The sequence below is a fragment of the Camelina sativa genome, chromosome 17 (genome assembly GCF_000633955.1).
Source record: "Camelina sativa cultivar DH55 chromosome 17, Cs, whole genome shotgun sequence".
Classification (NCBI taxonomy): Eukaryota; Viridiplantae; Streptophyta; class Magnoliopsida; order Brassicales; family Brassicaceae; genus Camelina; species Camelina sativa.
Window position 1 is genome coordinate 28,945,668 of NC_025701.1, and position 63,799 is coordinate 29,009,466.

Sequence of the window (63,799 nt, forward strand, 5' to 3'; positions counted from 1 at the left end):
AGGCAAATTCCTGAGGGTTGTTGGACGAGTTGGAGGAGTTGATATTCAGATCGCAGGAGAGTCATGGCCAGCGGATTTGCTTATCAGTCTAGTGGAGTTGTATGATGTTATTCTCGGGATGGATTGGTTGCATCGGCATATGGTGCATTTGGATTGCCATCGGGGTAGAGTGGAGTTTGAGCGTCCAGGAGGGAAGTTGGTGTTTCAGGGCATTAGACCAACTTCGGGGAGTCTCGTGATCTCGGCCATCTAGGCTGGGAAGATGATCGAGAAGGGCCATGATGCTTATTTGGTTACTATATCTATGCCAGAGTCAGTGGGGAAGTCTACGGTTAGCGGTATTCCGGTAGTGGAGGAGTTTGAGGATGTGTTTCATATTGACAAGTGATCATGCTAGTCTGAACAAGTATTGGTCGTCCGTACAGTTATGCTATAAGGCCGAGTCACCTACGAATATATGGAGTAGTGAGGAGGCCTGGTTGCATTAAAGCCCATAAGAAGGCTCGAGATCCTCCTTGTAGCCGTTAGAGTAGAAGAGAGAGAGGAGTCACGGGTTGTGCTTTGTTTAAGGAAACAAGGAGGGGTCGCTTTCACTCTTGGGAAGAACCAATTCTCTTTCCTTATCTCTTATCTCTTATGCGATTTGTAATAAAGGGTGTAGCCCTAGTTTCCCTTAGTATAAATAGTCTTATGTAAACCTTTGTAATACTCGCTTACGGAATACAACATTTTATCTCATTCTCCTTGCCGACAATTCTCTCCTTCTCAACTTCTTCCGCTTAAATCCCAACATGGTATCAGAGCAGTTTTTCGATCTTTGATTCTATAAACCTACTCTTACTCTCTCTTATACTCTATCTTCTTCAATCTTTCTCTCTCTATTCTTGGTTTACTCGTATTCTATACTCGCTACTCTTATTTCTCTCTCTCTATCTCTCGCAAATCTTGTTCATGGACACTATGATGTTCATATATTTTACCTTGTTTTCCCTTAGTTTATTCACATCTTTTGCATCTTTTGCTATCCATTTTAACCATTATTGCATAGCTTTAGGACCAATCATGCATTAGAGTTTAGTTGCATTGCATTTGCATCTTTTCATGCATAAACAGGTGATTTTGGAGCTTAAGGAGCATGGAAGCAATGGTGAGGAGAAGTGAGCCAATCATGAAGGGAAAGCAAGAGAGTTAAGGCTGAAGAACCAAGGTCCAGAGTCCAATGTGTTTGGTTTTGAGGTTGGGAGCAATAGGAGTTTGATGGTTCCAAGAGAAGAGTTGTATGCTGTGTGGGAAACCATTGGAGACAACAAGCTCTACTCATCCTCCAACTCCAAGAGCTCAAGGATAAGGAGCCCAGTCCTAAGGTACTTCCACAAAGCTCTTGCCAACACCTTCTTTGCAAGGAAGGAAACTGGGAACATCAATGAGGGAGAGCTAAAGATGATTGACTTGGCTCTTAATGGAGTGATCTTTCAAGCAAGGAATGGTACCATCATTGTTAGGAGCACAGTGGAGACTGATCTAGGAATGGTGCTCATTGACCACATGATTCAATTGAGAAGTTGGGTAGGAAAGTTGGAGAACAAAGGGTCAAGAGGAGCACTTACCATTGGAGGCATCATCACTCCAATCCTTCATGCTGCTAAAGTTCCACTTAGAGGAGAAAGGGTCTCACCAAGATGGATTGACTCAAGCTACCTCACTTCTACTCTCATCCTAGCCAAGGAGATGCATCAAGGGAACCACATATTCAACTTTGAGCTTCCAACACTTGGAAAAAGCAATTCATATTGCCTAACCAAGAGCTCACCACCATTCAAGAAGGAGCCAACATTGACTTTTGGCCAGCTGAGGAGCATTGGTTTGATGGAGTGGTTCAACCTAGAGTTGAGGAAGCTGGGAATGCAAAAGTAGCTGATGGAGAGGAGCAGTTCTATTTTGAAGACTATGAGCCCTCATCAAGGGATAGTAGAGGAGTGAGGGAGAATGCCAAAAGGTTGACTCTTTTGCAAAAATGGGGCAAGTGGCATGGAAAGAGGTTTGATAAGCTGAAGAAGAAGGTGACCAACATGTCTAATTCTATCAAAGGCTTAAAGAAGGAGATTGCTGAGCTGAAGAGTGGAAACTCATCTCCTAGCCATTCAAGCCCTTTGAGGAGAAGTAGCTCAACTAGAGCACTTTCAAGGGTTGCTATTCCTGTGGAACCAGCTAGAGTTTCAATGTATGAGCCAAATCAGAGGAAGAGGAGCTCAAGTACCCGAGAACATCAATTTTCGAGGCACTCGACCGGGTCACTCGAGCACCCACTCGACCAAGCACCTCCAATGCACTCGGCCGAGTACCAGCCCAGATCACCCTATGGCTTCCCACCTCCAGCTGCTTATCCAGGTTATCCATTTTACCCTCCCATCCCACCTCAATACTACATGGTTCCAGCTCTCTACCAGCAGTTTTGCCAGCCGCAAGGTCAACATTTTGACACTCGCGGTCCAGCTCGACCCCCCCACTCGGACACGCACTCGACCGAGTCGCGGTCGATCGCCGTCATCGAGCTGCCCCAAAGTCCATCTCCAAGTGACCAACAAGACCCCAACTACTCCTATGACAGCATGCAGATGGATGTGGACAACTTTTTCCACAACCCCTAAGGTACCACTATCACCTTCACTTGTAAATATCATTGCATTTCATATTGTGTTTTGTTGTTTTTGATCTTGAATCCTCAATCCAATCTCTTTCACACAGAGGACTGTGTGATTTCAGTTTGGGGGAGGGTTTGAGATAGCATTTGACATTTTGTTTTGTGTTCTTATTTCAAATTTTTATCATCATCATGTTAGCACTTGCATAAGCATCTAAGGCATAGAAAAACCATAAAAATTTGAAAAATTTTGAAAAAATCTTTATAAAAAAAGAGTGTTCATGTAGTTTGCATTGCATATTAGGATCTTGTTTAGCATGTTTCATGTAGGATTGTATAATATTTGCATTAGGGATCTATGATGAGTTTGCCTTGTTAGCTAGCTTATTCACTAGACTAGGATCAATGCCCAAGTTAATAGTACTTTGATGCTAGTTGAGTAGTTAGAAGCATAAGATTGAACCAAGCCTTGAATTCTTGCATTGCATTTGGTCTAAATTGAAGCATGTTGAGATTTGAAACCATTTCCTATTTATAAGAACCTAATATTGACTTATAATTATCAATGTGTGCATTGCTTTAAACTCATGGATACCATATACATACTTGGATCATCTTTCTCCTTTTTACCACTCTTGTTGATCCAAGTAGCTGATTAAATCATTAAGATCAGTTCCCCTACCCCTAAACCAAACCTTCTTTCAAGCCTTGTTTATTCTTGAGTGTGTGAGGCCTAGTTTTGGGATTGAGCTTGGTAGAAAGTGTTAAGTTTGAACTGACAATAGTAAGACCTTGTGTAGTTCTAGTTTGCATTTTTCAAACTAGATAGGACTAGGTGGTTCACTTGTTGGGTTTGGGACTTGGCTGTTATAAAAAGAAAAGAAAGAAAAGAGAAAGAAAAAGGGTAGAGTCTTTAAGAGGAGATGTGTTTAAGTAAAAGTCTAGTGAAAGGATGGGAAGTATGAGATTGTTGAAATTGGTTCTAGTTAAAGAAAATAAAGAAAGAAAAAAAGAAAAGTCTAGCAAAAAGCTTGTATGTCTTAAGAATAAGAAGAAAAGAGAACCATAGCAAATAAGTAAGAATCCCCCATCCCACTAGAAAGATCAAATAAGAAAACATCTCCTAAGACTTGGAAACCAAAAGAGAAAGGGGTTAAAGAGAAAAGAAGAAGTAAAGGGTAGCACTAGGATCATTTGGGTTTAGATTGCTAGGATAAACACTTTGGGTGCCTTTGGGTAGACAAGGTTTTTTTCTTGTATGTGTCTAGGTGTTCTTACCTTTAGCATTCTTCTAAACCTCAATCCATTTTCATGAGAGAACCTTGATATTGATAAGGCCTACTCTAAAGAGAGACCATCATTGTCTCAAAGCCTTTATTTCCAAGCCAAATGAGTTTAAGCATTGCATAGAATTGATTCATGTTCTTGTTTAATGAATGTTAAAGGAAATGGTTGATTTGAATGCTTGTGGATGTCTAAGGCTCAAATCAATAAAGGTTGTGATATACTTGTCTAAAATCTTTAATTCCAGCTCATTCAACTTGCATCATAGTATTAGTAACTTGGACATTGATTCTAGATGGTCTATTTGCAAGCTTTAGGAGCTGAGATCCCACTTACCAAAATATTAAACAGTTTTTTAAAAAAACTCGAAAGCTGAAAACTTTGCTTTTGTCATGTTGTTTCATATGTCGTGCTCACATAAGTTACTAACTTTTAAAACTAAGATTTATAGAATCTTTTCTTTTTCATGTCTTTTTCATGACGACAGTTTAATCAACTTCTTATTAAATCAATTTACATTAGGTCGGATCCACTAGTAGAAGTGAGTTATCTCTGTAGTATCCTTGTTCGACATTCTTTGCAAATGCTGAGGGAAAAAAACTCATATTGAAAATATAGTAAGCATATATACATCTAGGTTCACCAACAAACAAGAGATAATATACGAGAATTTTATTTAATTATTGGCTATATTTATAAATTTTAAAAATACTATTCAATTTTTTTACAAACATTAGTTTGAGTGTTTACAATAGAATTTGAGATGAGCCATTATTGTTAATATCGGTGTAGTAATTATCACCCTCTCCCTTTTATAAAGAATGCTCTTTCGGTCCCATTTTATAAAAGTTTTTTTGGCTATAATAAAAATAATAATAATAATAATAATAATAATAATAATAATAATATTAGTAATAATAATAGTAATAATAATAAGAATAATAATAATAATAATAATAATAATAATAACAATAATAATAATAATAATAATAAATACTTTATCATTTTTTAAAGTTCAACCAATAGAAAAAAAATCATAAGCTATTACATTAAAAAAAACTAGACATAAAGTTTGGGGCATAGGGAGTATCATTTTACCATTTTCAAACAATAAAAAAATCTATAAATTTTTATAATACTCTATATCAATACACCAAATAATTAAGTTTTTCTATAATTTATACACTTAAATGATTGGGATTAAAACAAGATTTAGTTTAATTATTTCTATTGATAGGACACTTTTGTGAAACATATGTACAATATTAAAACAACACGAAACATGATTTATTATGATTTATGAAAGAGATTCTTTGACTTAAAAATAATGGAAGCTTACCTGAAAATTTTGTGAACCTCAAGTTGGTAGGTTCATGTACAAATCTCATGTAAAGCTATTTGACTGTTGACTGTTTAAAGTCAAGAAACGATTCATATAATTCCATTTGTTAGAAAAACTTCCAAAAAATTACATACAAAACTTTAGTTAAAGTAGTTTACAAGTGTGAGGTTCCGAACGCAAAGTCTCAAATTCCCAATGCTCCCAAGTCACGCGACAATGATACAATGAATGTGATATCATAATGACCAGTATAAACTATTCGATAGCTACAACAATAGTCAAAGCCTTTGATCCCGAAATTGCATTATGGCGAAACAATTATGTGAATTTGCAGATTATTGCTAATCACATTTTTTTAGAGTGCACTTGTAAATTTAGTGCCATCAACAAACAAATTTTATGTTTTCTGTACGAATTTTTGGTTGAATCTTAATGGCTGGGTGACGTCAGTCCACCTTTTCCACAAATTCGTTAAAAATCGATATATACTTTAGATTATGTAACGATTAATGTAAATGTATAACGTCAATTTTTTAATTCTCTCTTGGAGCCGAACTCAATACTTTTAGTTTACGTGAGCCAAACTCTATACTTTAGTTTACGTGAATATGATATCTCACTGTTGAAACTTGAAATCTAAAGGAGGTGGCGGCATATCAACAGTTCCAAAAAATAAAGAAAAAACAAAATAGTATACATCTACAATTGTTTTCCACGTATACTCATCTTACTTATACACTATAAATACTCTTAAACCCTATACCAGACTTTATCATGATCATCACCATACCAACATTAGTTTATAAATACATACCAACATTAGTTAATAAATTCGTTTTACGTAATATATACAAATCATTTCATCATGGTGATGGCTAAGAACCGCACCATAGCGTTTCTTGTTGTTTTGATAGTGGTGGGATCTGTGTTGCTAACCATTGAAGGACGACCGGTCAAGGATAGTTCGAGATCCTCGACCCAGTTAACAGATTCATCTGTGTTCAATGGAAGCGTGATGTCCTCGTTTAAACCAGTCGAGTCTTCGGTGCAAGATTTTTCATGGTTAGCCACAGTGAAACAGTCCGGGCCAAGCCCAGGGGTTGGGCATCATCGAGCTAAGGGCTACAAAATGTTTGGACGAGCCGAAGATTCTGGTCCTAGTCCTGGTGTTGGACACTAGAAATAACAAACCTCATGAATTGAAATTATATAGTAACACCTTTACGTACCATGTTTGATAGCCTCTAAGATGTAATATTCTCTTTTTTTTTTTACTTCACTATCACATGTCTCTGCATAATAATCATTCAATCAAAGTCTTACTTTGAGTTTAAAAAAAAAGGAGACTGGATATGTAATATGTTATAAGCCTCGTTTTTTTCTCAATTTTGAGCATTGCCTTTAAATAGATCTTCACAACTTTAATTCCCAAAAGACATGGAAAGTAAGGAGGTGAATTCTAAGTTCCATGGAGCACCCAATATCAAAGATTGTGGTGAATTCCTACTATAACACAATATAGCAAGGTGATTTCTAAGATATTGGTTTCTAGATTTAATTAATTGTGAACATGACGTTTTTGTTTACTAAAAGACTAGTCTTTTATTATAGTAAACAAACATATATATAAAAGAGAAGAAAAATGAAACAGAATGTTAAAAATATAAACGAAAAAAGGAATTGATGGTTAATCACAAATTCATCCACCCGACCCGAGGCAAATGACTTATTATAGATGTAACATTTTGTAATCGAAATTATGTTAGCATCGTTTTCAGTTTATTTGAAATTTGTATGTTTTTATATGTAACATTTTGTAACATTTTGTAACATTTTGTAACATTTTGTGATGTAGTTACGGATGTTACAATTATATCAGTAACTACATCACATCAGTTTTAAAAATGATGAACTCGTAGATTTTTTTTTCTTCTGGGTCAAAGATGAACTCGTAAATATGTGTTGATCTTTATTAAGTAATGTAAGTTAATATCAATTTTAAGTACATGAATTATGTTAACACCGTTATAGTATGGATTAGCAAATTTTAGTGTTGTTCGATCATTCATACTACCAAACCGATGCGTAAATAGGATAACTCTATACATTGTGCGCATCTATGAAAATGATCACTATTAAAGGAAACCATATTACTATACAGTAGGAATGCAGTCATTACTCATAACTCATAAGTAAGATGGTGTACTAATTAAGCTATAGGAACATGTGTGAAATCATACATGTTCTTTGAAGCTTCCTTGGATGTTATTTTTCAAATTTTGGATTGTGTGGGTAGTCTAGATTAATCATAATGTCATTAAAAGATAACAACTTTTCAGAGAACTAAATATAAATCATACTCCAACTTAGATCATTAATCATATGTACAATCACAACACCTAAACGTGGCCAATGATTTCCTACATCTTTGGTTTTACTTCAATTAGAATCCATCGGTGATCGATGGTGAAGAAGATTCTCTTTTCATCTTCAATGGGCTAATTGAGTTATTATCTTTTTCTTTTTCCAATATTTTGATGATTCAATTCAAGTTAGTCGTCCAGTGGATTGTGAATTTGTAATAGTTTCTTACTTATTGTGGGCCGTCTAAAACTTAATTAGTAGAAGATTCCTCATATTCACTGTTAGTTTGATTATCCTTTCTCGACGTATTAAAGTTTACGATATCAAATTATCAATATTAACATATGATCTTTGTATACTTGTATCCAATTATATGCTCTCTATTATATGTGGTTACTTAGCTGGCAGTGTAAGTAGATCTTGACCATTTTCGCAATTGGCTCTAACCTTTTTAAAATAGGGTTCTAGACTTTTAGGTTAAATCAAATTAGTCTCTCACATAACATAGTACGCCAAAAAGCTTTCTCATGTGTGTTTTAAATATAATATCAAAAGCTTTTGACTCATATTTCTTTTCGTAGAAAAAACGACAACTAACCTTTTCTCGTGATGCATGAATTAACTAATATCTTAGCCTTTGTTCGAACCATTTAGAAAAAAAATTTGAGTTACTACATTACAAGAACAAGATAAACATGCATGCACAAACGTCGTCTTGTTTCCATCTTATCAGATTAAAACTCACACACACACACAACAAAAAAAAAACCCAAATACTATTAGAAAACAAAAGAGACCCTGGAACTCATCCGACAGTGGCAGTAATTGTTAAGGATTTTGGGAATAATTCATATTTTATTTGAGAATATTTATTTTTATATATTGTTAGAAGATTTTGACCAAAAAAAATATATATTGTTAGAAGATAACAAATACTGTAAGACGCACAACAACGAAAACAAAAGAAGGATGAGCTGGGAAGCACGTGTGAGGGAGAGAGAAGCACGTGCAACAAAGACAGTGCAGGGTTGACCGGAGACCGTAGGGTCGCGAGAAGTGGGAAACGCACTGTCCCCTACACAGGTCTTTTACGACATCGTTTTTTGCCTTTATGAACAAAACCAACAAATATTTCTTTGAATTTTAGAATTATTATTTCTTTTTTTGGGGGATTAATTATTATTTGAAAATTAGTGAATAACTCCATCCAACTGCTAGAGTCAAGCTAAATAATAATATTTTAATTTAATTGATTACAGTAAATTCCAAAACAATTTAGCATCGTATATGTGATTTAGAGTTGATGAAAAAGATATATATATATAACAAAAAGAAGATACATATATATATATATATATATATTAATGATTAATGATGGACCAACCTCTTTTGTAATTGTTTTAAGCACTTGGACCAAGCTGGACCCAATTTTTAAACATTCATGTCCTCACTGTTTATTAAGATTCTTTGACCTTTTGACTCATCCAATTTTTTTGGCTGCAAGTCTTCATACTTTATATCGGCCAAGTCCGGCATTTAAAAACATAGCTTGTGGTGGTTGGATTTTTATAATTATGTAATACTGCGTCAGCGTGGCATACATTTGTAAATCAAATAAATAAATTACTTATATCCACTAAAATGATTTGGTTATTTGGTAGAGACATACGGTCGTGGGAGCTCTACTAATTTTAGTGCCTCTCCTCCCTAAGACCCCAATTATTCGGTTGGTATGTAATGTGTAACTGTAGGAATAACCAATTTTGTGTGTGTTTGTGTGCAAAATTTTGACATGATCACCAGTTAATTATAACCCTAAGTCTTGCAACATCATGCTACGTAAAATAGTCAGAATCCATACCTAATTGGTCTAATATATCATATCAAAGAAAAAATATTGATAAATACATGCGTATACTAATAACAAATCTCATGAATAAAGAACTTCTTTACATTTCATCATACTCATCTGTATGTTTTCGATATCTGGGATATGTTTCAATAACATAACATATTTCATGAATAAAAAAACTTAATAAAATTTCATACAAAAAAAAAAAACTTAATAAAATTTCAAATACTCATCTGTAAATTTAGAATAGCCCACAATCTGAAAAATCATGTCCGCATTTAGAATAGTCCTATAAAAATGCTGTAAAAATAGAGATTCATTTTTTCCATCAAATTAAATATATCGATATAAAAAAGTGATTATAACATACATAAACACTCCAATACAACCTTTACATGAAAAATTATGAGCACCATAACCTTATATAATGCACCATTATTACAAAAAAAAAAAATGATTCTGCTAGATTTATCCTTACGGAAAAAGAGATGGACAAAGGCAAGAGACAATATATAAATCACAAACTTTTTTAGTTGTCCTTGTTCCCATGAGGTCAAGCCAATGACAGCCTGATTCTGTTCTTCTCTTCTTCACTCAATTTTTTTTAAAGAAAATAAAAATTGAAAATAGAAAGAAAACAGACAATAATACGGTCCAAGTCCATGGATCTTATCACTGCTCCCGAATTTATATGATTTCGATATAATTGTCTTAGAATATTTGTCTTCATCTATCCGATATTGATTTATTTATCTCGAATAGTTATTCTGTAAATTCTCGTACTTTCCCGACATTACATTTGTGCCGAAGCAAACTAAAACTCCAACAAAAACAAGTTACAGTCTGGATATAACTTTTAAACTATATATTTTTTTTTTTTATCAAACTAACTTTTAAACTATTTATCACGCATATTAATTATATATGTACGAAGTACGAACCAGTCACAAACGTTCACGAGAATATATATTAATCCATGCACGTCTTGTTTAGCTTCTAATTAGTTTAGAATGTTGTTATAATGTCATTGATGCTATATATTTTTACCAATGAATTGAAGGAGTGGCTAGTTTTATTTTTAATTGAGAAATATATTATAAGATTGACAAAATTGTCAAGGTCTATAGACAAAAGCAACTTTGAAGTTCTAAATCCTAATTTGAAACTAAACAATAAACATTGACCTATTTCGATGATTTGACCGTTAAATAAAGAAATGAAACTTGTAAAAAGTGAAAAAGGTAGGTGTAAATTTCCCATCAGCGACGTAAATTTGAAACCAGTAAAGAAAAAAAGTTATTCTATAAAAGACAAAACAGTCAAACTATTTATATGGTCTTGTTATGATCTATTTTGGTTAGAGAGATTAGATAGGCTTTGATGTAACACAAGTAAGTGGGAGCTGTCTCGTGTGGGTCCTGATTTCGTTCCCAGTCTTTCGCACTTTGGCTTGACCAAAATTTTTTAATTATAAATTATAGTATACAACACACGATCCAGTATTTTATTTAACTTTCGTCGTATAAATATGGTAGATAATAATAAATTTGTGGTTGTGGTGACTGTATACAACTGGTGGTATGATTGTCGATTATATTAGTCTAATTTTGTTAACGAATAATTAAGATACTAAAACATAGTAATAGTATATACTAGTCTAATTGATTTCATTTTTTTTTGTAATATACACTTGTAAGATATTTTATTCCAACAGAAAAAAGTCATCCCCATTTTGTATATCCAAAAAAAAAAAACTTGCGACTTTTAAAACCAAGCTTAGGAAAGAAAATATTAAAACTTGGGACCTTTAGGGGCTATAAAAACGGAATAAGTGCCATTAGTGTTAATGACGAACGAATCGAACAAAATAGTACAAGTGATTACAGGTGACCTAAAACCTCAACCAAATGCAAACACTATATCTAACATCTCTACTAGGCCTAAAATAATAATGAAACCTAGCAAAACTTAGTCTTAGACTATATTTCATATACACCCTCTTCTTAATACTATTTGAATACTTTTTTTTTTTAATGAAACACACATTACAAATATTTTTTTTTTTAAAATAACAAATATGCTTGATTTAACACAATTTGATTATTTTATTTATATATTAGTAATAAACTTCTCATAACGAATGGAAAATTTTTACATTAATTGTCTCTTTTTTAAAACCAACTAATTTAATGAAACCAAACAAAAATACTCCTATTGAGGTTAATTCAAAAATTTAGCCAAAAGAACTAATAACGAACAAACAAAGAGTTATAAAAGCCACACGTGTGGCGCATAGCCTGCGCAGATAAGGTCCTTCTCCTTCGTCTTCCTTATTTCTTCTCTCTCAGTTCCAAAATTCCTCAAAGCTCAGAACCAAAAAAAAAACTAATATGCCAGGGAATTTAGAGCCGTTGGATCTCGGAATCCAAATACCATACCATTTCAGATGCCCAATCTCACTCGACCTAATGTCCGATCCCGTTACCATCTCCACAGGTCAAACCTACGACCGCACCAGCATCGACTCATGGATCGCTATGGGCAACACCACTTGCCCCGTCACACGCGTCTCTCTCTCCGACTTCACTCTCATCCCTAACCACACTCTCCGCCGTCTCATCCAAGAATGGTGCGTCGCTAACCGCTCCAACGGCGTTGAACGGATCCCTACTCCTAAACAACCTGCGGATCCTATCTCCGTTAGGTCTCTACTCAGCCAAGCTTCCGCAATTACCGGAACTCACGTCTCTGTTCGCTCCCGCGCCGCCGCGATTCGTCGTTTGAGAGGATTGGCTAGAGATAGCGAGAAGAATCGCGTTTTGATCGCTGCTCATAACGCCAGGGAGGTTTTGGTCAGGATTCTGTTCGCCGATGTCGAAACGACGTCGTCTTCGTCGGAGCTTGTTTCTGAGTCGCTCGCTCTCTTGGTTGTATTGCATATGACGGAGACGGAGTGTGAGGCTGTAGCTTCGGATCCGGGTCGGGTCGGGTTTTTGACTCGGTTGTTGTTTGATTCCTCGATTGAAATTAGGGTTAACGCCGCGGCGTTGGTTGAGATGGTGTTGACCGGATCCAAATCGACGGATCTGAAATTGGTGATTTCCGGATCCGATTCGATTTTCGAAGGCGTTCTCGATCTTCTCAGGAATCCGATTTCTTCGCGGCGAGCTTTGAAGATCGGAATTAAGGCGATATTCGCGCTCTGCCTCGTGAAACAGACGAGACATCTCGCGATCTCCGCCGGAGCTCCGGGGATTTTGATCGACCGTCTCGCGGCGGATTTCGACAGGTGCGATACCGAGAGAGGTTTAGCGACGGTGGAGCNTTTTTTTTTTTTTTTTTTTTTTTACATTTTGTTTAACACGTTATTAATTCTTTGTTAGAAATTTTAGTGTAGTCTTAATTATGTAGTTAATTTTTTAAAACCAAAAAAAAAGGAATCAATAGTCTTTTTGCCTAATTATAGGGAAAAAGCTAAAAAATACCCCATTTATTTTTTATTTGGAAGTTTAATAATTGGTATTTTTTTGTTGGAAGAAAAATACTTCATCTAATTAATATTGGTCTAAAAATATTTCATTTTTAAAGTTATTGGTAATTTCCTACCCGTGACTTAACATCTGTTAACGGACGTTAAAGAATTAGTCCACGGTGTTACTTTATAAATACACCTGTTAAATAGATATATACAACTTGTTAACAAATCATACCTGATAGTTCCTCATGGTTTAGTGGTAACAAAGAGTTTGTTTCCCAATTTGATGCGGGTTCGAATCCATGCTTATGCGTTTTATTTTTCCAATTTTTTTTAACTAGTGGCAAATTCATAAATATATCTTCTTCTTCATTAGCAGCGGCAGTGATGTCCAACCGTCAACTGAACCAACGAACAGATCTCCGACGGCATGGTGGTGGCTACGGCGTGACGGGTTGAGAAGGAGGAGGAGTGACATCGGTAGGGTCGAGTTTCGGGTAAGGAGTGAGAAGGTGCAGCGGCGGGAGCGGAAGAGATACCTATGCATTGCGATTGGACCTTTTGTTTTGGGTTTGGCTATTCTTACACTCGCAGGTTAATTCTGTCTCATCAGACGGGGAAGAAATATGCAAGAACCTCAGATCTATTTGGTGGTTCAACTTTAATCGACGGTTGCATACCACCGCCGGCCACCGCTGCTACAGTAATAAGAATGAAGAAGATGATGTATTTACGAATTTGCCATTAATTACAAAAAATAGGTAAAAAGAATCCAAAGGTCATTTCGAACCCAGGTTTCTTTGAGAAAATAATTTTTGTTCTTACCACCACACCATGAGAATCTAATGGTCAATTTCTGTTTAGAAGTCGTATATATCTATTTAACACGTGTATTTATAAACTAACACCATCGACTAATTCTTTAACGTCCGTTAACAGATCTTAAGTCACCGGTAGGAAATTACCAACAACTTTAAAAATGAAGTATTTTTAGACCAACATTAATTAGATGAAGTATTTTTCTTCCAACCAAAAAAGACCAGGTATAAAACTTCCAAATAAAAAATAAATGAGGTATTTTTAAGCTTTTTTCCCCCTAATTATATCTTAGCTTCTTTATCTTTCTTCTGGTTTAAGTTTATTAACTTCATGAAAATTGTGAGCCAAAACATGTTTGTTTTTTTTTTGAATATAAATGTTAAATTATATTACGGATGTTTTTATCTATCAGTTTAACAAACGTATCCTCTAGTGTCGGTGTCTCCCCATGTCGCCGAGCATTGCGCTCCCTCCACAATGAGTGAATCGTGTTTTGAAAGGTGTAACCCAAGAGAAACTTTGTGGCTTTGTCCAAATCGTGTCCTATGAGCAGAGAGATGACGTCGAAGAAGTTTATTGTGTATTTGTCCCTGAGAAGACCTGCAACTAGCTCTTTCCACACCTTTTGGGAGAAAGGGCACATGAAAAATAAATGTTCTCTTGTTTCCAGCGGGTGTCTGCAGAAGACACAGCTTGGATTAACCTTTTGATTCCAGACCAGCATTCTCTCCCCCGTAAATATTCTGTTTTTTACCACTAACCAAGTAATGAAGGCAAATTTTGGTGTCGCATAAGAAAACCAGATGGCCTTGTGACTCTGCATTAGTGGTTTTGCTTCGCGTATTAGAGACCAAGTGTCCTGCGTCAAGAAACTGCTGCGATATTGATCATTCTTCCCTTTCCAGAGTGCCATATCTTGTTCCCCTGGAACACATGAAACTTGACATTTCTGTATTTCCTCTTCAACAAGATTGAGCAAGGGTTGTCTATGAGACCTCCTCCTTGTCGTGCTCATTGCAGTAGCGACGGTACCATATAGCGGGATTCCAAGGTCTATAGGACCCCTATCAGCAAGTTTGTCATATAAACGACCAAGCGAGCTCCATTCATCGAACCAAAATGAAGTGGAACTACCGATCCTAACCTCAACCCGGTGGAAATGTCTTGTAGTGTTTCGATATTTGAGGAGCTTCCTCCAGATCCAGGATCATGTAGAAGTATAGTCCTTTTCCGACCACTATGAACCAGAGCGGATCAGATGTCGCTTAACCAAATTAACCCATAAGGAGTCTTTTGCAGATAGTATCCTCTATAACAACTTTAATACACTGACTTTGTTCGCCTCCTCTAGTGATTTGAGACCTAGTCCATCTTCGTTTTTTGGCAAGCAAACCTCAGACCAAGCAACTTTTGCCTTTTTAGTACTCAAAGAAGGACCCGACCACAAGAAAGCGGAACATAACTTGTTGATTTCTGCAATACATGCTATAGGGAGTCTAAAAGCAGATATCCAGAAAATTATTGTACTAAATATAACCGAGCTGATGAGTTGCAGTCTACCTGCAAAGGAGAGAGACCGGGCTGTCCATGAGCTGATTTGTGATCATATTTTCTCAGTGAGGGGAAGGAAATCCTCTGAAGTCATTCTTTTCGTTAGGAGAGGTAGGCCAAGGTATCAGACTGGCAAGAGACCAAGAGCAAACAGGAACTGCTGGAGTATCTCTGCCCGTTTCTCTTGAGGTATACCAGCCATATAGATGGTGGAATTTTCAATATTTATTTTTAACCCAGAGTGTAGTGCAAAGTCATTAAAAACTTCCAAAGTACCTTCAACAAAGCTCTGTTGGCCATCCACAAAAACCATCAAGTCATCTGCAAAACATAGGTGAGTGAGTTGCATTGACTTACAGTTCGGGTGGTAAACAAATTTGGTATCCCTTGCAGCCTTGTCCAATTTGCAGGAGAGGACGTTCATGCATATGACAAAGAGGTACATACTAAGTGAACAGCCTTGGAGGAGGCCTCTTTTGCTACCAAAATAGCCAGCAAGCTCGCCATTTACCTGGACAGAGAAAGATGCCGTTGTTACACAGACCTGTATCCAGCAAACAAACGTTTCAGGGAAGTCCATAGCTTTCAGTGTGTTGAGAAGGAAGCCCCACTGAACAGAATCAAAGGCTTTAGATATGTCTATTTTCATAGCACACCGCAGAGAGATGTTATCCTTGTGGTAGTCTTTAATGATTTCTGTAGCCAAGAGTAGATTTTCCATAAGGAATCTATCCTTAACAAAAACAGATTGAGTAGGGGAGATGAACTTAGGCAGCAGGGGCTTGAGTCTATTGGCTAGAATCTTGGAAATGATCTTGTAGAGAACATTGCAGCAAGATATTGGCCTATAATCTCTCATGACTAGCGCTTTCTTCTTCTTAGGGATGAGAGCCAAGATGGTAGAGTTTACTCCTTTAGGTAAGAACCCTGTTTGGAAAAAGGATTGGATGGCAGTCACACAATCCTCCCCCACCACAGACCAGGATTCTTTGAAGAACTCCACATTAAATCCGTCTAGACCAGGAGATTTGTTTACCAACATAGCAAAAACCACTTTCTTGATCTCCTCCTTAGTCACCTCTTTCGTAAGAGAAGACTTATCAAGCTCATCACATTTAAATTGTAGGATATCTGCAAGTTCCTCACAGGACCACTCTTCATAATCAGTGGGCGAGAAAGAGAGGAATTCCCTGAAATATTTTTCTGCTTCTAGCTTGATTTGATCCTGCCAGCTAGCGACACTACCATCATCACGTTGGATCTCTTTAATGCTATTGCGAGTCTCTCAAAGTTTTGCGGAGGCATAGAAAGCCTTATTATTCTGATCACCGACTTTCAACCAGTGAAGTTTTGCCTTTTGTTGCAGATAACGTTCCTCGATATCTGATAAAGACCGCCATTTGGCAAAAACCTCCGCCTCCTCACGCACAGCTTGTAAAGAGGGACTGGCCATTGTTGCCTGTTGCAATTCACAGAGCAGTGTATAAGCCGCTTTTGTTCTCTTTGTGATGTTACCTACAACATGCTTCCCCAGGTTGCGAAGCAAAGGTTTGAGGACTTTTAAGGACTTTTAAAACATGTATGTTTATAATTGGGAAAGTTGTTAAAATGCATAACGGATGCAGCGGTAAATCTTCATGCAGTATGGTTAATTCACAGGAATCAATTTTGGGAAAAAGCCTAAAAAACCGCCATCTATTTGTTATTTGGACGTTTAATACCTCATATTTTTTTATTGGAAAAAAATAAAAAAAATACCTCGCCTATTTAAATTTGACAAAAAAAAATATTCGTTTATATAAGTGTTAGTAGATTCCTACTTATAGGTTAACGGACATTTAAAAGCGTGACAGAATCGTTAAATTTTAATCCCACGTTTCTAATTAATATATATGATGTTTACGCAGTTAGTTGTATTAATTGTTGTGGTCTGGTGGTACAACTTTTAATATTTTGTTCGAAGGTTCTGGGTTCGACACCCAAAACAAACCTTTTTCATTTTTTTTGTTTTCTTCTTCTTCGAGCCACGAGTTCCATTAATAACAACAGCTCTGAGTTTCTCTACTTAGGAACAATGGTAAATCGAAGAACAATCTCTTAGCAACCGAAGCAACACCGGATCGATGAGCTCAAGAAAACTCAAATCACCAGATCTTCAACCACTTCCTCGTTCCTCCATTGATGAAACGAAGCTTCTGGCTAGATCCAAATATTGGTTCGATCGGAGAAGCAGAAGAAGAAGATACTCTCCATTTGGCTAATGGTAGCTTCGGGATTAAAAGAGAAGGAGGATGAAAGAGAATTGAATCAAATCTCTAGATCCTTCGTTAGCTCCGATGAAGGAGGATTGAATCAAATTTCTAGATCTCCAACAATTACATGATTCACAACTTCACTGGAGAACGCCAAGAAATAGAACTCTCTGCAAAGTCTGTTATCATCTTCTTCAACTTCACCGGAACGACGATCAAACAGAAGGAAAAAAAAAAATTGAAACTGGGTTGGGGGTGAGAGTCGAACAACCTGACCCTCGAGCAAAGTATTAAAACATCGTACCACCAGACCACAACAATAAAAAACAAAGAGTTGTGTAGACAAATTATTTATATTAACTTAGAAACGTGGGATTAAAATTTAACGATGTTACATGATTCTATCACGCTTATAAACGTCAGTTAACCTGTAAGTAGGAATCTACTAACACTTATATAAACAAATATTTTTAGGGCAAATTTAAATAGATGAAGTATTTTTCTTCCAATAAAAAAATATGAAGTATTAAACGTCTAAATAAAAAATAGATGGCGGTTTTTTAGGCTTTTTTCCAATCAATTTTATCTTGTAGGTATCTTTAGTTTCAAGTAATTCATTTGTTTAGTATAGGTAGATGAATGACTTGTTTTTTAAGTAGTTTGATTTGTAAATCTACTATCAGCCGGTAGGTATGCATTATATTTTTATTTTTTCTCGTTGATGCACACTTATAAGGCATGTATGCAAAATTGCAAATGCAATGCAAGTGGTTTGGTAAGCAATTTTCGTTTTGGTTATGATTTAAATTTCAATACATTTACAAATTTTCTACATTATACACTAGATTATGATCCACGGTATACCCCATGGTAATTTTTTTTTGTTAATATACTATTTTAATACTAATTTCGCTAATATATTCTTTTGTTAATTTTAGTGACTTAATATATAAACCCTGGTATATCGCATAATAATTAACTAAATCAGTTTGATTTGACATATTTTATATTGGTGTTATTAAAACATTAAAATGAAGATTTTACCCATATTGAAATATCATATTACTGATAATTTATTTTTAGTATTATCAATTCAATCCTGTAATATCATATAACCCGTCATGTAATATAACTCGTTTGTGTAATTTTAAAAATTTAATATGTTTAAATATTTATAATTTTAAACTTTTTATTAAGTTTATATATATCAGATATAAATTATAATTTTTTAAAATTTTTATAATTCACTATATACAGTAAATTTACTATATATGTATGTTGAACACACTTTTTATATTAATTGAGTAATATATGTTTGTTTAAAAAAATTCAAATCACAATATATGCAGGAAAAATACACCATTTTTATTAATTTTATATATTATATGATGATTCACTACATTTAAATTTTAAAATCAAAAAGAGATGATAGGAGAATAATTTTTTTTTAATCTGGAATAAATCTTCTAAATATCTATATTAATTATAGAACATTATATATATGGATATTTAAAATGTTTTAATTGTGTTTGATTATAAGGATAGTAGAAAAAGTTAACTAAACTTGTTTGGATATGAATATAAGCATTAAATAGCATTCAATGTAAAAATTATCCAAAAAATATTTTTGAGCAAAAACTGCTGCAAAAATACTAGTATAGATTTTTTTTTTTGAACAAATAAATACTAGTATAGATTAGTTTGCTTTCATTTATGATTTCCAAAACGTTGATGTTGATTTATAATTCTCAGTGTGATCCTAGGCTTGAAGTTTATTGCAAAACCCAAGCCCATATATATATATATATATATTAAGTTTGTTTTATTGGTTGGTTCAGGGTCCTATGAACAAAAAATGGGCAATTGACAAAAATGACACAAATTTAGGTTTTTGTTCCAAAGTTAGCACTGACTCTTAAAAATGACAAAGTTAGCACAAAGTTAAAATGAAGAAAAAGAGTTTTGGGCTAACAAAAACTAGAGCCCAGTTTTATTTTTTTCAAAAAAATTTCAAAGGCGAAGAGATCATTCTCGAAATCGACATCTTCTTCATCTCCTTCCTTCGCCTCATTCCAAAAATCTGATATGGCGGTTACCAGAGGCTCGCCGCTTTACTGACCTATCTCGTCGCTGCTATACTGTTGTCTCGCATCCTCACGCCATTTCCTCTAGGTGTTTCGAATCACGACGCCTTATACACCATCTTCTCAAATTCTCCAAGAGATCTGATTCAACAAACTCGACTCGACTCGCTTCGTCTCGTCGTGGCTGTAGTTAAAGGTAGCCACCATTCTCTCAAGATATTTCGTTTTAGGATTATTTTTCTTAACTTTATGTGTGTCTAATTTTGATTTTCTTAAACCCTAAATCAATTCGATGCAAAATTAAGTAAAATTCTTGTGGGTTTCTATTAAATTCTTGTTGTTTTTGTGGATTTCATGAAACAATATCTTGAAATTGTTGTGGGTTGTAGATTATTTTGGGGATGATAGTCATGGCCAAAATTTTGAAACGATTGTGTGTGAAACAAAAACCTAAACAATTTTGGGTAAAATTTTTAGTAAATTCCTATGATTTGGGTGTAATTTGAAATGATTGTGTGTGATATTTGAAACAATTGTGTGTGAAACAAAAACTTAAACAATTTGAGTGAAAAATTTAGTAGATTCTTATGATTTTCTAGTAAAACTATATTCTAAATTGTGGGTTACAATGTGGATGATAGTTTTGTTGAGTATAATGGGGATGATAATTTTGGGGATGATAGTCATGGCCAAGAGCGAGTTCAAAGGGGATGATTGTTCTCACGTTTTGTTGAGTACAATGGCGATGCTAGTTTTTTTAATTTAGGATCACTTTCCTGACACGATATGCGTTTCTTCTCTTTCTTTTATATGTTGCAGGATATGGGTGATTCTTTCCCTACAGATATCAAACTTCCTGAACTTTGTTTCAACATAGGAGAGGAACCGAGATCAGAAGTGAAGATAAACCAGTTTCCAAACTATGATGGCATCACAAAAGTGAAAAGCATCCTCTCGGTTGTAGAGTATGAGAAAATCAAGAGTTCCTTCCTAGGACCTATTTTGAAGGTTATCAACAGAGGACTAATGATGTCAGAGAAGATGGTGCAATGTTTTCTGAGCAGGAGTTTAAAGGTATCAAAGAAAAATGAACTATGGATGCATTTTGGAGGACAACCTATGAGATTCTCAATAAGAGAATTCCATATGGTCACTGGATTGAAATGCACTGAATGGAGATGTGATGAAGATCAACGGCAGAATCGTTATAACTGGGCTAACACTAAAGATGCTCACACATATGAAGATCTTTTGGAAATTCTACAAGAAAATGATCCAGAGGCAGCAAATGAAAGGTTCTCTCTTGCGATGCTGATCCTTATAGAATGCATCTTCCTTCTGAGGTACAAAGGTAACAAGCTTCCTGCAAAAAACCTTAAGAGGGCTCAGCATCTGGATGTCTTGGCTAATTATCCATGGGGGAAAGATGCATATAATCTTCTGATTACATCAGTGAAGAAGAATGTCCAATCAAATCTGACGAAACCTAAATATGACTTACATGGATATCCGTTGGCATTGCACTTGTGGATCCTTGAGTCTGTTCCTTGACAATTGAAGACTGGGGAAAAAAAGCATTGGATGTTGGTGCAGTGATGGAAGATATTGCTATCAAATCTTACTAGTTTCGTAACAAGGAAACACTAAAGCCATCCTCTTCTGGAGAGTCACTAATGGAGAAACTAGTCAAACTGTACAACATTGTTACAGATGGATTCAAAGATATCAATTGCCGGTTATCAAAAATAGAGGAGAGTCTAGGAAGATATAAACCTACCAATACAGACGATCAGGTAAAACAAAGTTTCTCTTTAAGAAATTTTTTTCATGCATGTAACTTCTAACGGTTATCATTTTGTGTTGTAGGATCTACACCAAGATAGTGGAATGCCTCCATTTCCCAGTTCTCCAATTTCAAACCCTCCATCCCCCAGTTCTCCATGTGCTGAACAAAATACAGAGCATGTGACTCAGGTTTCTGACTCTCAGATTCCTATAAAGGTAAAGAATTGGTTTCTTACTTGTAAATTAAATTTTAGGGAAAGTAGTCTTAATTATGTAATAATGCTTCCTAAAAACAATTTGTATTTGCAGAGTGGTGATGGGATCCGTCCGACTAACAATTCTCCTACTGAACAATATATAACTGAGATTCAGATTCCTAAGGAGGTAAGAATTTGTTTCTTATTTGTATTTTGAATGTTAGGGAAAGTATTCTTAATTATGCACTAAAGCTTCCTAAAAACGATATATATTTGCAGTGTGGTGATGGGATCTGACCATCTAACAGGTCTACCACTGAACAAAAAACAGTGCATGTGGCTCTGACTTCTGAGACTCAGATTCCTAAGGAGGTAAGAATTGGTTTGGTACTTGTATTTTGAATGATATGGAAAGTATTCTTAATCAATGTACGAAAAGCTTCTAATGTTTTTTTCAGCTACAATTGCTGCAAGAAGTTGAAGTTAGGTATGAGAACAAATGGAGCAAAGGAAGAGTGCGAGCAATTCTTGAAAATGGAATCAGTGTTTTGATGAACAAATCAAAGAAAGAAGAATTTTTTGGAAAAGAACAAATATGGTTCTTTGATAGAGAGAATGAAAGTGAACTAAATTCAGAAGTTTTAACTGCTGAGATAAATGAAATGATTCTTAGAACTTTTTAAAATATTCTAACACATTATATTGACTAGTGAAATAATTCATATCTAGTTCTTTACTCCAAGGGAAAACCAAACGGAGGAGTTAACCCAAACAGAGGAGTTAACTGAAAAGCTCAATACCATCACTGAGGAGATGATCCAGAAGCTCGATTCAGCTGTTGATGTAAGATTTATAATACAACTTTTTCCTGTGATTTAATTTTATAGGAAAGTCTTCTTAAGCTAATAAAGGTTCTAAAACGTTTTTTGCTTGTAGGGTGATGAGGAGAACCTTTTTCAGGAAGGTGATGATGAAGAGAACCTTCCTCAGGAAGGTGATGACGAAGAAGATGATAATCAAAGTCATCATGCGGATGAAGGTGAGAATCTAAATGATGGTCTTGATAAAGAAGAAGATCATGTACCAGAAGGACTGAGCCCAAATGATGGTGATAATGAAAAAGAAGACAAACAGAATCCACAAGACGACGGACCATCATTCGATCTTAAGTGTTTTAGTTCACCTGAGGTATGTCAATTTAATTCAGTTTTTGTTTGTTTTGTATATATCATTGGTGATTTTTGTAAAAAGTACAAAGATGACATTCATAAACACGTTTCTTTGTTACATCTTGATTTCAGAAAAGAAAAAGAAAAAGCTGGATAAGAAAGATAAAATTGTTATTCCAAGAGAGAAGCAAAGAGTTGATGGTGATGGTGAGAAGCAAAAAGTTGATAGTGATGGTGAGAAGCATGTTCCAAGGCGAAGCAATCGGCTCACAACTCCATTATTTTCAACCATTACTCCATATAAAGCACCAAGAAACCCTGCCACATCTGCTATTCATCCAATGTTCAACCCTTTCCTGTCTCCAACTTTCAATGAAATTGAAGAATTAAATTCTTGGAAGAGCTCAAATATTAGACCAGGGTTATTGTGATGTTTTAACAATTCTCGTTAATTTTTTAAAAGTAAGTTTTTATCCAAGTATAAGAGAATGTTTTTTGATAATTTCAGGATAATAACGGATACACAACCATTAACCTCACATTGGTTAAATTTGCTGGGAAGACCAGAGGATGATTTTGCAAGAAACGGTACTGCTCAAAATTTTTGTTTCGGTTTCTTTTGTGTTGGCTGGATTCATGAATCCTATCCTGAATGTCAGATTATCAAATATTATCGTGTCTATTTCTCCTAATACACTAAAAGTCTTTTTCTTCTTTTAAATGTAGCATATTGATGCAGCTTTGGGATTACTTTGGTTGAGAAGAAACCAGGATCCCATTTATTTTCACAACAAGAGACTTCCGAAATCAACCTTTGTGAGGCCAGATTTCTTTTCATATTTGAAAGCTACATACTTCAATTTCAAGAAGGATAACTTTAAATCACAATATGTGTTTCCAAAAGAAGTCACTTATATTGTGAGTGGGAAGTTGCCTTCGGTTTGTCTTCCTACTAAGAAGTGGCAGGATCTCGATGGATTTTATGGTATTGCCTATAACTCTACACACAAACAGTTCATTGGGTATGGAAATAAGCTTCAAGTTCAGGAAGATTACTGTTTTTGATTGTCGAACTCATGAGAGTAAAGGTGACTTGGTGAAAACTCATGTTATGCCAATTGCAGGTAAGAACTTATTTGATTATGATGTGAATCTTATCCTTATGATATATTTCTGATAACTATTTGTGTGTATTGCAGAGATGATACCTTATCTCCTAGGCACCGAAAGAAACAGAGGAACAGTTGATCTGTCTCCATTTAAAGTCTTGTGCCCTAAAAGGTTCTTTCGTCGAATTAAGACTGATGCAAACTGTGGATTATTCATTTTTAAAATGGTGGAATGTCACTCAATGGGCGTAGAAGAGATGATGAGTAGACTTCAAGAAGAGCTTCCAGAAGATATAAGCGCCAAGTTATGCTTTGATATCTACCATGATATCATACTTAAGAAGATTGAGATGTTTAGAGGTTGATTTTTGTTTTCAGATGGTAGACTCTTCTATAGATTTATAAATTTACAATGGATTTATTGGAATCATATGTTGTATGTTTTAGGATTATGATTTTTTTTTTGGTTCACCCAAACTTGTATTAGAAAACTTAACCGGCATAAGAGTTCGCCAACAACAAAGAATAGTTTTGCAAGAGAGTCTGCAACAGAGTTAGCAGCTCTAGGAATAAAACGACATACAAAGGAAGATAGACTTGAAGTAGCAATAAGAATATCCGATAAAACTCCATGAACTTCAAGCAAAACTGATCGGGCATTGATAGCTCCCACCAGTTGTTGACAATCAGATTCCACCAAGAGGTGGATGCCTCCTAACCTGATCAGTTATGATTTAAATGTTAAAGATACTTAGTAAATGGTGTGTTTTGTGAAACTTTTTTATTTTGTAAATGGTTGGTATTTGACAGATTAAGGAAGGGATGAAATTTATTTAGGAAGGGTTTAGATAAAATCAGGATGGCATTCCTCAAATGTGAATCCAGGAGGTTCGAACCCGCGACATCAGGAATTTACAAGTGGGAGAGTAACCAGTAGGCCAAAACATGTTATTCGGGAATTAGTAATAACCATTAATATATATGGTGACATATTTACAAAGGATTAGAAAAAAGAAGGATGACATTCCTCAAATGTGAATCCAGGAGGTTCAAACCCGCGACATCCGGAATTTACAAGTGGCAGAGTAACAAGTAGGCCAAAGCCTGTTATTCGGGAATTAGTAATAACCTTTAATATATATATCGTGACATATTTAGGATGGCATTTAGGAAGGGATTAGAAAAAATAAGGATGGCATTCCTCAAATGCGCATCCAGGAGCAGGAGGTTCAAACTCGCGACATCGGGAATTTACAAGTGGGAAAGTAACTAGTAGACCAAAGCCTGTTATTGGGAAATTAGTAATAACCGTTAATATATATGGTGACATATTAAGGAAGGGTTTAGGTAAAGACTGAATGGTATTGAGGAAGGGTTGAGGTAAAAAACACACACCCCACAAAGAAACACTCACCACACACACAATAGAGATTTAGAAATACATTTGTTTAAAAATTATAATATTCAGGAAGGACTCTTTCAAACTCAGGATACCCTTCATGAAAATGTCTTATGAATATCAATATGCTATGATGTTTACATCTGTAGACTGTAGAGTGTTCCTGGATAAATCTAGTAACAATTGTAAAAAATCAAATGCATAAAAACCATCATATTGGGAATCTGGAAGTACTTTTATTATGTCCTTCTCTACCACATCTGCTGCATTTATGACTTTGAGATTTAGAATCTGGTACACCAAACTCTCCAACTGATCTCATTCTCCTTTTTGGAGGTCTCCCACTCTTTATCCTAGTTTGTGGTGGAGCACAGAAGTATGTAGCTATAGAATCTGGAAATACCCAAGTCTTCACATCTCCACTTGGATGAATGCTCTTAGCATATGCTTTAGCCCAAATATCTGTCAAATAAAAATGATCAACTAGTTTGTATTCATCCATGTTTGTACGCTTTGCAGCAGCAATGGCATGAATGCAAGGAATCCTTTCAATGTCTGAAACAAGTTCTTTTTGGTGTGGGTGATGAATGTATGCAATGGTGAGATATGGAATGGATGGATGGGTGTTTCAATTCCCCTTATGCAGTTGCAGTATAAGAGGTGTCAATCCTAAATGAGTGTTTGCGAACAATTAAGATATGTATATGAATCTAAGTTAAGCCAAATGTAAAGATTGTTTGTCACTAACAATCCTAAGATGAAAAAGTAAAATGCAGAAAGTAAACTACAAGAACTAAGAGCTAAATGAAAATAGAACAGAATGATTGCAGTAGTTATGAACCAAGAACAGAAATAGAAATATGCTAATGAACTAATGCAAGACAATAATGAACAGGACAATGAGTAAATGAAACAGAAATGCAAATAGAATGATACTAGAGATAAGACAGAACAACTACAAATCATAAACAAGAGTTCTAGGGATGAACTCGAGCTAGCACTCGATCGAGTGTAGATCGAGTGCAGGGTCGAGCTAGATAAATCCGGGAAACAGAGCAACACAATAAAAACAGAGCAATGCAAAAACGAATCAAACAACAAGCAAGCAACATGATTAAGACTTAAAAATTAATAAACAAAGAAGGCCTTGAGGAGGGATTCATGGGCTAGACTAATGAATGAGGTTATTACACTTTGGCCAACAAATCTCAAGCAAAGCTTTGAGCTAATCTCTAGACATATAAATCTAAGACAAGTTTCTTCCACTCTCATGGTAAGAATCAATCAAACCTATGCATCTCTAGACTTGTTTTCACAAAGTAAAGAATCTACACAAGCAGGCATTAAGCAATACATCTCATACCAAACAAGACCTCTAATCTCTTAGCAAGCCTAATGGTAAGCTCTAGATCTAGCCTTATCTATGCTCCTTAAACATTGGTGTGATGCTAAGATGCTTGAAATCAAACCCTAACCTCTCAGTTCAGGATTAGCATTAAGAACATCTAGCCTAGAAGAGATTCTACCACAATCAAGCTTGACCAAAGCAAACGAACCTCAAACACAGCCCAGCCTAACCCATCCTCAAGATCCTAAGTACTACTCACATGAACACATGATGAACATCAAAGTCATAAACCCATAAAATCTCGAAACTTGCATCAAATGAAAGATAAGAACAAGATCTACAATGTTGCAAAAGGAATCAAACCCAAATTCTTAATATATTGAAAGTTATGGAACCAACAATATTGAAGAATCTAAGAGTTTTCTTAAAAAGGGTACAAAATCTAAGAAAATCAAAAGGCAAAGGGAATAATTCCTTAAAAAATAAAAACTAGGTTTCTGACTCTCTAAAAAGGTTGCACACTTTGGTGGCTGCAGGTACAAGGCTTTATATAGGAGAGGAGGTGGAAGTCCTAAAAACACTAAAAGACAAAATAGTCAACGGCTCGGTCATCTCGACCTGTGCTCGGTCGGGTGGCAGGTCGAGCTGGCTTCTCTCATGCATTCTCCACTCGGTCGAGTCCTCCTCAGCACACGGTCGAGTGTCTGGTCGAGTGTGCGGTCGAGTTGGACTCTGGACCTTGGTTCTTCAGCCTTAACTCTCTTGCTTTCCCTTCATGATTGGCTCACTTCTCCTCAGCATTGCTTCCATGCTCCTTAAGCTCCAAAATCACTTGATTATGCATGAAAAGATGCAAATGCAATGCAACTAAACTCTAATGCATGATTAGACCTAAAGCTACACAATAATGGCCTAAATGGATAGCAAAAGATGCAAAAGATGTGAATAACTTAGGGGAAAACATGGTAAAATATATGAACATCAATGTCAAAGACGCAGCATGTACAAGTCTTGTTCTTTAGGTGAACAACAAACTTATTCCTATCATATTTGACCTCAAACTCATGCTGATCCACTTGAAAAACATCTAGTTTCATTGCATTATTGAACCTTAATACTATCTCATCTGTAACATTTGGTGTAGCACGCTTGTTGTGTTTGGCAATTTTTTCCCGTCGCTCATGAAACCATGTTGTAAGGGTTATCCCTGATTGTCTCAAGAAGTGAAATCACTGGAAGCTCCCGAGGATCCTTTAACATAGAATTCAATGACTCAACAATGTTGGTTGTCATAATATTGTAGCGGTTAGATGGTGCATAACAACGAGCCCACTTCTTGAAATCAGCCTCTTCTAAATATTTGGCCAGTTTTGGATTAGAATTCTGTATATCCCTAAAAACACCTTCAAACTCATGAAATGTAAAAGCATTAGCTGCTGATTCGACAAGAGACAAGAAGCTTTTACTCCTAAACTTTACCTTGATGTTGTTTTTGCGATGAAATTTGCAAGTGCCATGATGGGATGCTAGATACAATTCTGAGATTGCTTTTTCAATGGATTGAGCATGGTCAGAAACAAATACCAAATCCGGTGCATCAGGGATGATAGTGAGCAAATACCTAAAGAACCAATTCCATGCAATATCATTTTCTGAATCAACAATGGTAAATGCTATTGGGTATAAGTTAAAATCTCCATCTTGTGCAGTAGCTGCTAGCAAAGTTCCCTTATACTTTCCTTTTAGGAATGTACCATCAACAGCAATCACTCTTCTCATTAAAGAAAAACCTCTAATCGACTGGCCAAATGCGATGAATACGTATTTGAAATTCTTCAAAGGATCCAACTCAAGGTAAGCAACTGTTCCTGGATTTTTTTCACTTGCCATGTACAACCATTTTGCTAGATTTAAATAACTATCCTCAGCAGTGCCTCTAACCAAATTCTGACCTTCCTCTTTTGCTCTCCATGCTTTTTTTTGTATGGTATGTATACTCCATGATCTTTTCTGACCAACTCCACAATCTGTTTTGGTTTGATTCCAACTTTCTTTTCTCCGTAGTTGTTGCAGTAAAAACTCCCAAGCAATTTTGCAGTTGCTTGTCTATTGTTGGCATTCATGTGGGTTGTGTCACAATTGTGTTCATGACAATACTTCTTCACCACAAAGAATTCAGATGATTGTAGCCTAGCCGCACGCAAATTCCAACTGCATTTATCATCAACACATCGCAAAATAACTCTCGTTTTGTTTGACCATCGAACTTTGAAGTCAAACTTCCATTCAAGTGCCCACTTTCTCATCTTCAACATCAACTCTTCCTTGTTCTTGAAATATCTGTCCACATATATATCATCAGCCCCTCAAGTCGAATGTGAACTTACCATAGATATAGGAAGGAGATCTGGAGCAGGAACCAAATTCTCTAAATAGATCCTATTCTTTTTTCAGCTGTTGAGATCTCTATATCATTAAGTGTCGTAGAAACATCACTTCCAATATACTGATCAATTTCCTAGAAAAATAAATAGATTAGTAAATGAAAAATAACATTTACAAGTAACTATAGCTTTATTCTTGAACCGTTCCTAAGGAGTTCATCCTTAAAATTCTTGATATTCATCATTTCTGTGATTTAGGAAGGGTTTCCTAAATATAAATGAATATTTTCTAAAAACTTATATTAAGGAATCTAACCTTGTATGTTTCATGTGCAGTCGGATGTGAACTTCCTGTAGGGATCAGAATAGGATCTTGAGCAGCAGGCAACACAAATGAATTGTTGGTCCTTTCTTTTTCAGCGGTTGAGCATGTATCACCATGTGGCTTAGAAACTGAGATGTCACTACCAAATGATTGATCAAAATCCTACAGGAAGAATTAAGTTATAAAACTATGAAGAATTAAGTATAAGAAAGTTACAGTTAAAACAAAAGTAAGAGTGATGTACTTACCGATACATACAAACGTCCTATTTCAGGATTTTCTTGTGTCTTTCTGATGAAAGTGCACAGTTGGCGGTCATTTCGAATGAAGATACGAGGAGAATCTTCTACCATGAAGTCGGATCACCTGATTAAAGAAGAGGTTCGCAAGTTGCACAGCGTCGTGGTTCTTGTTGCACGGTATAAGTGCGCCATCTTTGAGAACCTATCTACCACGACCATCAATCTGTCTCTATAGTGTAAGAGAGGTAAGCAGAGAACGAAATCCATCGATAGGTCGATCCAAGGTGCTGTCAACACCGGTAGAGGCATGTTAATGCCGTGAGGGTGAGTAGTTGACTTCGAGGCTCGACACACCACACAGCAACCGAAGTGCTTCTCGACCATGCTTTGCATCTTTTGCCAATAAAAATCTCACTTGACTTAAAAAAATGCTCTAAAAGTTGATGAACGGTCTTTTGTGGAAATTTTCTACAACCAAGAGAGGTCGGATTAATCTTCCAACGTCAATGAAAATCCTTACCTCATTGTCATATTTATCTTGCTTGATACCAATTTTTCTTTCAATTTTTCGGCTACTATAAACGAACATGGATGTTTAACTGATCCTATAAACGTGTATGTCCGTTTATTCTCAAAAATGCCAGTTTACTACATTATATAACACGGTACAGCTCAAAAGGATACTGTGTTGGTTTTTCTTGCTTCAACTTGAGGAAATTTTCTACAACCAAAAGAGGTTAATGAAAATCCTCACCTAATTGTCATTTTTATCTCGCTAGAATAAACGAACGTACACGTTTAGATTATCCAGTAAACGTGTATGTACGTTTAAGGCTCCAAAAATCTACTTGACTTAAAAAAATGCTCTAAAAGTCGATGAATGGTCTTTTGTGGAAATTTTCTACAACCAAGAGACGTCGGATGAATCTTCCAACGTCAATGAAAATCCTTACCTTATTGTCATATTTATCTCGCTTGATACCAATTTTTCTTTCAATTCCTCGGCTACATTAAACGAACATGGACGTTTATGTGATCCAATAAACCTGTATGTCCGTTTATACTCAAAAATGCCAGTTTACCACATAATATAACACCGTAGAACTCAAACTGTGTTGGTTTTTCGTGGAAATTATCTACAACCAAAAGAGGTCAATGAAAATCCTCACCTCATTGTCATTTTTATCTCGCAAGAATAAACGAACATACACGTTTGGATTATCGTGTAAACATGTATGTACGTTTGAAGCTCCAAAAATCTCACTTGACTTAAAAAATGCTCTAAAAGTCGATGAATGGTATTTTGTGGAAATTTTCGACAACCAAGAGAGGTCGGATTAATCTTCCAACGTCAATGAAAATCCTCACCTCATTGTCATTCTTATCTCGCTAGGATAAACGAACATACACGTTTAGGTTATCGAGTAAACGTGTATGTACGTTTAAAGCTCCAAAAATCTCACTTGACTTAAAAAATGCTCTAAAAGTCGATGAATAGCTAATATGGATACTCCTCATTGTGGAAATTTTCTACAACCAAAAGAGGTCAATGAAAATCCTCACCTCATTGTCATTTTTATCTCGCTATAGTAAACGGACATACATGTTTAGGTTATAGAGTAAACGTGTATGAACGTTTACGGCTCTAAAAATCTCACCTGACTTGAAAAATGCTCTAAAAGTCGATGAATGGTCTTTTGTGGAAATTTTCTACAACCAAGAGAGGTCGGATTAATCTTCCAACGTCAATGAAAATCTTTACCTCATTGTCATATTTATCTCGCTTGATACCAATTTTTCTTTCAATTCCTCGGCTACTATAAACAAACATGGACGTTTAATTGATCCTATAAACGTGTATGTCCCTTTATTCTCAAAAATGCCAGTTTACTACATTATATAACACCGTACAGCTCAAAAGGATACTATGTTGGTTTTTCTTGCTTCAACTTGTGGAAATTTTCTACAACCAAAGAGGTCAATGAAAATCCTCACCTCATTGTCATTTTTATCTCGCTAGTATAAACGAACATATACGTTAGGTTATCGATTAAACGTGTATGCAGGTTTAGGTGCAAAAATGCTTGGAAATTTTCTACAACCAAAAGAGGTCAATGAAATTCCTCACCTCATCGTCATTTCTATCTCACTAGTTTAAACGAGCATAAACGTTTAGGTTATCGTGTAAACGTGTATGTACGTTAGGATGCAAAATTGCTCCAAAAATCTCACTTGTCTTAAAAAAATGTTCTAAAAGTCGATGAATGGTCTTTTGTGGAAATTTTCTACAACCAAGAAAGGTCGGATTAATCTTCCAATGTCAATGAAAATTCTTACCTCATTGTCATATTTATCTCGTTTGATACCAATTTTTCTTTCAATTCCTCGGCTAGAATAAACGAACATGGACGTTTAGGTGATCTTTAAACGTTTTTGCACGTTTATGTAAAAAATGCCAGTTTACTACATAATATAACACCGTACAGCTCAAAAGGATACTGTGTTGGTTTTTCTTGCTTCAACTTGTGGAAATTTTTTACAACCAAAAGAGGTCAATGAAAATCCTCACCTCATTGTCATTTTTATCTCGCTAATGTAAACGAACAAAAACGTTTAGGTTATCTACTAAACGTGTATGTACGTTTTGCTGCAAAAATGCTCCAAAAATCTCACTTGACTTAAAAAATGCTCTAAAAGTCGATGAATGGTCTTTTGTGGAAATTTTCTACAACCAAGAGAGGTCGGATTAATCTTCTAACGTCAATGAAAATCCTCACCCCATTGTCATATTTTATCTTGCTTCATACCAATTTTGCTTTCAATTCGTCGGCTAAAATAACCAAACAGGGACGTTTAAATTATCATTTAAACGTGTATGTACGTTTTCCCTCAAAATACCAGTTTACTACATAATATAATACGGTACAGCTCAAAAGGATACAGTGTTGGTTTGTCTTGCTTCAACTTGTGGAAATTTTCTACAACCAAAAGAGGTCAATGAAAATCCTCACCTCAATCATTTTTATCTCGCTAGAATAAACGAACACAAACGTTTAGGTTATCGTGTAAACGAGCATGCCAGTTTATTACATAATATAACCGTACAGCTCAAAAGGAGACTGTGTTGGTTTGTCTTGCTTCAACTTGTGGAAATTTTCTACAACCAAGAGAGGTCAAACAAATGGGTGTTCATGGCTACATTGACACTAACCTCACCATTTAATAATCCAATTAATTTACGAGTCAACGAATCCAATGTCTCCCTACTATAAGTTGATTTTCAAATAAATTTGTTTTAATATATTTGAATGTTGTTCAATTTATTTGAATTAGTTTAATTTCAAATAAGAAACTTGAAGCACATAATATGTATCTCCAGATGATACAACTAACGACAATAGTTTGAACACAAAGCTAGAGTAAGACATTAAAAGAACTATAGATCCTCAATGAAAGATAAGTTGGCATGTGGTTGAAGCTCGAGGAAAAAGTGCCAACTTCTTCAACATGTCAAGGGTCGGAAACAAACAAGCACCAGACAAGATTGTTGCAAACTTCAAGACTCTTAAAAAACAACACCATCACCATACACAGCCTGCACGTAGTTAGAAAATCATTAACAGAAGATTAACTAAATACAATATTAATACTTAATACTTATACTATCAACCTATGCATTTACCAGAGAAAGCTCATGTAATCAATCAACTAATCAAAGAGATAATATAGTATGAGGTCAGGACTTAACTGCATTCTTTAAGAACAATGTTTCCAAACAAGACAAGTCAAAATTCAAGGTAAGCTCACCAAAGATAAGACTTCTCCAAGATAACACAAGGCACATAATCCAATTTTTATTCCTCTATAAGATTCTATGTATTAGCAAGTCAGGAATCTAGAAGCGGAAAAACTACGCTTGAGAGTTTTGAAAAAGAGAGAAGTAGAAGGATCAACTCCTTAGCAAACTCCAAAGGACAATGACTCATCTTGATATCCATTCTACCAGAAAATATATTCAACTGATTATCCTTAAATTGCTATATCGTACCTGAATCATTTACTTATATGTGGACGGCGTGAAAACATTTGGTTTCGCATAAGGGCGTCCATATCTAGATTTCCCTGGATTTTGTGTCCTGGGTGCAACCAGCACATCATCCACTATCCCTTTACTCTGTCTCTGTGCAACCGGCACATCATCCACTATCCCTTTACTCTGTCTCTGTGCAACCGGCACATCATCCACTATCCCTTTACTCTGTCTTTGTGCAACCGGCACATCATCCACTATCCTTTTACTTTGTCTCAACCTCTTTCTCGAATAGACTTTTTGCTTTCTCTGCTCCTCTGGTTTCTCATCCTTCTTTGACGCATTCTTTGATTGTTGTACTACTATTTCCTTTGGCCAGGCAATGAATTGGCCAGTTGCCTTTGTTAGCATTTCAATGTCATCTACTGGTGCCCAAAAAGGTATGTCTATCTTGACCTCAAACACTGTCACAACAACTTCATCAGGCTTCAAGGGTACATTGTGGAGAGATACACGGCTTGGATAGCAACATCCTATTGCAACAACATCATTATTTCCATTATGATTGATCAAGTTGCACTTGAAAGGCTCATTACGAGACTGAAAAGGGGAATCTGGAGGTGGCTCATCATGAGGCTGAGAAGGGGAAGGAGGCTGTGACTCATCACGATGTTGTGGCAAAGGGAAATCTGGAGGCTGTCGCTCATCATGAGGCTGAAAAGGAGAATATTGAGACTGTGGCTCATCACGAGGCTGAGAAGGGGAAGGAGGCTGTGACTCATCACGATGTTGTGGCTCATCACGAGACTCTCCTTTTGAAGCTTCTACTTCTACTCTCACGTTTGTCTCTAAATTATCTGCTTTTCTTTTTCTTGTGCTCTTTTTGCCTTCAACAGCCCGGTTGGATTGATCTGTTTTGTAGAGATGATCCCACCAAATTTTCTCTTGTTGTTCCATCAAAACATGGTTCCAGTTGTTGATGGTGGGATGATATGTTTGGGGCTCTTTGACTTCTTCCACCAGATGACGCTCATCAATCTTAGGTACCAAGATAGACTCGATGTTCTGTAAAAATAAAAAGCAACAAACTATTATCCCAAAACACGTTCAACTAAAAAGGGAAATTTCAAGACAAAGCAACGAATTATGATAGTTCAGGAATCACAGTCAAACTAAGAAACCAGCATACCAAAATCAAACTAACCTTATCAGTTCCTAATGACTTGTATATGTCCTTCAGTGTATATCATTTTTCACCGGTTTTGCGAAAAGCCATCTTACACATCCGTGGACATGTACTCTCGGCTTTTGGTACATCCAATCAAAATGTGCTATTGAGCTTTGCAATACATTCGAAAGGTAATATCTGCTGAGTTCAAAAATAAAGTCTGTGATTCAGAAAGAAAGTACAACGTAGAAAGAAACCTCTAACGGAGTGATGAAGCAGGGTAACGACCAACTTTTTAAGGATTTATGGCGACGCTCGGAAGGCTTTGCCATCATGCCTTGGAGAATCTCTAAGCAGTAATTGAATGATAAAGTACCCCAGGGATAGGTCTTACAGAGATCTAAATCATTCACTAACTCCAGGTAAAATGAGTCTAAATAAGCTCGACTTTTATTCTTCCTTTTGATATTGATCGATCCTATAAAGTACAGCAATGCCATTTTCACAATATCATCTCTATCCTTACCTTCAATATCCTCATCCATCCCCTTTAGTTTTTCTCTAACATCTGAGAGATTAACCGTATTCTTGTTTCGAAAATACTTATCAGCAAAACTAGAGCTTAACCTATCTGCAACACTTTCCTTTGATGGAAGTTCATCACAGCACAACCCAGTTAACAAGGCATGTTCTTGAATGGAATACCTAATGGGAACACCATTGACTACTGACCACCATTGTTTATCCTGAATATAAGTTGTTCTAATAGCTAAAGCCCAAATTCCCATAAGTTTGTTATTCCTTATTCTAGGCATATGAAATACATGAGCAAATTGTGGGTGATGGGTAAACCAAATAACCTTATCTTTCAGTTTTTCCTCTATCAACTCAAGTGTGTCACTAATCCTACAAGTCGTTTCCATGCTACACATACGACCATACCACGAAGCATCAAAAAGCATATCCGGCGGAGAATAGAAACCCTAGAAAATCCACATCCAATCAAATCCACATCCAATTTCCGGCGGAGGAATAGAAATAATTTGAGAAACACTTACCAGTGGACTTCGCCCATCGAACTCAAAGACTCGGCACTCGAACGGCGGTCTGTGTGGGCAGCGGCTTCGGCCATTGAATCTCTCGTCGACGATTTGAGCGGCACTCGAACTATTCTGGCGGTTCTTTGTTGCGAGCCGTATATGTGTGTAGGTTAAGGTTGTCTCTGCCGTATATGTTCGGTTTAAGAGGGATATTTAATAATAATGAGATATTTTGAAAATTGTCTTAGATTCAAATTTTGAAAAGTACACTCGTTTTTTTTTTCTTTTTGAATTCGAACCGAGAAAAGTCTAAACCGAGAAAACACACTAAAAAGCTTAAGAAAAGCATGGAAGAGTTGGATAATGGTACTTGGTCCGATAGGGCTAAGTCTGGAAATGATCGGATATTTGTAATCCGATGGGGAGAGACTAGCTGATTGGAAATTGGAAATAGGAAATCCGAAGAAGGATTATTAGCTAGTTGTTAATAGTGATCGGATGATGAAATCCAAGAGTGATGGGCTGGAGGGTCGGTAATCAGATTTATAGAGTGACCGAGAATCACTAAGGTGGGTAATTAGAAATCACGAAGTAAAGTGACGGGGTAGGAAAACCTGAGAATAGACCCAATCGGATAATGGAAGCTGGTCATGGTTAGTAAATAGATAAGACTCAAGGCTACTAAGTGGTTGGAGAATTATTGAGTTCTTGGGTATAAGTGACCAAAAGGAAAAGTTACACCCTTAATGGAAGTTGTGCGGTAATCGGATAATGGCTGGATAGCATGATGGTACCGGAGCGTCGGACGTGCTACGCATACGGTATGCACAGTGGTACGTACGCGGTAAGTGTGTTGGTACGCACGCGATATGCATAGCAGTACACATGCTGTACGCCTAGCGGTACGCATGCGGTATGTGTAGCAGTACACACGCGGTACGCGTACAGTGCACAAGCGGTCTGAGAACTATACGTCCGCAAGGGACGATGGTACCGTCCACGGTGAACGAAGGACGTGTTAGCTTATGGGTATTTGAATGTACCATGTAGAATGGGAAATGGAGATAGGGAGAGTAGCCAGTGAAGTGGGTTTTGGTGGCCGATGATAGTGGACAGTGTAATGGGAATCGGACAAGGACTGTCGGAACCATGGACTGTCAGACGGTACGTTACATAAGTGGGTACAAACGCGGTACGACCGATAAGTGCCGATAGGTGCCGATAGAGATATGATTTTAAGTACCGATAGCAGTACGGAAATCAGTGCCGAGAAGTACCGACAGCGGTACGGCAATCAGTGCTGAGAAGTACCATGAACGGTACGACAATCAGTGCCGATAGATGCGATAGCGGTACGGTACCGTGTGTCGATAGATGCCGATAGCGGCAAAAGGGAAATCCACGATGGATAAGGATAGTCGCGAAAGGGGAACTTATGGTGTGCTAGGGCTCTTGCGAGAGTACCGCGCGGATGGACAGAAATCCTATGATTCTTGCGAGAATGTCGCGTGAAGGCACCATAAACTCCAATGCTTTTGCAAAAGCACCGCACTAAAGAACCTTGAGCCGCAAAACATTGGAACGAGTTTTCCAGGAAATGTGGTCGATAATCTTAGGGTCATAGTCGATAATGATTTAAGGCGAATGGAAAGCCTTAGTGAAATTCCGAGAAGGTAAGATATTGCCGAGATGTGTTACCGCATAATGACTAGATGGAAATCTGATATTTTTGGTCAATAGAACGGATAAGTATTTCCGAGTACAATTAGGATGTGTCTCGGATTGGGAATGAGAATCCCTTAAGTAGACTTGACGGCAATGAAAGCCGAAGTGGAACTAGATTTTTGCATAATGTTAAGGAGGAAACTTAACATGTTTGCATAATTAGGAAGGAACCCCGATCATCGGAAGGATCCGGTGAGAAGGTATAAATGGGGACCGGTACACGGACGGTACGCGATTCAGTACATGGACGGTACATGATCCGGTGTCGGATGGTACGCGATCCGGGACACCGACGGTACATGATCTGGTACACAGACAACACATTATCCATTGCACATATGGTATGTCATCCGGTGCATGGACAGTATACTACCGGTACGCGTACGTCACGTGATCTGATGGTACGTTAGCTAACGATTAGCTAGTGCTGTCGAGATACGGTGGTTAACAATTGGTAGTACGGTTGCGGTATACACAGGTTGATAAGTGGGAGCGAGTGTTAGCCGTGTGCGATGGTCAGTACAGCGGCTGATGATAGTGGTACTATCGTGGTCTGTTAGCCGGTATGGAGGCTGACAATGGATTGTACGTCAGCCAGTACGTAGGCTATCGATGGTTGGTTAGCGGGTATGACGGCCGAGGATGGCCCGTACTTTAGACCGTACTATGGCCAATGGTGATGGGTATGTTGGTGGTACAACGGCCAACGATGGCCGGTATCTCAAACGGTACTCTGGCCAACGGGGATGGGTATGTTGTTGGTAGGAAGGCCAAGGATGGCCGGTACGAGAGCGGCTGGTAGGACTGGACACTCGTACCCAAGAGTGGGTAAGGGTTGGTCTAGGCTGCCATGGTAATACTAGATTCTTGCGAGAATCATATGGGACGTCTTGGTGAGTTATCTATGATGGATATCATCTCGGTGGTATGTTGATGAGGATCCACGAAGGGTATCATCTTGAATGAATGTAATGATTAGTTCCATGTGAATTGGATAATCATCTAGGGAGTATACTTTGGCAATGGTATTTTGCCAAGCGATAATGTGAAATCGATCGCGGGGACTTGCAAAGTAACCGGACGATAAAACTTGGGCAATTGCATTTTGCCAAGTGATAGTCTGAAATTGGTCGCGGGAACATGTGAAGTAACCAGACGATGAAATTTGGGCAATTGCATTTTGCCGAGTGATAGTGTCGAATCGATCGCGGGAACTTGTAAAGTCTCAGACGATAATGTTAAGACTTTCGGAGAGTCAAGGCATGGGGAAGTAAAAACCTGGTTTTATACCAAGGCATCATTGTTAATGAAGGGTCAAGAAGAGGTCTCGGGAAGAGTAATGAGAATCAAGGAAGATTCAAATTTACGATAGGATCAAGGAAGATCCGGAAATTTTGAAAGGGCTCAATATTATGGGTGAGGAACATTGCCTTTTGGGAATATACCAATGCTAAAGTCTCTAGAGTATGAGAAAAGAATAAGTAAACTTGAGAGGGGTATCAATTCGGCCATGGAATGGTTGGAAGCGCTACAAGATTAGTGAACATTGTTGTCCGCGGAATGGTCGAATGTTGCATGTTTGGCAGATGAAGGTCGGACATGAAGTAGATTGACAGTGAGAGCTTGTCCAAATGGTAGAATTCGGTAAGCAAGATAGAGGAATTGTCAGACATTGTTCGGTGGAAGACGGACGAAGTGTCCGGATTTAGTCTTGGATAGACGGTAATCACAGAATTTATCTAATTTGTCCACGAAGGACGAAGATATGGGACGAAGGAAGTGAGTCATGAAGCAACTTTGAACAGGAAAAGTTTCGGAAGTTTGTAAAACTTTCGAAAAATTGGAGGTATCAAGAGTCTATTGAGACTGCGACATGACATTGGACCAAACGAATTGGCAAGAAACAGTGCTAGAGAGTGCAAAACTCATGGAAAAGTGTTAAGGGATGGAATGGAGTCCAAGGATAGTTGAATTCGAGGACGAATCCATTCTAAGTGGGGGAGAAATGTAACACCCCGCTCCCGCGGTACGTATCACGGTGTACACGGTACGTGTCACAGTATGTGTCAAGGTGCACGCAGTATGTGTCACTGTATGTATAATGGTATGTATCATGGTACATCCGACAGGGATGATCGGTACGTCCGATATGGATGATCAGTACATCCGAGAAGGACGATTGGTCCGACAGTAAAGGTCGAGATCCGGAAGAATTGGGACGAAGGATCCAGACGTATGAAGAATCAGGATGACTCAATCAAAATGGTGACGATATTGGAATTGTTGCCGAGAGATTAAGTATAGATGGTCGGTGACGTGTCGGCCCAATGGTTATTCTACGAGAGTTGGCTTGAGTGGCTGCCAATGAAAAAGGAAATATCTCGCACTACCGATAACTGGAAATTACCGGTTAAGTGATGCGGAAAAAGGAAAGAGTTGATCGGACTGGTTAATGTGCCATATTAGACAGGCCGGAACCTTGCGAAGGTTAGACCGACTTAGAGGAAAGGAAGATTCCAAAGGATAATGAAAACTTGTGATAAGGCTTATCTCTTTAAGAAAGAGTAGGGCGGTTTACTAACCCTATATATATGGGATCCACGAAGGATGAAGGGATTCATCGGCTATTAGCGCCACAAAAGAAGAAAGTATGGTATTCACGAAGAATTCATGGAAGAAGAAGGATCTCTAGAGAGAGTTACCAAAGGATTCCGAGAGAAGGACCGACTAACTGGTCGAGAAGGGGCTGATCATGACCGAGGAAGGACGAGTATCGGGGACGATATCAGAAGAGTATGAGAGACTGTATCTGCGACGATAGTGGTACGCTACAGAGACGATAGCAATACAGTTCCACGGACGATTGCGGAACGCTACAGAGACGGTTGTGGTACGATGTCAGCGGCGATAGCGGTACGGTATCGAGGACAGTCGCGGTGCGAAGATAACACGTACGGTGAGGCGATGGTTGGTATGACAGTCCACGATGGACAGTATGGGAGTAATGTAATACCATGCCCGATGGGTGGTACGGGTAAGGATCAAGAATGGACGGCAAGGTGTTGGAGTACACCGGGACTTGACATAGTGGAATGGCGGAGCAGTCTTCTGCGGCTGGACGGAATAAAGTATTCCAGCCCATCTTTTATTGTTCTCTTGGTCACTTTGGGGTTGGTTGGCTGTGTGACTAAAGAATAATAAAGGGTGGTCCAATATGGTGAATATACACGGACGCAAGGATGGTACGAGAGGTAGCAGGACGCAATGGACTACGGTACGGTTGGATGGTGCATGCGGTCCAGAGGCTACGAATCTATAAGGTACATGCTAAGGTGAGATGTGTACTTGATATGGTGATTATATGGTTAACGATTAGATCATGATAAGCTATGGGTTGAGCTGGATATGGAATTTGGATGAGTGTTTATGCTTGACTAACTTGTTTATACTTAACCGCGGACGCATATTGTTGAGTGAATGAGTAGGATTGCATAGGCCCTAAGAAAATTTTTATAGGCCTGTACGGCCATGTACGGGATTTTAAGGTCGGGGTCTTACACACACCCTAGATCTGATCTTGTTGCTTTTCCTTTCAATATCTATCGGCTGGCTAGGAAAGGAAAGAGAGACTAGAGTCGCTGGGTTGGTTAGACAACCCATGAGAGTGAGAGAGTTTTCTTCAATCAGGGTAGAGGTATCCAGTTCCGGGGCTTGGATTCTTTTCCGAGGGGGAGGAGAGAAACTAGGGACTATATTTTTTCCTTTGAGATGGTAAGGAATTCTCGTATCCATGTTGAGGTTTGATAACAGGGTTTCAAGAGTTACTTCGGGTTTAGGGGGTAAAACCTTGGTTGTCGATGGTTGGTTTGAAAGGGTTATACAGTTTACAAGAGTTAAAAAGGCTTATAAAAGATTAAAAAAAAAGTCTAGCAGTAGAGGACATACTAGAGTTCTGATGACTTCACTACAAGGCGTTTATTTTGTTAATGAGTCAGTATCTCACATGCGCATTTGGAACTATATTTTTATAATGGTAAAAGAGTGTTATGAATAATATTATGTATTATGTGGATAACTATTATATGGCCTATTAATATTAGTGTAAGACATAAACCTTAATATATATATATATATATATATATATATATATATATGTGGATATATCCTATGGAGTAGATGAAAAAAACAGAGAGAATTGTTCCTCTAATCTCTATGTTTACAACAAAAATATATATAATTAAAAAGAAACCTGTCATTTTAGACAATCCATGCGATTATCTAAGCATTGACTGAGTGCATAATGCCTATAAACGACCGTCTAGTCCGCTTTTTAGAACATTGTAAGTATTGGTTTGGGGAGTAAAGCATAAATGTACCTTAAAACATTTAACTTTCAAAAAGTTGGTGCACTTAATAAATGTCTCATTGGAAAATATTTGCCAATACATTGATTCATAAGGATAATAAAAATAAAATTACGAAAAAGTCACTAGACAACAATGTTTAAAGAAGCTAGTTATCTCTTCTCTTTGTTTTTTTTTGTTTTCTTGAAAATGGGGTTTGAAGTGAAAAGTCCAAGCGAATCTCTCTGCATAAGCAAAAGAGATGGGACTTTGCACAAAAAACAAACCCTGAAAATGCATTAAATTTAAACAGATGCAGCCACTTATGATTTATGGAGATGAAAAATACAACACCAGTTCTTGAGCAACTTGCTTGAAAATCTCCCCTACTCCAACCCCATTTCCCAATAGCTGATTTGCATAAATCGGATTTACCTGTTTCATTACAGTTAAAAGGACCATCATAAATAATTTATATCACCATGCACATATCATATGATAACAATTTTTAAATATGTACAAGATATAGTTACCTGTGCTTGGATCATGTAGGTGCTCCCAAAAACGTTAGAGGAGACATTAGCAAACAAAACCTCCAAGTTATACTTCTCAAACAAGTAACAAACCGAAGTGAAAACCCCTGATTTGCCCTTAGCGACACACAAATTGAAGAAAGCTTCATTACCACAAATATTCAGCACAACGTTGCGTGAAGACCAAGTATCAAAAGCCACGATCGGATCATTACAAGGGTAAGGCATGTTAACAGCAACAGCGCTGGAAGAAGATATCTGATCGGCCAAGAAAGCTGCACGAGAGTAAGAATCTTCTACAGCGGCACCTACAGTAAGGATTTGGGGATGGTTTGATAGTGGGGTGGGGAGAGTTGTTGTAGGAGAGGAGGATGAAGATGGACCATAAGCAAAAGTTGGAATTGTGCTTGTTGAGGCAGAAGAGTAGTGAAGTTTCTCGAGCTTTTGCATTTGGAGCTTTTGTAGAGTTTGTTCAAGGGATTTGATGGAACTCACCGCTTCATCCACAATTGTTGATTTGTCTGCCTGTGGATCAAAACTTAAAATATTAGAATATATGATTCTTATATAACGTAAGATATCCGACACATAAATGTACATATTAGTTAAAATTTTATTTTATGTACTTTTATAGTGCCTTAAAACCGGAGCCTTTTTTCCCATGTGCAATCGGTGGATTCAAATAGGGTTATGATTTTAATGTATTTAAAAAACTCAAGAAAATATCAAATATAAAAAAAATATATTCTACAGAGTTTGGAAATAATTTATGGTGGTCTTGGTATAATGAAAATTATGAAAAAATGGGACAAAGACGAACAAGAAAAGTGACATATATTGGATCTAATTGTTTATACAAAGCAAAAAAGTTTTGAAACAAAACATAAAAAGGAACAAGCGTAAGCCATTGAATAAATTGAAATCAAACATGACAATCCGAAAGAGAAATAAACATAAGGGAATGTTGTGTTAACTTAGCATAAAAATAATTTTATGTTCAGATATCGTCTATGTTTATGATTGGAGATTAAATAGTATCAAAAAATTAAAGAAAATAAGGAACTCTGCAAAATGAAATTAAATTTATGAGTTTTATATTCTTAGGTCACAAAAAAAATTGCAATAGGATAAGACTAAAATTTTCTTCAAAAATCGAATGTTATTTTCCGCATGAAATTGTATTTCTCGAGTTATATGATGGGTATAGTTCATACACAAAATTGTGTGAAATCACCGATTATAACCAATATAATTTAGATCCTCTAAAATAACTTTACTCACAACACTATTTTTATCTGCATAGATTTATCCCGCACATAGTGCGGGTTGTTATCTAGTATATTCTTATTGTTAAATCAATACCTTAGGAGGAAGTTGGGGAAGCAAAGCATGTAGTTTAGCAAACATGTCCCTCATCTTTTTCCTCCTTTCTCTCTCAGTCCATATATGTATTTCATGATCAGGTGATTCTTCTACATCATTTTCATCACTTCTTTTCGCCCTTTTCTTTCCTTTTGCAACCTTTCTAACCGTATCAGTCTGGATTTCTGATGACGGATGAGAAGGCTGCAACGGAGGTGATTTCTCGATTTTTCCGCAACCGCCTCCCGAATCATCAGAATTGGATATCCCCCACACAAATCCCTCTTGCACCAACTCTTGAGCATTAGTCATATTGAATTGAATGCTCATTGTACCCTTTTTATTTTATTGTTTTATTGTGCTTTTATGAATGTCTTATATAAATAAAGAGAGAGAGAGAGAAGCTAGAAGAAGAAAGAGAAAGAGACGTTTAAAGATGGTGAAAGAAAGAGAAATAGGAGTGCATATATATAGAGAGAGTTAAGTGAGCTCATAGCAAAACCCCAAAATATAATCATAAGACAAAGCCGTTACTAGGTCATCAACATAAAAAAAAGGTTCATTTTTTTTTGTGAAGTTCTTAAAGAATATTTCTTTCTTTGAATTTTATAAATTTCTGTAAAACCGAGATTTCTTTCTTAATATTAGTTATGGTAAAAAGTGGCCATAAACTAATACGCGGTTTCTCTCTATATATGTATATATATTATATGTGCGGTCTATATCTATTACCCATTATAAATAAAGAAATAACTAGAATAATTAATTTAGTAATTTAGAATGGTAATTTTAAGAATTCAAATTTATATAATGCATGTTGTTGAAATAAATGTAGGTGAGTAATTCAATATAGTATTTATACAACCATACCCAAGTCAAATAAAAAAAGCATGACTTCATAATTATATGAAATTACTAATATACTCTAAATTTGATAAAGTCGCTAATTTCTTATCCTCAAACTATATCATTCTTAATTTCAGTCAACCTGGTTAAATTAAATTCATATATTTCTTTCTATATATGGTGATTTTTCTATATATTAATCTTCAATAAATTAATAACCATTATAATTAATAAATTGTTTTAATATTTATGGATAAGACTAGTATAATATTTGACATATTTCAATAAAATAATAGGATAATAATTTAATTTTAAAATCCTATGTATTTGTATGAACCTATCAATATTATAAATTATTATATGTACATTCAATATTCGTGTATGAATAAAATTAATTTATACTACTAAATCTTTCGTTAAGATTTTTGATTTGTAGTGCCCGATAACCTTTTGTCTACTCATGGGTGATGGAGTGTTATTAAGAAAGCCAACAAAATTTGTGAATTAATTAGCAGTTTCATGGTATTACAATCCATATTCAGGCAAAAAAAAGTATTGTTTAAAAATAAACTTAGTGAAATTCATGAAAGCTCTCAAAAACTCAGTGTACTTTAGTGACGTCAATAATCAATTCAGTTAAAAGAAATTGCATTCCATACACCATCATCAAAACTCATTTTGTCCTTGCGATGAAAAAATGCTGTGTGTTGTTACGTTCAACTTTCTCATATATATATAGACAAAATAAAATTATGGTTTTTTTTTGTGAAAACCAAAATTTAACTTATAAGACAACCGATTGCCTATTAGCCACCACATCCTAATTTGTCTTTATCGAATTTAATTTCTCAACGTTCGAATAATTTAGTCAGATTTTCTTTTTTTATAAAAATAATAGATAAAGAACAGTTCATTAATCAGAATAAATAACAGTTGTATTTATACAAGTTGTATATGAAGATTTTCTTCTTTATTTTCTTTGAAACGTTTAAAGATAATATTGTGCCTATACTTTTTCATTGGAAATGCCGACAAACGGTCTCCAAATTTTTTTAAAATTTATATTACTTCATTCCAATTTCCAAATTTCCTATCTGTCTCAGAATTAGTGAATTACTTATTAAAACTAATTTATCAACTGAAATACACACAATTTCAAAATATGATAAATAGTTATATATATTCAACAAAAAATTAGAATTTTGTGATGGTTTGATGTGAGGCTGTTTTCTGGAGAGTTTTAGTTAGATCTACTAGTTTTTGAGGAACTCATCAGTAAACAATTTTATGTGTGTATATAAATTCTATTGACTATCAAAAGAAAGGCATTTCAAATCGAGTTATTAATAAAAAGAATTCTAAAAAAAACACTTAATATGGTTAGAATAATGATGAAGGTGCATAGCCACCGTATGCATGAGGGTGGTCTCAAAATTTAAATAGTAGCCGCTTTTATTAACTCTACTAGATTAGATTAGGACCTGTGATAGAACACAGGTTAAAATTCATTTTATTTATATTATAATTTTAGAATAAATATAATTTATATGATTGTTTTTAAAAAAAATTTTGGATAAAACATTAAGCAATAAAATCATATGCTAAAATGATGGCTTAAAAAATACTTATTTTGTAAATTTTATATTGTTAATCTTGTAATTTTATGTATGAAAAATGGTTATGTTTGTTGTTTGTTTTTATTTTAATTTTTGAACATGTTTGGTGAAAGTTTTTTAATATGATCGGTGTTTAGGTAAGATTTTATTTTCAACTGCACCATAAGATTTTAGAAATCATGATTAAGTGTGATAAATTGCCAAAATTTTATTCTTTTTTAAGCCTAACAGTATGTTTTTATGTCTAACAATATATATTTGTAACAATAAATGGAATACTAAAACTTTTATTTTGGAAATTGTATAATCATTGGGATATTCTTTTAAAAGGATTTTTTGGGATATTCTTAATATATCCAACGATTGACCAATTAATCTATAACATTTTTTGTAACCAACTTATATTTAATATATAACTTGTTTTATAATCAACTTATAAAAATTATATAGTCTACCAAAAATAAATTGTGTACTTCCATTTTATTATATAGGGAATTCTGCTTTCTCTTAAGAAATTAAATTTTCTTTTACTTGGTTAAGCCTTACAATATAATAGATGAGAATCATATTATGTAGTCTGAGAAATTCATCCAAATTCTGTTTCAAAATGTTTGTTTCATTTATAATTTAAAGCTAGTGACACTTGTCATACTATGGTAAACAATATTCCTACTTAATTATTAATAAAATACAGAGAATCATACGTTACATTCAATGGTAATTTTAAAATATATATTTGGTGAATGAAAATTAAAGGTTTTTATATCTTCGTTTTTCATAGAAACAAAAAAATAATAACAATAGAAATGCTAAAACTTTCAAATATAACTACATAATAAAATATTCCCAATATTTTTAAGTGGCCGAAATGATTTGGGTTTAAGAAAATTTGGTCATTTCTATCCAAACTAAATGTTACTTCAGTATCCTGTAATTTATATTTTATATGTGAACAAAAAAAAAAGGAGAGTGATTAAATATTTTGGAGAATAACCTTAACAGAGAGGAAATGCCAAAAAGGATTGGTTTGTTATAACTTAAGCCAAAGTATAGTATCTCTCACTAATTAAGTATTTTATGTGAATCTCTCTCGTTTGATTGATCTAAGTTGTTCCCATTGTTTTAAAAAAAAAATTTGAAGAAGTTGTTACTCTGATTATGAAAAGAACAAAAAGGTGGAATCCTTAATTAACTTGTGATTATCTTAACTGACTAATAATTAAGGGGTGGTAAAAGTGAGCGTTATCTTTATGGTTTTCAGTGCATGTAATCATTGATTGCCAGAGATTGAAAGTGTCACTTTCTCTTTCTCTTTTTACGTAAAAACAAAACTTTTTGAATTAAATTCTTAGAATTTGTCTGAATCCTTTTCATTTTCAATTACGAGTTTTTGTAACTTATTCCTTACCTAATGGAAACGGACCTAGATTCTTTAATAAATTCTTAGTATATAAAGACAAAATTTGGGAATTCATGTTTGGGTAACGTGGCAATCATTCACATACCACAATTGAGTGCAATTTTTGGATTTAGCCACCGAAAAGGGGAAAACAAATCCATGAAGAATAAGTTTTGCTAAATTTGAGTTAATTTAAAGCCATTATCAAGTAAGTACACATGTATGTATAGAAAAAATATCAGATGTACTACTCTTCCATATTGTTATATAAAGAAATAGATAGCCAAAAAAAACTCAAAATAAATTAGTAAAGCAACTTTTAACAAGTTGTGTTCTGCATAGTTTCCTTGAATCATATGTTTATAATATAATTGGTTAAATTTTATGTTTTCTCAGCCTTACCTATTAGAGTCATGGGATAAGTTGAGTTGTGTTGGGTACGTGGGTTATTCATCTTTGACGCCTTCTTATTTCTTGCTATAATAAAAAATAATCTATAACAACAACAACAACAAAAAAAACTAAACAAAATACTACTTCCTCCGTTTCAAAATATAAAATGTTTTGACAAAAACACGCAGATTAAGAAATAACCACTTTAAAAAAGTTTAACCAATTACAAACAAGTCTACATAATATAAAATATTAAACTAAACTAAAAGTTACGTAGAAACTTGAAAACATCCTATATTATAAAACAAAAAAACTTCTCTAAACTTCTTATATTATGAAACGGAAAGAGTACTAAAGAACACTTTGTTAAACAAAATTGAAAAAAAAAAAAAATTAGTTGCTCAATTGTAAGACTAACGTGTTTAAGTTGTAATAGTATATATTATTCCTTGAATCATAGCTTTATCTAATTATTTAAGGAAACTATGCAGATTCAACTGATATTATTCCTTGAATCATAGCTTTATCTAATTATTTAGTTGTTCAATTGAATCATAGCTTTATCTAATTCTTTAACAACAGTCGAATAGTTTCAACTGATACTACCATTACCAAATTTATTGGACGAAAACACTAACGTTAAGTTGCAATAACTTTTTTTCATTGTAAACCTTTTTTTTGTTTAAACTTTTTGGTGGCAAAAAATGTCAAAATTATAGTTGGACGACCGATGGGCCTATATAGGTTATACTTGCCACACATGAGTTAAACTGCTCTTCTTCCAAATTGCATTTTCATAAAAGCTTTTGGGCCCATTTAAATATACCTACATTGTTTTCTTTGTTTCGAGAAAGATAATTGCAGTTCTAACTCAACTCAAATAAGTGAAGAAGCATTATTATCTCCGGGGATACATACAAAATGAGATGTCTAGGATTTTGACCATGGCTGGTGACGATTCCAAGTTTTGAACATGGTATGTAAAGTATGTGAGTGCGAATACTACTGCAGCATGTAGAGGTTTCGTGTATTAAATACTAACATTTTGGGCTAAAGACCATATATATCTCATCAAACCAAGAGCCTAAACTTTAACCAAAGAAAGGTGTAGTAAAAGTTTCATCAAACCAAGAGCCTAAACTTTAACCAAAGAAAGGTGTAGTAAAAGTTTCATCAAACCAAGAGCCTAAACTTTAACCAAAGAAAGGTGTAGTAAAAGTTTCGTGCTGACATCTTGCAAATTTGATGTTCTGTGACGAAAGTTCCTAATAAAAAGTTGATCATCAAATGGTTGCCAAAAATTCCACATGAATAAATCATTAGTGATTTCATTTTGCAATGAAAAAAAAAAGGTTGGATCAGGGAAATAAAAAAGTATTGGACACAACTAAACAATAGAGAAATTGCACTGTATAACCTAAAAAAATTTTATAATTAATTCAGTAACTATACTAACCATATAATAGTGATATAGTGTGTATTTTATATAATAATTACAAGATTAACCCCCACCTTCTACCACCACTCCTCCCACCACACCCACCGCCGGCAACCATCTCCGGCGACCACCGCCGGCCACCACTACCGGCCATCTTCTTTACCCCTACCACCATCACCATTAGGGTTCCCAATGTACTATCCCTTAGGGTTTAGATTTCCTCCAACCACTACCGCCAGAAAACCGCCGGAGAACCGTCGGAGAACCGCCGGACCACCGCCGGAGAACCGCCGGGCCATCGCCGAACCACCGCCGGACCATCGCCAGAGAACCACCTCCGGCCACCACCGCCGGAAACCACCTCCGGCCACCCCACCATCGCCGGCTTCCCTCCACCACCACCTCCTCCAACCTATCAACACCACCCTTCTTGGTAATTTTTTCTGCCCCTTATGTCATTCACCTAATTTTTTGAATTAACATGCTATATTCTTAAATACATTATCAATTTTGGCTACTGCCCTAATTCACCCAACAATAAATAGACACATTGTTTCTTGTCAAAACTTTTAAACGTACCAAAAGAACCAAAAAAAAAAGTATGTCTCTTACTCACTCACTAGTCACTCCTCTCTTTCTTTACTCCCAAAATCAGTTGATTTATTAAAACTACTGAATTCGTTCACCAATGATATACTAACTAACCTTCATATATGTCACAAATGTAGATCTAATGGTTTGATATAATATTTTTAATTTTACGAAGCTATTATAGCTTATAAAGTTGCATCAGAAAATAATAACTTGAACAAATATCATGCCAAATTTTCATTTATATTTCTTTTTGCTTCATTAGTTTTCGAAATTCATACTACTCACTAAATACTTCTAACTAAATTTTCAACTAAATATTAGTTGTATTTATTTACGAAGATTTTATTTAACAAAGGTTACATCTTAATTTTTTTATTAACAACTCTAAATTAAGTCATACATATGTAAATTACGTAAGCAAAACAATAATTATTGTACTAGTGGACTCCCACTGCCCAAAAGACAGTTTCCATTGACTTCTCGAAATTCTTACTTCTCTTAGTCGTCTCTTGTTCTATGCTCTAAAAATCTCCTTATATACATAGTTGATAGTACCATACTTATCCTCAAAACTCACCACAAAATCTCACCAAAATCAATGGCTTCAATTCTCTCAATCCTTCTTCTCATTCTTGCACTTTCAAATCTCCGCTTCACTCTACCTATCGGAGACAACCACATTACCGACAGAAAATCCTTAGAAATCATAATTGGTGGCGGTAACGACGACAATCCACCACCGTCACCTTCGCCGGAACCAGAACCGGAACCTGCTGACTGCCCTCCTCCTCCTCCTCCTCCTCCTCCTCCTACTGACTGCCCTCCTCCTCCTCCTCCTCCTACTCCAAGCCCTCCTCCACCCTCTCCTCTTCCAAGCCCTCCTCCACCCTCTCTTCCTCCAAGCCCTCCTCCAAAACAGCTCCCGCCGCCTATAAAGCGGCCACGTCCACCGCATAGGAAGCGACCACAACCGCCGCCAATGCCTCTACTCTCTAATAGCCCATTCTTAAAGAAAGCCTATCCGATTCTCCTAGAATTTAAGAAATCAGTCAAAGATCCATTAAATAAACTTTATAATTGGGGAGGCCCCGACGTTTGCAGTTACAACGGACTCAAATGCGCCATGTTCCCGGGAACAAGGGATCTCGCAGTCGCAAGCTTCCAGTTTAATGGGTTTCAATTGGGAGGCAAGTTAGATAGCTTCCTTGGCAAGTTAGACACGGTCAGCATCTTCCACGCAAACTCCAACAATTTCATAGGCTCTGTGCCTGACGTCAGCAAGTTGAACTTCTTGTTCGAGCTCGATCTAAGCAACAACAAACTTACCGGAGATTTCCCAACCAATGTCTTGAAAGGAACCAACCTCACGTTTCTCGATCTCAGGTTCAATACTTTCTCAGGCTCTGTTCCTCCTCAGGTCTTTAACCTCGACCTCGACGTCTTGTTCATCAACAACAACAATCTTGTTCAGAACCTTCCAAGCAATCTTGGATCCATCACTGCTCTTTACCTCACATTCGCAAACAACAGGTTAGGGTTTTCTTACTCTTTTCTTTATATATAGGAAAAAATTTAACTTTGTTTTTTCTTTTTGTCTAGTGAAACCCAAAACGGTCATTATCAAAAATAGAAATTAAAAGGGTAGTCAAAATGAAAGAAATATATTTACCAAAAAAATGAAAGAACATAAACCGATAAACACTCAATGCGATTTATCCATTAGATAAAAAAATGGTCATAAACATAAATTTAAATTTCGGTACAAAAATATTGATCAGGGAACCTAGTCATGGTCATATTATCTTCGATTCGTTTAATTGTTTTTCTACTTCTATTTACAGCTAATAGAGTGTGTTTGTGATCATTGAGTAGCTTAATTGTATTTTTGTATTTATTGTGACGTGACTTAGGTTCACGGGTTCAATTCCCGAGAGTATTGGCAACATCAAGTACCTACAAGAAGTTCTTTTCTTGAATAACCAGTTAACCGGATGCTTACCGTACCAAATAGGAAACCTAAACCGAGCCACTGTTTTCGATGTTGAGTCTAACAGATTAACCGGTCCAATACCGTACTCTTTCGGTTGCTTGGACAAGATGGAACAACTCAGTCTTGCCAGAAACAATTTCTATGGAACCATACCAGAGATCGTATGCGAGATTGCTTGTCTTAAAAACTTGTCTCTCTCCTATAATTACTTCACTCAGGCCGGTCCAAAATGTAGAAAACTTATCGAGCGAAAGATTCTGGACGTTCGTATGAATTGTATACTTGATCTTCCAAACCAGAAAAGACCAGAAGAATGTGCTGTTTTCTTCAAGCGGAAACAGACTTGTTCTGATCCTAAGTCTCTGTTTATTGTCCCTTGTGGAAAGAATCCAAACCGGCTTAAACCGGGTCAAGCACAATTGGAAGAGAAAAAACCTCAAGTTTCTCATCCGGTATCTTACAACGCACTTAACCCGGACCGGCTTCGGAATCTATAACCTTCTTTTAATTATGATGTGTGAAGAAACTATATAGCCAAGTTGTTTATAACTTCTGGTGTCTAATGCAATATAAGCGAATAAATGTATTTGTTGTGAACTTTCGCATCATCACTATATGTATTTTCATTGTTGTATAATCCATCGATCCTTCTTTTGTTATTGTAACATCTTGCTTGAATATATAGGATCTCATGAATACATATCTAGGGAGCAAATTATAAATAATACAGTCCAATCCTTAACGTTGTACTATTCGTCCGAGCTTCGAAAGCTATTTCGCAACTCCATTGTTTTAGCGCTTTGTATGAATTACTAGGAGCCCTGCATAGTTGTTCATCCAATGGTGGATATCATCTAGTTGAGGAGAATCACACACTATAATGACCTAACGGAAACCTCTAATCCAAAGTTTTTTTGTAAGGCATTAAGGAATCAATCAATACTATAAAAAGTTAAAAACTGAATGTGTTTCTCTCTAGTGTTGACACCTCAGCTTTTTAGTTGAAGGAGGAGTTGACATATCAGTTAAAACAGTTAGCCAATCAAATTATAAGAATTAATACAGCTCAATATTTTTATCCAATAATAATTTATCTCCATTCCACATCATTCCTTCTGATTTCTGTTATGGGTTCAGCCCAATTACAATAGTGTCCAAGAAAAACAGTAAAAAAAACCCAAATTAACATGTGTATGGCAACTGAGGAAGGTGATGATTAAAGGACACAAGGTTCTTTAAACATCTTGGTTACATATTATTTGTAATCTAACATCATTTTGGCAGTTTATTTTATTCTAAATAACAATCCGTACTATGTGCAGACAAGAATAGTTAATAAATAATTTTACTGTAATTTATATATACAAAATGTATAATATTTATCGGTAAAATTATTATTTGGGATCTAACATTTATTTGTGTAGTATATATTTTTTAGTTTTATTTGAATATATAAAATTCTTGTATAATAATTAAGATTTAACTTATGGAAATTATTATAATATGAATTTTATATTATCTCACCATATGAATCAAAAATTCTTAAAATTTTATGGAAATGTAATTAAGTGATACAATTAAGTTATAAATAAAATAAAATTAAATTAAATTTTGGGTGTCATTTAAAAAAAATACAGTGGTATGTAAATAGAAATACTATTAAAAACTGAGGACAAATTAAGAAATCATTTCTCGAGCTTTGTGAGCGCAATATGTCAGTAATTTTTTTTTTGTGAGAAAACTTATACATATAAGGGATATGAATCAAACTAGAGTAATATCTCAAGCGTGATTAGGGGATAAATGCTCTTTCTGAAGCATACATATACTAGAGTAAATTAGTTACATATTATCAAACAAAAATTCTCATATGTCTATCTTATTGCTTATGCATTTACTATGTGATTCCTTTTCACAGTGATGATTGCAGTGTTTGAAGTTTGGCGTGTGATAACAAAAGTTCCTTGCCTCTCAAGATTTACATATAAGAACACAGTGAAAAATTAAACAATGTTTAAGATCGAAAACAAAATGTTTTAATTTAAGGAAACTAAATCATCTATAACTTTGAAAATAATTTTGACAATTAACATAATCCTTATAAATATTGTATACAGTTTACATAAGTATAATATTTAAATAATAACACAAAACCAAATTAAAGTAAAAATATGTCTATTTACTTTGACATACGTGGACTTGTTATAAAAAATAATAGGTTATTTACAAAAGGAAACAAACAAATAATAACGTAACAACAACACAAACTATATAAACTTAGATGATTAAATTTGTAAACTATAAAAAATACACAACAAAATAACATGACACTAATATATCTCTCATAATAATAGGAGAAAAAACAAAGTATATAGTAGAGTTAAGCCAATTATACGAGTAAATGGCTGTAATAACAAATACTACGGAGTTACAAATCATTGTAGGTTTTTTCCGGTTCATTTTTCTATATTTTAGCATTGTGTAAACCATAATTTTCATGATTAATATAATTTCAAAAAATTAAAAATTATACTTTGCATATCAAATATATTTCAAAATGTATAGAATAACATCCCGCGATACCGCGGGTCTAACCTAGTCATCTTTAATAATTCCACACTTAATATTTTTTAATTTAGTACTTTTTTATCTTAAGATGAAAAGCCTAAACTAATCTCTTGAATATATGGAGTGTTGGTTAATTAAAGGAATTAAATTAACCATCATTTAGAATCGTATTGGGAGGGATTTAAACCCGATTTTTTTTAAGATGAATTATTCAACTACTTCCATATAAATTCTCCATTACCCTTATCTAGCATCTAGACTAAGTGGACAAATAACCAATTATTGAATTAATATAAGGAAAAATAAAAGCAATGGATGACAACTTCACCCAATATTGTATTTTTAGAATTTGCAAACTTGATTAATATCTACATAGGAGTCGATAACAACAACAAAAAAGGTGAGAGTGTAAGTGGTGCAAAGCAAAAGTAGACATGAAATATCAATTGTCACAAACCATCAACATCTAACATATAGCTATGTGCTTTCATATTATGTGTTGGAACCTCTTAAGTGGATCTACTCGAGTTATATGGTTCTTTTTGTGAACATGGGTTTGCAATGTTGTTATCTCTAATATTTGGCAACTAGTGTAGAAAGAAACAAGTTGAACCATATATATGTATTATTGAAAGAAAAAAAAGGGCACACCAGTTTACAACTTATTTTTATCTTTTCTTCTTTTTTCATTTAATACTTTATGTTTTTTCAGAGCAATAACCAATAAGTTTATAGTTGGTTTGGAACTCGGCAATGAAAGAGAGAGAGGCATGTCAATGTCTCTTCTTTTGTTGTCATCCTATTGTTCTCTAAACCTTCTTAATATCTAAATTCTAAAACAAGGTAATTAAGATGTCAATAAGTTTATCTCGAATAAACTTTACATTCCAACAAAAAAATTCTAAGGTAAGCATGGATACAGTAATAATCATGTAAGAGTTGAAAGATAAGGGCTTAATTCCGGCTGTTTCCTAGATTGAAAGAAGTATCCTTTCGTCTCCCTACCAAACGTATTCACCGGTTCACGGGTCATGAGGGTGAGTGACAAAGATTTAGTAACCTTTCCAGTTGAATTAGTGGTAAGGACTTCCCTGCCAGATATAGATTTCGACTCATGTAATTAAAAAAATACCAAATGTCGGTAACTCAATAAGAAAAGCACTAAAGACAAAAACATAGAAGTCACAAGTTCCTGTGACACATGAAAAAGGACTGTAGTACATGTTTTGGTCCCCAATTTGAGTATGGGTCAGGTTCATAACATTTTTGTCAACAACAAAAAATAACAAAAATTTGAAACTGTTTGATAAATTAAATTGTACGTAGATGACTCAACGTTCTATCGCGTTTTGACATCAGTAGAAGAAACTATACTCCTATGTTCAGAGAAGAGATGGTGAATTTCTTCTAAATAAATAAGGAGTATTACATTTTATGGTCAAATAGCATATGTTTTAATTTTTGTTTTTTAGTTATTATATAACTTCGCATTTAACATATCTATTTATTCACCTGCGTCTAACTTTGTGTTTAACATTTTTAATGGTTAGTTCGTATATGATTGGGAAATGTAGAATAATGTAACTAGCCATTACACTAATCTCTAAAAATTCCAAAACAAAAATCTAAACCGTTACTACACTAAAAACTTTATGGGAGAAGAAATAACATAAAGGTGACAAGCAACGCAGAAAGCCTTTGGTCAATTACGGGAGTTGCCTCCAGTCCGGTGGCTCAGTCTTTCTTACTATCCACACTTTCCGTCAGCCTGCATATCATATTGAAAAAGTTAAGAAACTGTAGAATTTACATAATGGCTTCAGATTCAAAACAGGTAAAGAAAATCACCTTGCACGCTGCAAAGTTATCGCAACCGCACATCAAATTGCCATTAGCCATATCAACCGCTTGCGGAGCTCCTCCACCATCGCTTCTCTGAGCTCACACACACACACACACAAATCAATAAGACGAAATCCAGACAATGTCCACAAACTACAACTACTGATATAGATGTACCTTGTAGAAATCGACTGCTACGAAGTTAGGCCAACGCTGTCCCGCGGCTTGGTAACATGTCTTGATAGATTCAAGCAGAGAAGCCGAGTTTTGCTTACATGCAACTATTAAATCCGCGGCATCAGGGAAATGGTTCACCAGAACAAGAGATTTCGATTTATCGCTCATCGGTTTTGATTGTGCCCTATTCGGACACGCTCCTACCTTCAACCCCCCATTTCCATCTGCATTTTTTTTTTTCTATTATTAACAAAAATATGTTCATAAAAATTTATATAATAATATGGTTTTGCATCATATAGAGTACTCACATTGGTTCTCAACCATATAGTTCCATTGATATGCAATCCCTTCGGTTGCTTCTTTACGTGAATCGGATGTGAAAACTAGCAACCGTTGGTCTTGACGTACCATGTCGTCAAGCCTTGGCCAATCCCCTCCATTTTTGGGCATTCTAGCTACCGGAAACATGAACTTACGTAGACCAGCTGCATCGAACACTTTCGTGAGACCTTTAGGTGATTTCACATAGTCTTCGATGATAATCGTTACAACTTCCTCTGTGTTCTTCTCTAGAAACACTTGAAACTCCCTTAAAATGTTAATCGCCGGTTGCTGCCACATTTGCACACAATACAAACAATCATAAATGAAAAAAATCTTCTAACAGTTCCCAGTGAACCAGACAATGAACAAAAAAATGTATCAAAACTTACAAAAGCGGTGAAATTGAAACACATCCCGTTGAAAGAATGGCAAAGCCAGACATCGTTTTGGAAGTCATACATGTCGAGCATAAACCCTCTTACACCATTCTGCAATAATCCAACAAAACTCACCAAAAAGATTCACACTTTTGCAAGAAAAAGGTTTGCTAAATTTTGGAATATTGAAACGTTGTTGCAAGAGTTTACACTGAGTTGGCTTGTGATTGAATCTTGCTGGTTAGTAGGCGCCAAAATGACAGAACCGGTCCTTGACACTTCCCCCAATCGAGCAAACGAGTTGTGTGTTGTTAACCATGAATACTTGTTGAAAGGCAATCCCTTCGTCTTTTTTTGTATATATATATTCAATCAAGTTTTATTTGTCAATTTAAATCGAAACATTGATGTAATAGAATTATAATATATTGGTAATTAAAAAAAAAAACAAATAAAACAGAGATTGAACCTTGGAGATGGGGTTGATGGGTTGGGTTCGGGAGCATCTGGGTCTGAAACCAGAGTTGGCTATACATGTTTCACAGTGTAAACCAGTGTCACAGTTTCTATTTGCTATACATGTTTTCCCTTCCTACGATCCATAACCAAAACAAATCAAGAAAAAGAACCTCTGTTTATGTTCTGTCCTAAGCGTTGTAAATTAAAATTTGATGAGATTTTTGGTTACCTGGAGAGCAGAGGATATATCTAAAAGGAAAGAAGATTGAATCAGAAGAGCTACGAGAAGGACGAGTAGTACTCTTGGAGACATAGTCATCTACGCCAAGATAGTAAAATGAATCAAAAAAATCTAAAGAAGAAGAAGAAAGTGTTAGCTACTTTATCATCATCATCATAATCACTGTTGGATAAAAATGTTGGGTTTGCATTTGCGTGAAGATTCTTAAGACCAAGAAAAATGGTCAGAGGATTTTAAGGATAGAAATAGAGTGAACGGAAGTGCGCGCGTGTCGGTGAAGACATGATGATGATGATAAATGGGGCTGCAAAAGTGGGTTTGTTGGTGTGTGCCTCTTTTGTTTTTTCGTTCATCAACTATTTCTTTTTATTATTTTGTTAATATTTATATGTCCCATTGTTTCAGTCAGTCGAAAAAGGAGAATTACCATTGGTCTAGAACTCGATCAACTGTGTCTTTTTTTTATATAATTGAAACCCTAAAAGAGCATTTTGGTTCGCTCTAATGTTTTCCATGTTTGAGTTATGATGATTTGAGTGGTGTTTTGATAAATAAGTCTTTTTTTCTTCCAAATGTAGACTAGCTAATTGCGAATTTAAATAGATGAAGANTTTGAAAAAAAAAAAAAAAAAAAATAGATGAAGGCTAATTCAATTACTCTTCCAACTAACTGAGCCAATTGCGCTAGAATGTTATTTACACTAATGTGGTTTGGTTATGGACATCTCAAATCTAAATAAGATTTTTTTAAGGTTATTAAAATTTCGATTATAACCTTTGTTAATACACCACTCACTATTATTATTATACTGGTAGTGTGCGTGTTCGTGTTGTAAACAATTATAAATCTTTCATAAATTACTAAAATAATCTATATAACAAGAGCATCTTTAAAGGGATAACTTTTTTTAGTGTTTTTAGATTAAATATATTAAGAAAATAATCTAAGATCAGTTGTTAAGAACTTTTGCTAAAAAGTTAGTTATAGAAAGAACATGTTTAAGATCATAAGATTTAATAATATAATATTTTTAAACATATTACAATTATAAAATCTAATAAATTTGATATATAATATTACAATAAAACTTATTACAATTATATAATATTTCTTAAACATATTTTTAAACTTATAAACTTTTAAATTATAAAAATTATAAAAGAACATTTAAATTTCAAACTTATAAAACTTATAACAAATTCAAAATACAATACCAAATTTTGATGAAACAACAAAACATTGTAAATAATTTTTTTTTTTTAAAAAACAAACAAACACATTACTTAATTAATTAAACAAGACAAACATTTTATTTAATTAATACATAGATTAATGTCCAAATTTATTCCAAATATTCTCAATCAAATCCTCCTTTAACTTGCGATGTGCTTGTATATCACGAATTATTGTATGGCATCACCTAAACCCTCAAGATTTGTCGGCCTATTTACTGAAAAGGTAAGATCCGGAGTAGTTCCAGTTCCATCTTCTTGTCGGAATTCTTGTTCGTCATAGAGTGTGTATGAATCTCGTTCATCTTCGACAATCATATTATGGAGTATGAGACATGCTCTCATAATATATGCAATTTTACCCTTTGACCATAAAAGAGATGGATTTTTAATCATGGCGAATCTAGATTGCAGGACTCCAAATGCACGCTCAACATCTTTTCGTGCACCTTCTTGACGTTCTGCAAACAATCGATGCTTTGGGTGTTGTGGTTGGGGGATGGATTTAACAAATGTAGCCCATTCGGGGTAAATACCATCCGTCAGATAGTAAGCCAAATTATACTCATTTTCGTTGACATAGTACATAACTTCGGGAGCTCGACCGTAAATAATGTCATTAAATACTGGTGATTGATCAAGAACATTTAAATAGTTACAAGTACCTGGAGCTCCAAAAAATGCGTGCCATATCCAGAGATCTTGTGAAGCTACCGCCTCCAAAACAATTGTTGGCTTACCGGTGCCTCTTGAATACATTTCTTTCCAACCGGTTGGGCAATTTTTCCACTTCCAGTGCATACAGTCGATGCTTTCAACCATCCCGAGAAAACCCCTCTGTTCTCCATAAAAGAGTAGCCTTTCAAGATCCTCTGGTGTTGGTCGGCGTAGGTATTCTGCCAAATAAGTCAACTATTCCGACGACGAAATGTTCCAAACATTTACGAGCAGTACATTCAGCAAGACGTATATATTCGTCAACCGAGTCCGACCCAGCCCCATATGCTAATAGTCGAATTGCTGCAGTACATTGTTGTAGCGGTAAAAGACCATTCCAGAAGGTTGCATCCCTTTTTGGCTTAAAAAATGGAACTTCTTCACTGAGACGATTCACAATACGCAAGAACAACGGTTTGTTCATTCGAAACCATCGGCGGAATTGGTGAGCATTGTAAGTCGGATTATCAGAAAAATAATCGTTCCACAAACGTTCATGCCCTTCTTCGCGTTTTCTATCGATATATGTACGTGGTTTCCTTTTGACAGGACTTTCCTCTTCAACAGCTTGAAATTGGTTACTAAATTGCTCTTGAAAGTATTGGTTTAAATTATCGTTATTGGGATCATAATGGTAGTGAAAATTGTTGGAAGAAGATGCCATAACAGGGTTAAGAAATAAAATGTCTTTGGTGAGAGGAAGAAAATGGTTTGATTTTACAAATACCTTGAGTAAAATAAAGAAGGTGAACAAAAGAGAGAAGAGTTGGTATGTTTGAGTTGGTATGTTTGAGTTGTTCTCGTCTCATATATATAGAACTTTCGGACATTGAGAGTGTATGTTTGATTTCGGACAGAAAAGAGAAGAGACAAATGCTTGTGAACTTAAAGTGAACTTGGTGCATGTGAATTTGATGCATGTGAGTGTTAACTTGATGCATGTGACTCTGTCTTTGTAACTAAAATCCAAACAAAGAAAACAAATACATGTGACCAAATACCAAGCCTAAACAAACAATCCGATCACGGGTTCACAACAACAACCGAAAATGACACAAATATCAAGCCTAAACAAAAATCCAAATACCAAACCTAAACAAAAATCCAAGTACCAAGCCTAAACAAACAATCCGATCACGGGTTCACAACAACAACCGAAAACGACACAAATTTACTTTAGCTGGATCACTTGGTCCTTGAGCTGGATCACTTGATCCTTGAGTTGGATCACAAGTACCTTGAGCTGGATCATTTGGTCATTGAGCTGGATCACTTGGTCGTTGAGCTGGTTCAGTTGTGTCTCATTAGCAGGTAGTGGTTGAGCTACACGGCTCGACAGACTTGTGAGACCAATAGCAGGAGCTGGTTCCGGAGGATAGTAACAGGTCTCAGCCTCCTCTTCTGAATCGCTACTACCGTCTAAAGGGCTGTTTATACCATAGTGGTCCATGACTTGTTCAACCTGAAAACGAAAACACATCGAAAACATGTGAAACATAAACATAAGCCGAGTCATTACAAAAACATGTGAAACATAAACTAGGTTTAAAACAAACATAAACTAGAGTTAATAAAAAAACATGTGAAACATAAACATAAGCCGAGTCAATACAAAAACATGTGAAACATAAACATAAGCCGATTCATTAAAAACATAAACTAGAGTTAAAACAAAAGACAAACATACTTAGAACAAACATAAACTAGGTTTAAAACAAGCATAAACTAGAGTTTCAACAAACATCTAAGCTAAAACAGTTCAGCATTAGCTTCTTCTTTAGAGCTTTTTTTATCTTCATCTAGCATTTCTTTCTGGGCAATGAGAGTGTCAAGAATGGACATCTTTTGAAGTTCTTTCATGCCCTCTAAATCCTTCTGTTTTATCTCCCACATGTAACTAAACTCTGCAGAAGGTGTAGCCTTATCTTTGCCTTTGTTCCTTAGTTTTTTTGTTGCTTTTATGCCCGGAGGTCTACTTTTTTTTGTTGCCTTTATGCCCGGAGGTCTACTCTCATGCTCACCAACGACAGAACCTGTCGATCCGGCAGCATCATCAGCTTTCCTTTTGTTCGAACTGGTTGTCTTTGGAGTGGGGTTCATAGTCTCCAGGTTTGCCCATTTCTGTTCAAAGCGTAGCACACTCCAAGCATACTCGAAAGCAAACTTCTTCTTGTACAGCTTAGTATAGATTTGGTGAGCATTTTGTAAAACGTCTACATCATTCATGCCACTAGCTTTCTCACCCTCTGCCTCTGCAAAAGCTCCACAGAAATGGCTCACTTCCTTACTGATTTTTTGCCATCTTTGTCTACAATGGTCAGGGCGCCTAGGCTCAGCACCACCACGTACATGACTACTTGTGTCGTAGTATTCTCCTATACGGTTCCAAAAGGACACAGACTTTTGGCCATTCCCAACAACTGCATCCTTCGATGTATTTAACCAAGCGCTTATCAGCACTAAGTCATCTTGTGCGGACCATAAGCGTCTCTCCCTACGTTGTTCTGCTGTCGCTTCTGATTGAGTAAGAGGTATAGGCGGCTGTGAACTAGTTTGTGAACTAAAAGCAGGGATTTGAGACGCATCAGTGTTTACATTGGGAGCAAAGCTGTCATATGGGAAGTTAAGAAGGCTAAAATAGGATTGAGACTGACTGTTAGGAGTATTGTTTGATGCCATAGCAATCAGACTTAAAGAAGGAAGAAGCTTAAACATGATGGAAGAAGCTTAAAGAAGGAAGAAGCTTAAACACGATGGAAGAAGTTTAAAGAAGGAAGAAGCTTAAACACGATGGAAGAAGCTTAAACACGATGGATGTTGAAACAACCGACCCTCTTTTTATTTTTTTAATAAATAAATAATAAATAATAATATAATAAATAACTACAACTAGTGGTCCCATACCCACTAGCCACCTAACCACATTCACAATCCAACAGCGGAACAACATACCAATAAATATCCAATAAAACAATATCCAATAACCAAATAAGTAATATCCAGCATTAATCCCAAACAGCATAAATCAAACAACTAGCAATCCTAACAATGCTCTAAGACTCAATTCTAGCAACCTAACAATGCCAGATAACCATACAATCAAGTCCCTAGAACATCCTCCTCTTCATTGCCTTTGATTCCACGATCACACTTTGCCTTTACCTGCACCACAAACACAAATTGAGATGCATGAGTATTTGATAAACACTCAGTGAGGCAATCCACCCATCTACTGGGCTATACACACAAGCAATAAGATCTCTACATGCCACAAACAACAATCAGTAAAACAAACCAGGCAATATACATAGCGTACAACATCCATCGTAACTGAACAAGGGGTGTCGACCGACACCAGATGGTGTCGATCGACACTGACTATCTGGTGTCGACCGACACCAAACTGGTGTCGACCGACACCCTGCCCGACACTCCCGAAAACCCTAGTTTGTGTCGATCGATGCCCCAACTGGTGTCGACCGACACCGATGCCGAGCAGCGAATTTCCCTCGATCAGAAACTCCGAATCTCGCCTCCAATCTTCTCCAATCCGCTCCTTGCACTCCCAGAAGCCAAACCCAGCCCAGACAGCAACGAAATATCATAGAGAACTCAAAAAAACAACCACATAAGCACCAAAACACATAGAATCTAGAGATCTTAGCTTAGATAAGCCATGGTCATGCACTCACCTCTTTGCAGGAAGATTCTGACCAACAAGAACGAATTCCCTCACTCCTAGCAAGCTTCTAGCACCTT

General features: G+C 35.7%; 7 protein-coding genes across 7 annotated transcripts; 3 read left to right on the top strand and 4 right to left on the bottom strand.

Annotated features, from left to right (window-relative positions):
- Window positions 6,068-6,556, top strand: LOC104758310. Its single transcript, XM_010481147.1, has one exon. It carries the CDS (start codon window positions 6,133-6,135, stop codon window positions 6,445-6,447), a length of 315 nt encoding a protein of 104 aa, XP_010479449.1. The 5' UTR covers window positions 6,068-6,132; the 3' UTR covers window positions 6,448-6,556.
- Window positions 11,627-13,706, top strand: LOC104759884 (U-box domain-containing protein 26-like). Its single transcript, XM_010482763.1, has 2 exons — window positions 11,627-12,805; window positions 13,553-13,706. The coding sequence occupies exons 1-2, from the start codon at window positions 11,874-11,876 to the stop codon at window positions 13,704-13,706; spliced, it is 1,086 nt and encodes a 361-aa protein (XP_010481065.1). The 5' UTR covers window positions 11,627-11,873.
- LOC104759886 lies at window positions 27,851-28,561 on the bottom strand. Its single transcript, XM_010482764.1, has one exon. The coding sequence runs from the start codon at window positions 28,559-28,561 to the stop codon at window positions 27,851-27,853; it is 711 nt and encodes a 236-aa protein (XP_010481066.1).
- LOC104758309 (transcription factor bHLH95-like) lies at window positions 42,054-44,255 on the bottom strand. The gene is made up of 3 exons (XM_010481146.2): window positions 43,824-44,255; window positions 42,462-42,986; window positions 42,054-42,363 (listed from the first exon to the last, which is right to left on the bottom strand). The coding sequence occupies exons 1-3, from the start codon at window positions 44,151-44,153 to the stop codon at window positions 42,259-42,261; spliced, it is 960 nt and encodes a 319-aa protein (XP_010479448.1). The 5' UTR covers window positions 44,154-44,255; the 3' UTR covers window positions 42,054-42,258.
- LOC104758308 (leucine-rich repeat extensin-like protein 3) lies at window positions 50,665-52,799 on the top strand. The gene is made up of 2 exons (XM_010481145.2): window positions 50,665-51,639; window positions 52,020-52,799. The coding sequence occupies exons 1-2, from the start codon at window positions 50,708-50,710 to the stop codon at window positions 52,594-52,596; spliced, it is 1,509 nt and encodes a 502-aa protein (XP_010479447.1). The 5' UTR covers window positions 50,665-50,707; the 3' UTR covers window positions 52,597-52,799.
- On the bottom strand, window positions 56,191-58,411 carry LOC104758306 (PI-PLC X domain-containing protein At5g67130-like). The gene is made up of 8 exons (XM_010481144.2): window positions 58,079-58,411; window positions 57,860-57,982; window positions 57,601-57,738; window positions 57,403-57,501; window positions 56,998-57,301; window positions 56,687-56,910; window positions 56,516-56,602; window positions 56,191-56,435 (listed from the first exon to the last, which is right to left on the bottom strand). The coding sequence occupies exons 1-8, from the start codon at window positions 58,166-58,168 to the stop codon at window positions 56,415-56,417; spliced, it is 1,086 nt and encodes a 361-aa protein (XP_010479446.1). The 5' UTR covers window positions 58,169-58,411; the 3' UTR covers window positions 56,191-56,414.
- LOC104759887 lies at window positions 60,186-60,704 on the bottom strand. Its single transcript, XM_010482765.1, has one exon. The coding sequence runs from the start codon at window positions 60,702-60,704 to the stop codon at window positions 60,186-60,188; it is 519 nt and encodes a 172-aa protein (XP_010481067.1).

What these genes read in the sequence shown, in the direction of transcription:
- LOC104758310 (XM_010481147.1), top strand. Translation starts at nt 6,133, where the DNA reads ATGGTGATGGCTAAGAACCGCACCATAGCGTTTCTTGTTGTTTTGATA.
- LOC104759884 (XM_010482763.1), top strand. Translation starts at nt 11,874, where the DNA reads ATGCCAGGGAATTTAGAGCCGTTGGATCTCGGAATCCAAATACCATAC.
- LOC104759886 (XM_010482764.1), bottom strand. Translation starts at nt 28,561, where the DNA reads ATGGCAAGTGAAAAAAATCCAGGAACAGTTGCTTACCTTGAGTTGGAT.
- LOC104758309 (XM_010481146.2), bottom strand. Translation starts at nt 44,153, where the DNA reads ATGAGCATTCAATTCAATATGACTAATGCTCAAGAGTTGGTGCAAGAG. An exon ending in TTCCCCAACTTCCTCCTAAG is followed by an intron (nt 42,987 to 43,823) that starts GTATTGATTTAA and finishes TTTGATCCACAG; the next exon opens with GCAGACAAATCAACAATTGT. An exon ending in CCTACATGATCCAAGCACAG is followed by an intron (nt 42,364 to 42,461) that starts GTAACTATATCT and finishes GTAATGAAACAG; the next exon opens with GTAAATCCGATTTATGCAAA.
- LOC104758308 (XM_010481145.2), top strand. Translation starts at nt 50,708, where the DNA reads ATGGCTTCAATTCTCTCAATCCTTCTTCTCATTCTTGCACTTTCAAAT. An exon ending in CTCACATTCGCAAACAACAG is followed by an intron (nt 51,640 to 52,019) that starts GTTAGGGTTTTC and finishes GACGTGACTTAG; the next exon opens with GTTCACGGGTTCAATTCCCG.
- LOC104758306 (XM_010481144.2), bottom strand. Translation starts at nt 58,168, where the DNA reads ATGACTATGTCTCCAAGAGTACTACTCGTCCTTCTCGTAGCTCTTCTG. An exon ending in TAGCAGTCGATTTCTACAAG is followed by an intron (nt 56,603 to 56,686) that starts GTACATCTATAT and finishes GTGTGAGCTCAG; the next exon opens with AGAAGCGATGGTGGAGGAGC. An exon ending in ATAACTTTGCAGCGTGCAAG is followed by an intron (nt 56,436 to 56,515) that starts GTGATTTTCTTT and finishes TATGATATGCAG; the next exon opens with GCTGACGGAAAGTGTGGATA.
- LOC104759887 (XM_010482765.1), bottom strand. Translation starts at nt 60,704, where the DNA reads ATGGCATCTTCTTCCAACAATTTTCACTACCATTATGATCCCAATAAC.